Below are 60948 nucleotides of genomic sequence, written 5' to 3'. Positions count from 1 at the left end.
TCTCTGTCTTCCTAGCAGAATGGCAGGCGAGGAGTTACAAAGGAGAAAACCGCATGTGCGGGCCATGTTGGGGACATGGAATGGTTTGAGATGGTTTATGAAGGGAAGCCCATGGAGACCGTACTGCTGTGGCCAGGGGTTTAGGAGGGAGTGTGGCATATGCAGTCTTCTTTAAGACATGCCACCACTTGCCAACTCCTCTCTGTTCAGGTCTCTACCTCTGAGTGGGCAGTCTTGAATGCCTTAGAATCAACTGTGATGCCAAGACAGACACTTTATTTTCCATGGGAACTACAAAGGCACTCATGGGTACAAGGAGGGGAGGCTCTCCCTCCTGAATATGACCTTGAGAACTTGTCTAGTGTGCTGTACTCTCCAGCACAGGCTGAGTGGGCTGCTCTCAGCCAGTCCTGCTAGCCCAGGGCAGCTTCAGTCCGGTTTGGCTTCCTGGGTTGAAATCATATAATCCATCAGACCCAACTACGGCCAAAGATAATGACAATGATGCTGTGGCAGGGCCTACAGCTGGGAGGGGGCGGGCACTTGCTCCTTATAGAACAAAAGTGGGCTTCTTCTCAGCCTCCTCTTCCATCCTCATGGTGTGGTTTTCTTAGGACCCCAGGCCTGTTAGACAAACTATTCCAACTTCTTGGGAGTCTTGATGGAAGTGGGGGTGGGGAAAAGACCGCCCAGATTCTCCAAACCTCTTGAGTTGACTGCCTGTTTGTATTCATGACTCTCTGCTGCCCCTGTGTGGTTGTGAGGCCAGTAGACGCCCTACTGCTGTGCCTGTCTATGTGTCTATGTGTGTGTTTTGGGGAGCAGGGGGCACTCAGCAAGGCTGGAGCTGAGACAGAACCAGAGAAAGCTGACCCTTGTGTCTGCTCTAGAGCGCAGGCGGTCTCCCTGCCCCCCACCTCCCTCCTGTGGGTTACAAAAGTAACATGAGGGCAGTTGTGACACCAGCTGGAGGACCCTTACCAAAAAATTGAAAGAAAAGATGGGGCTGATACTAATTTGCAATGGCAAAGGCTAGACATCAAGAATGTGAGGGTAGCTGGGTGGTCTCTGACCTTGGGGACCAGTTCCCCCTTTCTAAGCTACCCTGACAACTATGGCCACATAGGCCTAAGAATCCAGGGTGGGCAGATCCTGCTTTGTCCTGGGAACAGCTGCCAAAGAAGCCATTACAGAAGCAGGGAAAGGAACAGATATGGAGGGAAGTTGAGTCTGTCCATCCGTCCTTGTACATCCTCAATCCTTGTACATCATCTCTCTCAGGTCAGCCGTGGACTAGGAGCCCATGGGTCCTGATCCAGCACCTGCTATTTGCCATGACAGAGTCCAGGTCTCTAACTCAGGCTGCTGTGCTGGTAGTGTCCAAGTTGATGGAGTCAGGGGTCCTCAGATGTGGGTGTGCTTCAGAATCACAAGAAGCTTGTTTAGATGCCTGTCAAAGTCTGAGAAGAACAGCTGCTCTTGTCTATTGGCCTCTTTTTATGGTTGAGGAAACTGAGACACAGTTTGGTCTGGATGAAGGTCATTGCTGAAGGTCATAGGGTTTCCACTTGGTATCATTCTCCTCCAGTCCAATAAATTGGCTCATTAGTGTGGCCACGGCTCCCATTCAGGGGTTCCAGCCCCTTAGGATGTCTGGGAAGGTGCACAGGAAGCTCCCTCCCTCTACATCCTTTCTGTGTCCTGCAGCAGAGTACCCACCAGGCTGATGACCTGGGAGGCTGGCTGGACCGTGTCGTACTCCGCGAACAGGTGGCACACATTCTCCTGTGACTCTGTCTGGCTCTTGGCCACAAACCCGAAGATCCTGGTGGGAGAGAATAGCCTGAGTGAGATGACCCAGAGAGACTGGCAGAGGTGATCTCCACTAATATAGTGCTCCTCCCTGTCCCTTGCTCAGCTCTCTGAGGGTCAGATATGTCTCCTCTGTCAGACTGGGTGATTTTGGAGTTCAAGATCTAGTTTTCCCTCCTTTTGAATGAGGGCTCTCTGAGGATAGGACCTGTGAATTCCTCATCAGAGTGGAAGCTTTCTGAGGGCAAGGATGTGTCTTGGCCATCAGACTGGGGCATCCTCATAGATAAGACTCCCTGTGGTCAGAACCTGTGCCTCCTACATAAGACCAAGGGCTCCCAGGCTCATGTCTCCTTCTTCAGACTGGAGGCTTTCTGAGGACTGGGGCCTGTGCCACCCCCATCAAAACCATGGGCTGTCTTAAGATCAGGACATGGCTTCCCTCCTTCCTTAAGTTCCTCCCCTTGCTGGGTCCCAGGCTATGGCCCAGGGAAACTTGTATGGTGGCCGACAGTGCACATGAAGGCCTTACCAGGAGGGCTTGCAGTACTTTTGCCACCTGGGGGAAAAAGAGATGGACAGTGATGAGTACTGAGGCTTCTCTGCATTTCACAGAACTCTGGCTGAGCAGCAGGAGACAATGGCCAGCTGTGTCCACACCCCACCAGGTCCCACCCTCCCCTCATCCTGTTGTTCCTACCCCTCAAGGGTCACAGGCTTTATCTGTGACCCCAGTCCCAGAGTCAGCAAGAAACCTCAGTGGGCAGCTACGTCCCACATGGCTGAGTTTGGCCCAGCCTTGAACTTACTTCCGTTGCTCAGGGTCCATGCCACAGAAGCGGAGGGTGGCGAGGGGGTAATGGCGCCGGAAAAACACCCTGGAAGGGGCAGGGGGAGAAGGATAGCTGGTGGGAGCCTGTCCTGGTGCCACATTCTACCTCCATCCTCTTCAGCTCTCTCAAAGGTCAGATGCTCTGCTCTCCAAGAAGCCTCTCAGACCCCTTAAAGCCTCCTGTGACTGTTCCCACTGCTGGGCCATGGGGTACATGTTTGCACTTCTCTTTTCTTGGAATGGATCTGCCTTGTTTCCCGAATCTTCAGGTTTTCTATCGTCTCCCTGCTCCCTGCCCACTATGTTATTCGACTGCTTGAGGATGGGAATGACATCTTGCTTATCTTGTTCCTAGAGGAACCTGCTCTAGGGCTCCTGCTACACTGTGAAGCCCTGAGCCTGAGCAGGGGAAGGAGTGACCTCATCCATTGTGTCCCAGTGGGCAGCCAGAGTCTGGCCTCCTGTAGCTGTTCCATCAGTGGATGCAGACTTAACCAGTGCCCAATGCATACTGGTTAATTTCAACTCCACTGGTCACAGGGAAGGGAGACTTTGGTAGGAGGTCATTGGTGTGAGGCCCAGAGAAAGCGGAGAACTTGCCTGGAGTCACTTAGCAGGTCACTGACCACATTGGGTCCAGGATCCTGAATCCTACCTTCATTACTGATCCACAGCCATCTCAGCCATCCCATTCAGATCCCCCTGCCCAGCCCAGCAGCCCCAGGGCAAGGGAAGTCCCTTACTTCCTCTGGACATCAGTCAGGGTGATGCCTTGCTCAGTGACTTTGAAGTGGACCACGGTGGGTGTGGGGAGGACGTCTCTCTCAAAGGTGGTTGAGATGGCCTTCCGCACGGCCAGGGCTCCACTCAGGCTCTCTACACTCACGGAGGTCAGGTACAGGGCATGGCAGCCTGTGGGATGTAAATGCTGTGTTTGGGCCTTGCCAGGATCCACCATGCAGGGGTAGGTGGGGTCACCCACACCCTGGTCCTCCCTCTACCCAGAGACAGGTGTCAGGGCTCTTCCTTCTTCATGGACCCAGTGGGGTTCCTCTGAACCATGAGGCAGGCAGAAGGCAGGCAGGCAGGGGTGTGTAGGTGACGGCAATTTGAGGCCAACCCCAGAGGACTTTAGAAGCATCTGTTGCTTTGCCTTGCTCTGGCCTCTGGCCCTCTAGGGTAGAGTAAAGGAGGGGCTGTTGTCCTATGTGTAGGGATGTCCAGGCAAACTTTCCTTCTGTCTAGAAGCATGGTTGGCACTGCCTCCACCTCTACCTACCCTGGAGTCTTGGTTGTTCATTGTCAAGAGAAGGTGAAGACAAGAATGGGGAGGGGGCCCATTGTAGGAGCTGTCACTCAGACAAGTACTGATCTGTGCCTCTCCTCTGGATGGAACAGGAGCAACTTTTCCCCTGTAGAGACTCCCAAGACTTGGACATGACACTCCACAGAGAACCCCAATCTTAGAGATCACCTCTAGGGCAGGTATCTCAGAACCAGAGAGACCCCAGCACATCCACATGTGTGCATGTGTGTGCAGGACAGGGTATAAGCCTTACTAACCTCCTTCTCTCCTGCCACTCTCCCATCCCCCGGCACCCCCCCCACTCCAGACTGCAGCCTTCCACCTCTAGTTTATAGGAATGGGGAGGACTGTAGGGCACCTTATTAAGGATGAAGAAACAAAGCTGTAATGGGAACATGTGTGGACTCGCATGGGCATGTGTGCGTGGGGCCGGGAGGTACCCTCCGGAGGCACAGCCAAGCCTGGAGCCGCCCCCATGCCACTCACCTGCAGATTTCTTCAGGCAGGAGGCTCGGCTGTCTGTAGTGGGGTCTGAGGAATCTCCACCTCCCAATTCTGAGCCAAAGCAAAGGAACAGGCCCCAGAGGGGGTGGGGGCAGAGTGAACAGGACTCTTCTTATAGGAACATAAATCCCTTTGAACATGTCCCACCTCTGCCCCCACCTCCAGGAAGCAAGCCCTTGAGAAACCTGATGTGATTACCGTAATTAGACAAACAGCGCCACTTGCAGCAACCCAGATGCCTCACTTGTAAGCCTTTTGATCCCTCCTTCCCCTCCTCACTCCTCTAGCCTCTGGACTGCTGCAGTTACCTGGTCCTCAGAAGCCTCTGACCTCCTTCCTTCTTTTGGACCCAATCCCAAACTCAGGTATTTCTTTGCAGAAAGTAGGGAGGCTCCCCATCACCACACCAGGGCTCTCTCTGCCCTGACTCCTCTCCCAGATCCTTTTGCTTCTCCTCCTGCACATCCTGAGATCATCTACTCTGGCTAGTCTTGCAGCTTTCTGATCTTGGTTCCAGGTCTTATCTGTGTGCCTTTGGGCAATTTATTCAGCCCCTCAAGCCCTCCTTTTCTCATCTGTGAAATAGGAGATAACACCTATTTGACACAGTTGTGGTGAGGGATGAGTAACAAGGGAGTGCCCAATAAAGGTTGGACCTGGAAGAAAAAAATACCCGAAACCTTTCCAAACCAGCTGATTTATGCTCCTTCCATCCTATGAAAGAAAGCTCCTATTTATCAAACATGTACTCAGTGATAAGAGCCTCATCTGGACCCAGTCATTTAACCCCCAACTAATCTTGTAAGGAGATATGATGACAGCTGTCCCCATTTCATAGAGGAGGAAACAGAGGCTCAGAAAGGTTGGACATTCTCAAATTCTCAATCAGAAGATACTGATGGATTCCAGACAAAGCACTTTTAACCATGATACTAATGCATAAATAGAGATGTGACCACTAGGAGCCTTTCTAGTAAGAATAGAGAGGCCTAGTGCCCTGGTGTTGCCTTTTTGGGGCCCAGACCTACCTTTCTGTGGGATGGTAAGTTTGCAGGGCAGGGCCAGGGCCATGATGGAATGCTGGCACACAAAGGCAGAGAGGCTCCCTGCAAGGAAACAGGCCATCCTGTGTGAGAAGCCTTTCCCAGGACCAGTCTCCTAGCCTGGAAAGGTGGCGCCCACCTAGCGGCCTGTAGGCTGGAGAGGCTCACCAAAGTAGGGTTCTTCATCTGCTCCTTTGAGATGTACCCCTTTGGCGGAAGACTCGATTAGGAAGTGGCGGATGAGGTCACTGTTTTCCTCACCTGGACAAAGGCAGAAGATAGTGTGGATGGATGGGAGTTCTAGAGTCCAGTGTTGGCCAAACACCAACCAACTCATTCTCTGACTAGCTTCCTCCTGGTCCATCTGGACAGTAACTTGTTCATCCCCCAGCCTCTGGGTGGGACTGCCAGTAGGAACCCTATTGTCAAGGCCTCCTGCAAAGGAGGTGCCAATGTGTTTGCTCAAAGTCTTCTGCGTCCAGTAATTCTCTTCTCTGGAGATCTTCCTCTTGGTCTCTCTCTTTTTTTTAATTTATTATAGTCACAGAGAGAGAGAGGCAGAGACACAGGCAGAGGGAGAAGCAGGCTCCATGCACCGGGAGCCCGACGTGGGATTCGATCCCGGGTCTCCAGGATCGCGCCCTGGGCCAAAGGCAGGCGCCAAACCGCTGCGCCACCCAGGGATCCCTTCCTCTTGGTCTCAAGAGCTACCAGGGATGGTGGATGGTTCCAATGCCTGCTGAGATCAGATCTTTATTCTTCAGCCTGATTTCTCTCTCCCCCACTGATTCCTTCCCAGGGGCTATTATTCTGCACCAGATGGTCCCTGCTGGAGTTAGGCTGGCCCTGGAGGGTGCCCAATGCTCCTTTGCATCTTCTCCACCAGCCGTCCTCCTTTCTGTGCTTGTTGGCACAGTGATAACCAACACTGCCCCAGAGGTCACTTTCTTATTTAGGCAGAGCGGCATATAGTGTGGAGAGCATGAAGTTGGGGTTTTCATCCCAGCTCTGGGAGGTCATTAACTAACTCTTGGAGCCCCATTTACCTCATGCATTTGTTACATGAGAGCTACACTTCTGGAGCTTGGGGAGGGGCTGTTACTGAAGTACCTTGTACCATAATGATCTATTTTTCTCTCTCTCCCAGTGAGGTACCCTAGTACAGGGTGGGTGCCCCACAGAAGTGTGTTGCGTGTGTGAGACCCCAGGAAAGCATATGATAAGCTATCACACGTGTGATAAACTAGCACATATGTGACAAACTATCATGCACATGTGATAGGCCAGGGCCCACATGTGATAAAAATCATGCATGATAAGCTGTCACACATACATGATAAGCTAGGGCACACACATTAAGTTCCTTCACAATAGAGCTGGTCTGGACAGAGGGGGGCACCCAGAGGGGAGCTTCCTGGAGAGGGGCTGGGTACTTCCTCCTCTTCCCCTCCAGGAGAGCAGAGCAGGGACCCTGGGGACTCCAGGAGGCAGAGGCAGCTCAGGCTTGCCATGGAAAGGGCTCTTTACAGAGCCTCAGTGGAAGAAGGCAGCTGGGAGAGCGCTGAGGTGGCCCTTCCTCCTAGGAGTCCTTACGGGCGGTAGGCTGCAAGGTAGCGGAGGAGCTGGGCCTAGAACCCACCATACCCCCTTGCCTCTGTAAGGCCTTGAGTGGTGATAGAGATGAGTGCATACCTGATCGGTTGGGGCTAGGTGCAGGGGCCTCCTGTACCTTCAAGGCAAGGCCGAAGGAGCCTCGGTAGGAAGAACTGTCCCTCACGATGAAAGCCCCTGGCTCCTCCTTCCTCAGCAGTTCGATTGCTGGAACAATCCTTGGGTCAGAGACAGTTACCCCCCTGACCTGGACACCCTCTGTCTCCCAGTCCCATAGGGTCTTCATAGAGCAGACATTACAGAATCACCTTGTGTTCCCGAGAAGTCCTTCCTATTGTCTAATCCCCACCCTTCCTGCTGCAGTCTTCCATTTTCTTGGGACATGAGGTTCACACGATACCCCCCTTCCCTGGACTTACAATTTGCCATTCCCTTCCCTACCATGATCCAGGGCCCCATCTGCCTGATGCAAAGTGCAAGACCCAGACTTGACTCCTGGATCACTCATCCCTCGAAACACAATGCTTCCTTTTACCTTGTTCCCGGGTGATGCTTGGCTTAAACCAGTATTTAGATGTGTCCATCACAAACTTCATGGTGGGCTGCATGTCCCTGGTAGGACCTGGAGACAGATAGGGAGACCCTTTAGGCTGGACAGAGGGGAGTGGGGGACCCTCTCATTAGTCCTATTCAACCCACCCTACCCTACCCGAACCCTGTTGTATCTCCAACTGCCTATAAGAGGCAAAATCTAACAGAATTCCAGGGTTTGGCACATCTAGGACCTAGGAGTCTCCCCTTGTATCCTTGGTAATGAGTCATAAACAGATAAAATCTCAGTTTAATGAGAAACAGTTTCTCAAATCTAGTGTTGTCTGGTGTGGACTGAAAGAAGGGATAAATACGGGATCTAAGATGCATCATGTGTTTGATTTTACCCATTCTTCCCCCTTAGAATCCTACAAGTGTCTTGGGGGTCATATAACAGTTTGGAAAAGAAGATGAACTAAAAGTTTGAGGAAAGGAAGGCAACAGATCTGGGCAGACAAACCCCTGAAGAAGTCAGGAGATAGGATTCCTGACTCTGATTTGGGACAAATGTCTTGCTCCTGAAGCCCAGAGAGGACCAAGTGTACTAAACAGTCTCTGAGGGTCTTTGACACTCCAATAGCCTGGGCAGTTAGCATGGATTTTGTTTTGAGAATGGTTTGCAGAATTTGATTAGACCCCAGGGTATAATTAGTGATATCCTGGGGTGTCACCAAACCAGGATGGGAATATCACCAGATTAAGTACATGTGCTCTTTGTGATAACAAAATGGCTATTTTCCCAGGTCCATAAGGCAGAGAACAGTGGTTCTCAATTTTGGCATCTTGAAAAGGTGTGCTGTGGCCAGTTGAGGGTAACTCATTATTTAAAAAATGTACTAAAGTCTGCAAATGATTTGTCCTGGGAAAATGATCAGAGCAGATTCACAGGCACACCTGTCATGCCATTTTCTTTTGTTTATGCGGACATGGCTTCCTGAATAGTGGCATGGGCCAGAGTGAACATCATCCCCCACCCCAGGAGTCACCCTGATGCTTGTGGCTGAGTGAGGGGGCAGTAGGGAGTGACCCTGGGGCTCTGCAGGAGCTCTCCTCTGGAGAGGTGCACCATGTGGGTGCTAAGCCTGAGCCTCTGTGTTTACTGCTTTGGGCTCTGGTTGGTTTTGTTCTTTTTGGACGATTGTAGTCACAGACTACGGGAAGGAGGGTGTTTGCGTCTTGTGGTTTTTAGCTGTCTGAATTGGAATGCATTGTCTCCGCCGGCTCTCTGTGTGCTCGTCATCTGCGAACGTCAGAGGTAGGGCTGACTCTGTCTCCTTCTCCCTCTCTTGGGTTAGTCATCAAGCCTGCTGTTTTCATATCCCGAGGGTCTCCTGGCTCTGTCCTCTCTCCTCTGCCCTGCCCTGGTGCAGGCCCCCGTCACAGCTTGTCCGGACCACTTCAGTGATGAAAACCAAAACAAAACTGCTCTCCCTGCCCAGGCTGGGCCCTGCAATTCAGCTGTCATGTAGCTAGCTGCCAGAGTGATCTATTGAATGTGTACCTCTGATCCCAAAACTTTTCTGTGTGAGCCTCTCTGCTAGTACCCCATTGCCTAGCGGATGGAATCTACTCTTTAGTGTGGTATTCAAGACTTCTCAATCTTGCCCCAGATTACTCAATTACTGCGCCCCACACCCAACACTCCAGTCATTTCTTAAACATGCATGTGCTTCTACACCTTCATGACCGTGGACTCATTGTTCCCTCTGCGAGGAATGCCCCTCCTCACCTGCTCTGGCTGAATACTTCTTTAAAAAATTTTTTTATTTAAATTCAATTTGCCAACATATAGTATAATACCCAGTGCTCATCCCATCAAGTGCCCTCCTTAGTGCCCATCACCCGGTTACCCCATCCCTCCACCCATCTCCCCTTCTGCAACCCTTTGTTTGTTTCCCAGAGTTAGGAGTCTCTCATGGTTTGTCTCCCTCTCTAATTTTTCCCCACTCAGGTCCCTTTCACTATGGCTCCAGACTTTTGATCCACTTTCCAGATCCAGCTCAGATGTCACTTCCTCTGAGGTACTTTCCCAGTTTTCCAGACCAAAAGGAACATCCCTTCCTTTGTGGTCCCGAAAGACTTAGGACATCTCTTTACTTCTGTGTTTATTCTACTCTGTAGTGATCCTTGGTTTTTGTCTCTCTTTCTAAACTGTATCTGTCTCGTTGTCTCTACTATTTGGCAAAGTGCTTAGCACACATTAGGTATTCAAGTGTGTTGAACTGCTATTGCAGAAACTCCCACTGATGTTTTGTCTATTTCCCCAAACCAAACCTTACAACATTTGAAGTATTGGTTTACAACTTACCCTCCGAGGAGGTGATGAGAGGGGCATCTGGCAGGGTCTGGCTATGGCTCCTGGTGGCTGGACAAGAATTGCTGGAAGAAGTGGCCCCAGGTCGGACAAAGTCCTGGCATCCTAGAATCTGCTGGGATGGGGGAGACCCTGGTTCTGGGTAGCCGTTGATCAGCACAATGGGTATGTCCACCATGGAGTTGGTGATGGATGGTGGGCAGCTGCTGGCATGTTCTTTGGCCAGTGGTGAGGAGTGGGTTGCTCTGGGCTGGCCCATATTTGGGGTGTGGTTGCTGGGGGCTTGGAAATCACTGGCTTTTGTACACAGGGACACTTGGCCAAGGCTGTGGAGGCTGGAAGAAGAGCTGGCTGGGCTTTCCAAGGATCTAGAAGATGATTGATGGCTGGACATACTGGAATGGAGGAGGGACTGGCTGCTGCAGAGGGGGGCACCAGATAGGCAGGGTGTTAGGATGTCAGAGCGGACACACAGGGGCCAGAGCCAGGCTCCACAATCTACTGATCTGGGGTACCCAAAGCTCTGGTTAAATAGTGTATTGCATACTCCATCCCCCACAGCTCAGAGCAAAGTGCATATCCACCTGGATTCCCAAGGGATGCCGAAGGATACAGAAATGTCCCTGCACTGCAGAGTCTTGGCCATTTAAAGTAGCCAATGAGCTGATCCCCTGCAGGTCATGTGGGCTTAGGCTGGACTGGATCCCCTCTGTCTTCTCAGCCCGGCAGGTCTGACCGAGTTATCACACAAGTGCCCGATATTCCCAAGAGCCCTGCATGCCCGCTGGACCATGTCCATGCCGGATGCAGAGGGAACTCCCCAGCTGGAGGAAGAGGAGGAGGCCAGCTCTGCATCTAGCCAGACTTCTTTCTGAACTCAGAGGCCCATGCCAACGGCCATGGCTGTGGAATCCCAGCCTTCTTGCCAAGGACTGCCTTGGCACATCGACTTTGGAATCGGTGTAGGGAACAGAGGTCCTGTGGTTTGGTTCTCCTGGGCAGGATGGGTGTGTGTGCAGCTTTACTATGAAGCCAGCAAACTGGGCTGGGCAACTCTGTCCTGCTAGGCTTTGCTAGCAACAAAGAATAAGAAAGCTTTTATTTTGTAAATGCTTTATCCTAGGCCCCCCAATTTTATTTACATCCGTATGTTTTGAGGTTTAAAAAAAAATCCCTTCCTAGAGATGGATTGTATGTGTGCTGGAAAGGATCAGGTGAGCCCCATGATGTATCAGTTCTTTTCCCAAGAGGTAGACATAACTCAAAATTTTTGTATATTGAGTTACATATATTCTAAATACTTGAGGAAAGCTTGAGGTCCAAATGACTGTGATGGCATAAAAGAGAATATTCACTCTTTTGTTTTTGGTGTGCACTCTGATTTTGGTCAGATAGAGCAGGGTGCCTCCTCTATGATTTTAGGGTGTGTGTGTGTGTGTGTGTGTGTGTGTGTTGTGGAGGCAATATCAGAAACTATAGTGGGAGCAACTTACCTTCCAAACACGTAGCTGACATCAGATGCTGGGCTGGCTGACAACACAGACATTCTGCTGCCCCGCTGTGGGGCCAGGCCACCCAACCCCTTCTCTAAGCCTGGAGAAACTGCCAGTGGGGAGCCCAAGCCTTGGGGGCCTGAGGCCTTATTCCCCATGCAGGGGATGGAGATACTGGGAGAGGGTGAGGGATGAGAGGAGGGAGCCCCAGAAGAGGGAGGGGGGCGCTGGTGCCCCCTGCCCTGGCTCCCAGAGAAGATGAGGCTCTCGCTGCTGCTTCGAGTTTCTCGGGGGATGTCTCTGGAAAGGAGGAGGCCACCACTGCGTGGGGAGCCAAAAGGTGGGGTGACAGATGGGCTGGAACAGCACTGGGGGCCATCGTGACACCTTGATCTGGTGGAGGTCACTTCGATGTACTTTATGTCTGGGGAGAGAGCAGAGCATTGGTGAAGCCTGGGAGCCTAGACTCACAGAATAAGAGTGCTGGGAGAGTCCTCAAGACCATTTGGTCTCTCCACTTTTAGACAGATGAAGAAACCAAGGCTTAGAGAGAAGTTTGCTGGATTAGGATTAGAATCCAGCTCCACCTCCTAGGTGCAGTTCCAAAGTCAGCCTCCCTGTGATTTCTTCCTTTGGTGGGGAGATGCAGTAGGATGAACATAGACCTTGGAGTCAGATAGACCTACATTTCAGATGTGGCTCTGCCATTTACTATCAGAGCACCTGGCCAAACGACTTCACCAACTAGAGCCTCAGTTTCCATACCTGTGAAATGGGGTGACTATATACAGTCTCTTGGTGTTACAGTAAAGATAAGATGAGATGAATGTAGGTGACATAGCACTGTTCCTGGCACATAGTAAATCCTTTAAAACTAGGAAATCCTCTCCTGAGTGAATGTCTCCCTCCCAGGTTAAAATGACTGCTTAATAGAGTGTGCCAGTCACACTCTATTTCTGATGCCTCCATTGCTCAGGGCATGTTTTTACATCTGTGCCTACAATGAAGGCAGGGGTTCTCATTCCTGGTTGCACATTAACATCTTTTAAGAGTCCTAATGCCTAGGCTACACCCTGTGCCAATAGATCAGAATCTCCAGGGTGAACCCAGACCTCAGTTTGTTTAGTTCCCCTGCTGATTCCAGTGTGCACCAAGCCACACCACTGTGGCCCCCAGCCCAGCAGTGCTACTTCACCTGGGAGCTGGTCGAATGCGCAGAATCTTGGTTTCCACCCCAGACCTGCTGAATCAGAATCTGCATTTTAGCAGGACTCCCTAGAATCTGAGTTAGAGTTTGAGAACACTTTAGAGTTTGAGAACTCTGCTTTAAGAGCAGGAGATCCCAGGGGGTTGGCTACATGATCAAGCTGTGGACCTCCCAGGCCACGCTTTTAGCTGGTACACAATTGTTGTTTATTCAACATGCCCCAGGGTGGTGACTCACTCCAATGCTCTTTCCATTCCCCAGTGGGGGACACCCAGGACTCTTGTTCTGAGGACTTGCTCCTCCCGGGAACGGGGTATCTAGTGGTTTTCCTCATGGTGAGCATGGACACCCCTCCTCCTGACCTGGGGGAGGGGAACTGTTCTGGCTGTTATTCTAGCAAAGATGGTGGAAGGTGGGGGCTACCTAGCTGCTCCCTCTCAGAGGCCTGTTAGGTCCTGCCTCTGGATTCCCAGGTTGGGAACTGGGGCAGAGTCGGCGGGAAACCGCACCTATGGCTCCTGTCTGCCAGCTTCCCACCCCCTTGGGCTTTGGCATAGGTACCAATGCCCGCCCACTCTGACTGTGGAATCCCTGCCTGCCCTGGCCCGCTCCAGGGGAGGACCTCTGAGCTTCCTTGCGGTTACTGCCTTTGTCTGAGTCTGCTTAGCCCGGGGTGGGGGTGCAGGATTACTCAGATGAGGGGGCCGCTGGCAGACTGACCTGGGCATGCTGTCCCAAGGGCTATAGGAACAGGCCTGGCTTTGCTGGCAGACAAACCCAGGCGTGAGTCCTGTTTTTGCCACTTTCCTGCTAGGAGGCATCAGGCTCTCCTAATCACCATAGGCCTCAGTTTCCTTATCTGCAAAGTGGGAATCTAAAACCAACCTCCTGAGGTTGTGGTAAGGATCAAAAACACTGATGAATGGTGCCAGAAGCCTGGCTCTTGGTGAGCATTAGAGAACTTCTCTCGCCTGTCTGCTTTTTGAGGCCAGTATTGGCCAGATGGCTGACATTGTCCAGCTATGGTGGGAGTCCCACTGCTGAAAGCAAGAGAAGACTATCTGGCACAATGTTTTGTGGGTTCTGAAAGAATAGAGGTCTTGGAATGGGGTGGATTCTTCTGGAAGGTTGTCAAGCACAACTTCTATTTTTATAGGACTTTATAGTGTTTATAGCAGCAGGCATTGCTTTTACAGAGGAGGAAACTGAGGCTCAGAAAAGTGTGGCAATGGAGCTGGCATTTGTTACATAATTTTTAATAAGGGCTGATATTTATTGAGTGCTGTGTGCCAGTGCTGTTGCAATCATGTTACCTGTATTCGCTTATTTAACCCTCATGAAGTATTGAAGTAGAAAATATTATGAATTCCATATAATAAATGAGAAATCAAGGCTCAGAAAGGCTAAGTGAGTTATCCAAAGCCACACAACCAGGGAGTGGAAAAATCTGACTTCTGCTTCTGTGATCTGTCGTGGTGTTGGGGGGGGGGGTTGCCTCTTCCAGGAGGAGGGACTCCTCATGACCCTTTCCCAAGGTCCTGCCCTGTGAGAAGGTACATGGCTGCTTTGGGGAGGGTCTCTTGACCTGGTGAAGCTCTGGTATTCCTGCTCACTGGGTCATCCAAACATCGCAAAGGGCTTGCTCCAGGGACTGAGCAAGCAGAGGAGGGTGGGAAGGGAGGAAGGAAGAAGTCCTGGAGCTGTGAGTCACCCCTTGCTGCTGCCCTGAGGTGCACGTGGCTAGGGAAGGTAGAGGCCCCCCACACCCTCACCTGGGTGCAGCCACTGTTTACAGGCCCGTGGGGCAGGTCTGAGCAGTGCTGGGTGGATGTAGGCGCCAGGCCAGGCTGGTAGAAGGGGGCACGTGGGTGGGGGGGCAGAGAGACAGTTATTAGACACCCTTCACTTGGGATTGGCAAACAGCCTTGCCTGGCTGAAATTGCTGGAAAATGAAATGTGGGTGCCTAGTCCAAAGATGGGGAGGAATGGCGGAGATGGATATGGTGTTTGCTTGGAATAGTCATGCTCCCTGTGAGATGGGGGCCCCCCAGGGTAAGTCTGAAGGCAGGTAAGCAAGAGGCAGGGGCAGGGAAGCTGGAGGAGATTTGTGAGCACTGTGAGAGGTGGAGCCCGAGAAGAGGAGCCTGCAGGCTGCCTCCAAACACGTTTGTTCTTTGAAGCTCCAGAGAGCAGGAAACTAGCTCCAAAGAAGAGAGGGAGAGAGGGAGGGAGAGAAGGAGGGGAGAGAGAGAGAGAGAGAGAGAAGCAAGAACACAGACTCTGGGGGCCAGAAGCCCAGGCTTTGAGGCAGGGGCACTACAACGCACTGGCTGTGTGATCATGGGTCATTACTTCTCTCTGAGCCTTGCTTTCTCATCTGTCAAATGAGGCTACCACTGCTTCTTTCAGGGGGTAGATGCTGAGATCATGCACTACAAAATCTATCCATCTATATTTAGGGGAGGGAGAAACAGGATCGTCGATGCTTAATTTTTAATTTTGCCAAGCGAGGACAAAGAGAAACAGTGAACATCTGCTAGCACTACAATTATAGAACATCTTCCCTCCGACACCCCAAGAAAAGGAAGGATGAGAGGCAAAGGGAGGGCATCCCACACATTTGGATAAGTTTGGGACCAATGAAAACTCACCACGGAGACAGAGCCAGTTACGCTGCCACAGGCTGGCAAGTGCTCTGTCACCAGTAGTGGTGGTCTGAGGGGGGGGGTTTGGTAGGTTGAGATGCAAGAGACAGGTAGGTGCCAGCCATCACAGTGATACACTGTTAGTGATCACAGTGATCACAGGGAAGAACTTTCTAACAGGAAACTGACTATGCCGTCTGTCTCAGGAGGTCATGAGCTCCCAGGCATCACTGCCATTCAGGTAGAGGTTAGAGGAAAGGATTTTCTTTTTCCATCAGAAGATACTAGGCAGAACTAGGTGTCTTCATCAGAAATCTCTGACCATTGTTAGCTGCCCACTCATCCCCCGAAACCCCTCTGCCACGTAGAGTCAGGTGGATGCATCCCCACGATGGCAGGTTGAGCCCAGGGCATTTGAGAACCCAGACTACTGACCATTGCCCGATGGGGGAAGGGGATGTTGTCAATGTCCTCACCCCATACATATGGACATTCCACAGAGACTGGTCTTGCCCCAGCGGGCCTTGAGTGTGTGGAACCCCTGCCTTGGGGCATGAACATTAAAGCCCTGGGCTTGCTCCTGCCAATGGTAATTAGACCCAACCACTTCCCTGCAGAGACATGCCTATGACTGGCCTCAAGAGGCAGGAAGATCTTGGGAGATAGAGGTGGTTCTTTTAACAGCCTGGCAGGCAATGCTCGATGGGAGGGGCAGGAGGCAGGCTGGAGACTTGGAACTGGGGCGCCAGAGAACCTGGGTGCCAGCCTCACCTCCACCCCAGACCCTGTGTCTATCCTGGGGCAAGTCCTAAATGCAAACCTCATGTTTAATTAAAACAGATACCGTTTGTAATGACTAACACCATGCCAGGATTTCTGATAAACACCCAACAAGTGTTATTTCTTTTAAACCCTGCAACCCCCTTTGAGCTAAGAACTCATTTCTATTTTACAGATGAGGAATATGAGACAAAGAAGGGAAGTCAATAGCTCGTGTAATGTTTGCCCGACTCCAGTGATTAGGCTAGACTGGCTGAAGTCTATCAGCCTCAGTTTTTTCATCTGTAAAATGGTGACAAGATATTCCATGATAGATTGGGAGGATCAAATGTTCTCCTGTTAGGTACTTAGCACAGAGCCTAGATATAATAAGTGCTCGATAATTAGAAATTCTCATGAACCCTATCTCTAATCCTTTTTTTTTCCTATCTCTAATCCTAATTGTACCCCTTTACTTATGCTGATCCTTTAAACCCCTGGAGACCTCAGTTGTCTAGCCTAATAGGGCTGCTCCTTGACCCTCAAAGTATACTTGAAACTCTTTATTTGGGAAACTGACACCAGATGTAGGAATTTCTAGATTCCCTTGGATGTGGTGTATTGAAGATGACTTGTACAAGTTTGCAAGAGCTGATTGTTAAATATTTAGGATTTTGTCCAGCTGATTTCTAAACTCAGACATTATTAAAAATTAAATTATATAACATAAACTTAAAATAAAAAACAAAAGTGATAAATACAATTTATCATATCCCCATTATTTTACTAAATTTTTCTATTATCTAGACTCTTTTTTTATTTTTTTATTTTTATTTTTTAATTTTTTTTAGACTCTTTTTTTAAAAAAAGTTTTATTTATTTAGGAGCACCTGGATGACTCAGTTGGCTGACCATCGGACTCTTGGTTTCCACTCAGGTTATGATCTCAGGGTCATGAGATAGGGCCCTGTGTCAGGATGTGTACTCAGCATGGAGACTGCTTGAGATTCTCTCCCTCTCTCTCTCTTTCTCTCTCTCCCTCTGCTCCTTCCCCCACTTGCATGTTCTCGAGCTCTCTGTCTCTCAAAAAATAAGTTTATTTGTATTTTATTTATAAGATTTTATTTATTTATAAAATCTGGAAAAAAATAAAGTTTTATTTATTTAAGTAATCTCTATATCCAGCATGGGGCTCGAAGCTTGAACTCATGATCCTGAGATAACAAGTTGCACGCTTTTCTGACTGAGCCAATCAGGTGCCTATTATCTATACTCTTGAGGTTCTTTCTTTTTTTTTTTTTAAGAGTTTATTTATTTATTTATGAGAGGCACATGGAGAGAGAGGCAGAGACACAGGCAGAGGGAGAAGCAGGCTCCGTGCAGGGAGCCTGATGTGGGACTCGATCCCGGGACTCCAGGATCACGCCCTGGGCCAAAGGCAGACGCTCAACTGCTGAGCCACCCAGGGATCCCCCCTCTTGATGTTATTTCTATCTATTGTATTGGTATGGTAGAAATAGTATATGTACTGTAATGGCCTTCTATAGGCATGTCTTTCAATGCTACATTCGGTGACATCATGTTGGTAGCTTGAAGTTGGCCATGGTAGAATGTATACATGAAATTTGGCAGATGTTTTAAATCAGGGCTCTCTCTCACCCCATTATAGAACTAGTTGTTAAACATTTACCAGTCCACCACTGCTTAAACACAGCAGGGGCCAGCCCTAAATAGACTGAATTCTGTGTCTTTCCAACCCTACTACTTCCAGCTTGGGTGTTCCCAGAGAGATACTCCCCTAAACCTATAAAAGCTTCAGGGGACCCAGGTTAGGACCTAAAGAGATGTATCATAGAGCAGTGAGGCTCAGGTTCAATTATCAAGCTCTTAATTATATGTATGGCATTGTATGAAATTCTTATATATATATATTATCTTATTTAAAGTCTCTGAAAAAATCACATAAAGCAAGTATCCATCACTTTTCCAAACTCAGTAACAAAATAGAATTGGATAGTGAGGGAAACTTGTATATATCTTTTACATAGGAGAGAAAACAGAGAGGTTAAGTAACTTGTTTAAGGCTGCAGAGCACCTCCCAACAGGACATTGTCCCCTGCTCCTCTGATTTGATTGAAAAGTCCTTCTTCATGAGGTGTGGTCCCCAAGTACCCCCTCCTGGCACTGTGCCCCAGGTCCTTACCCAAGGCTTCAGGCTCGTCTTTCTTTATCCTCGAGGTAGTGTTCTTGGTGGGCTCAGCCCAGGGGCTACCAGCTCCTGAGGGGAGCAGCTGGAAGGTGGGGTCCAGTTCTAGAATCATCTGGTTGAGGCTCTCCAGTGAGAAGTCGATGTAGGAGTCAAGGTCCTCCAGGGTCCCCGAGGCCTGCTCACCAGGGGACTGTAACAGGCAGCTGGCTTTGGCTCCAGGCTGTGGGCCCTGCTGGCACCTGCTGGGTGGTCCCTTGTAAGGCGTAGGAGCCATCAGGGCCTGGGCTCCCCAGCCTTCTGTGGTATAGTAAGGACACTGGGGTGGTAGGCTGGGGCTGGGTGCTGGATGCAGGGCCCTCCTGGGTTCTTCACAGGGAGTCAAGCCAACTGCATGGCCTCCTGCCAGCAGGGGACTGGACATCACTTGCGACATGGTGGAGACAGTGACCTTTGGTTTACCTCTAGCTTCAAACCAGCCTCACTTACACCCCAGAGAAGTCACTTGCCAACCAGGAACGCCCGGGACCTGAAAGAGGCCAGGGTTGGGAACTGAATAACTTTGGTAGATGAAATGCCTGCCACTCCTCCTCTCAAGTAAAGGCATATTTATTCATACGTTAAAAGCATACCAGAACCAGACTCCTTGGGTTTGTATCTCGGCTCTACCACTTACTAGCTGTACAATATTGGGCAAGTTAATTAACTTCTCTGCGCCTCAGTTTTCCTTAACTATAAAACACATTAAGATTTGTAGCATGCTTAGAACAGGTGCATGGCATGTAATCAGTATTATGCAGGTGATTGTCAAATAAAACCATTTCAATCGAAGTTACTGAATATCTACTATGTCACAGCCTTTTTAAAAAAATTTATTTATTTATTTGAGAGAGAGAGAGAGAGAGCATAGGCAGGGGAAGGGGCAGAGGGAGAAGCAGAAGCAGACTCCTCGCTGAGCAGGGAGCCTGATGTGGGACTCCATCCCAGGACCCTGGGATCGTGACCTGAGCTAAAGGCAGACATTTAACTGACTGTACCACCCAGGTGCCTCACAGCCGCCTTTATTAAATAAATACCAGCTAATATTTATTGAGTAATTACTATGCACATATATTATACATAAAGCCTTTTAAGCTCCTCCTCTAATAATGCTATGAGGTAGATACTATTATTTTCCATTTTATGATGTGTGAATGGAGAGACAGAGAGGTCAGTAACTTGCCCAAGCATCATACTGCCAACAAGTGTCAGGGCAGGACTGGACCGCAGGCTCTCTGATGCCAGGAACCCTGCATTTAGTTGCTACCACTTGTGACCAGTTAGTGAAACAGACAAGCTGGTGAGCAATTATAAACAGTGTTACTAAGGAAGAGGCAAAGCAGAGGAGAATTTGTAGGCACAGTGCAGAGGTCAGGGAGGGACTTGGATTCTTAACTCCTTATGTAGAGGGATATCTGACGTCTAGAGAGGGCATATGATTTGCCCAAGGTTGCACAATAAGTTAATGAAAAAAGCCAGGCTCCCTTGTCCCCCATGGCTCCTGTAGGCTCTGTTGCCAGACCTCTCCTTGGCCAGGGCCTGAAGGGGACGGTATATCTCAGGCCTGGGAAGTGTGTCTATAAATGGCAGTGGAAGGAAATAAGCCTCCGAGCTCCTTCCTGGGGGCAGCTGAAGACATGGAGCTGTGGCTCTTTCTTCACATGCTCAAAGTGGCCTGGATTTGTTGGGGCAGGATCTCGGTGCATCCTACAGGGTTTTTTGCTGGGCCCCACAGAGGAGGCTGGGGTTACTAACATTGCAGAACACACCGGGGGCCTGGATCATCACTCAGGACCAAAACCTAGGATGTCTGCTTACTGCTTAGAAATTGCTTTTGTGCTACCCTTTCCCCTCAGTTGTCCCATCTATATGATGGGGATATAATAGTAACAGAACTTAAAGTTTACTTGTTTCATCTTCTCTTACTGTGGATCTGGAGAGGTTCAAGGATTTGACTAAGGTCATAGAGCCTGCAGAACCCACCCACTGGTGGCACTGGGGTTTGAACCCAGTGGCTTTGAGCCTGGGTGGCCTTGGCTCCATAGTCCCAAACTCTTAACCCTATGTTACTGCTTCATAGATTTAAGACCCTTTTCATGTCTGCCCCGTCTGGGATTCTGGAGCCCAGTGGGACAGGCCTGGGGTTGAGCAAAAGGCAGGGCATCCCTTCAGGCTCTTGTTCAAACTCTTCTCACTTCTCCCTGACTCACCGCCAGAACCCACAGGGCAGGGGCTGGGTCTCACTCCTTTATTCCTGGACACCCTCACCAGCCCACTTCTCTCACTCCTTTTTTCCGGCTCTAAGGTGGAGGGGAGGGCTCTGGGGCTCCAGACTCTGGTGTGTGTGTGTGTGTGTGTGTGTGTTTGTATACATGTTGGGGGTGTGTAGTGGGTAGGGAGGGCTCCAGCCAGCACTGCCCTACTCATAGGTCCCTTCCATATATTCCCCCTTTAGAGTTGACCTCATATATATTTCTTTGTTTCCAAGGGCTCCGGAGGCAGGGGGATCCTGAAACCTCAGTAAATCCCCGCTCCCACTTCATTGACTTACTCTCTCCCTCCCACTATAAGCCCAGGTCAGTGAAGGGAGAAGGTGACAGAAGGTGAAGCCCGAGCCTCCTCAAAAGCATTTTGTTATACTATATGTTGGCAAATTGAATTTAAATAAAAAAATGTTAAAAAATTAAACAATAAAAAACCCCACAAATGGAATGCCTATTTCATGAGATCTTAAATTATTTCCCCAACTTGGCGAGGCATTATTATTCCATCTTTTCCAGTGTGCCATTTACGTTATTTTTACTATTATTGCTAACATCAATATAATGGACACTGAATACCTTCTGTTATTCATGGAAGAACAAGGTTTTCTAACTACTGGGCCTTTGTTCAAATCATAGTATAAATGCCAAGCAAAATAACAAACCAAACAATAAAGGCTTATCAGTCCTTGCAATTAAAAAAAAAACACATTTTGCCTCAATAGCCCACCCTCACACTCCAGCCCCATCTTTGAAGAGTGGCTTCTGGTTATTACATCCCCTCCACCCAGATCCAGTGAAGCAGAACCTGGCCATGGCCCCCACCCCTGGACTCCTGGCAGCCTCTGAAGAGCCCAGCACCGGGGCTCAGGGCCAGGCCTTGTGCTCTGGGCTGGGAGGCAGGAGGCCTGGGTTCTGTGTCCATTCCCTTCCCAAGTCTGTGACCTCAGGCCCTTCCCAAGTCTGTGACCTCGGGCAAGAGCCTTCTCCACCCATCCTCCCCGCTCCGGGACCTTGGTTCTCTTATCTATATACTGAAGAGTGGGTGCAGATTTCATTCTCTTAAAGTGCTGAATTCTGGGGTCTGTTGTCCTGAGACTACTTCTCTCATTTCTCTCTGCTTTTACTTCCAGCCCCCAGAACAGGTGGAAAAGCTGAGGACAAAAGTTTCAATGAGTCAGGCTGGCAAAGGTGCTAAATCTCCCTCTCTTCTCTTTAGAGAATAAAGGCACGTACCTGGTAACCAGGGCAGGCAGACCGCTGTGTTCACTCCTGGCTCCTGAGACCAAGACTTCTCAAAGTCCAGGTGAGGACTAAGCGGAGGTGTGGTTCACCTCCAGACCCGCCTTAAGAGCAGGCAGTCCTTCCTCCCTGCCTCCCTCCCTCTTCTCCTCCAGGCCCTACACGTGGCTGATAGCCTGCAGGCCCCACCCCTCCTGTGTCGTGATGAGCTCAGGTGGGGCTGGCACAGGCCCTGGCCTGGCGTTTGCTGGAGCTGTGTGTGTGTGTGCGCGCGCATGTGTGTTTCCCAGGCTCCTTGCTTGCCTGCCCTGCTCCCCGTCCTAACTGCCTCTTGCAGAGGGGGGAGAGGGGTCCATGTACCATGTGGTCTGTGGAGCCCTGCTTGTTAGGGACAAGTTCTGCCTTAGGGCCAGGGTCTTGTTGGGGCTAAGGAGTGCTGTGGGCATTCCTCCTACCATGTACTTGCCAGGGAAGGGACCATGGTTTGGCAGAGCTAGCAGAAAGTAAAGGCCTTGGCCTAGGAAAGCAGGATGCTAGTGGGCAGGAGACCCTCCTCACACCCCTTTTCTTATACTGTCTGAGGTAGGATACACTGTGGCAGGCACAGGGTAGGGGCCCCCTGGAACTAAGACTGGACGGAGATCTTACATTTTCTTTTCCTTCTCAGTCTGGGAATGGGACTTCTGATCAAGGGGAGGAGGCTCTGAGTGTCTGGAGGACTTTCAGAAGGGGCTTGTAGCCTTACTTCACTTCGTTCATTCATCCATGGGCTTTCCTTTTGCATGATCTGGTCTGAGCCCCAGGGTGGAAGTTCCGTGCAGGGGCGATGGCAGAAAGATCAGAAGTCTAAGTGTCCCCTCATCCTGGCCCCAACTCTGTCATTGTTCTGTGCTGGGGTCCCAGGGTGTTGTGAGGGGGCATCCAGTCACAGTGGGGGAGGGCACTGGTGGCAGAGCTGAGCCAGGTCCGGGCAGGTTGGTCTGAAGTGAAGGAGCTGGCAAAATCTCTAGCTCAGGGACTTGTGGTGATCCCAGCATTGGCTAATCTCAGGGATGGATGGGTAGGCTGCTCAGTGCTCCCATTATACTCAATGGAAAGGCTTTGGGCCTTAAAGTTGTGTGTGTGTGTTTTTTTTTTTTTAAAGAAAATTTATTTATTTATTTATTTGAGAGAGAGCCATGCAGATGAGCATGTGAGCGAGGAAAGTGAGAGAGAGGTAGAGAGGGGGGAGAGGAAGAGGGAAAGAATCCCAAGCAGACTCCCCCTGAGTCAGAACCCAATAGAGGACTTGATCTGAGCTGAAACTAAGAGTCGGACACTTAGCCAACTGAGCCATCCTGGTGCCCCGGCCTTAAACTTTTTGCTGCCCTGTGGCTTTGTGGAGGCTTGATGAACCAGGGTCACGAGAGGCCAGGGAGCAAAGCTGTGCAAAGTTATAAAAAGGTGCTCTCTCCTGATGGCCGTGTTGAAAGTTATCTCTGGATATCTGTGCAGCCCAGTGGACACATAGCTTAGTGAGCAGTTGTGTCTTTGAATGAAGAAAGTGGGGTGGTTGCAAGCTGCAAGCTACAAGCCAGGGTGCACTGTACACAGTGGCCCTACCCATGCGGCTCTGGCTCACGATGGAGGGACTGGGGTGGGGAGTGGGTGAGGGAGTGCAGAGGGGCAGCTGCTGAGTATCTGCAGGGGAAGGGGCAGGTCACAGGGAGGTGGTTGCGTTGGGCCAGGACTATGGTGGTTCTGGCGTTAACCCTGATTACCTCCCTGTGGGCTGGCACAGGGGACATCCTTTGTAGCGGTTCTTCAGGCCCGGGAGGTCCCCAGTCTTATGACCCTGTGCCTGAGGTCATAGTCTTTCTTAGAAGATGTTGCTTTTTTGGTTTACATTTGGCCACTTCCTACACCTCAAGCCAGTCCTAGGAATGCTGATTCTAGGCTCTGCTGCCTTACAGACCTTGCCTACCCATTCCCATGCCACCCTGCCTCTCTCCCAACCTCTCTCTGCTCCTCTCCTTCCTCTCCTTCCCCCTGACATGATCAGTCTCCCCAAGGGGTGGGACCGGAATTCTTTCTGCATCTATGGATATGATTGTGTGATTTTTCTTCTTTAGCTTATGAAAGATATGGAGTATGTTAATTGATTTTCAAAAAGGCAGAAGATGCATTTTTCTGCATTTTTCACACTCTCTTGCCTCTGGAGTCCTGCTTAGGCAACAGGTTTTGTCAGTCACGTGGTCTGGGGAACCTGGCTTTGTTGCTGCTAGTCAGCACGGCTGTGGAGATACCGGGGATCTGACCTCAAGAACCATCACCTAACTGATTCAGGATCAGGAAACGGTTTCAGCAAGAACGTCTTAACTCCCACAAAGCTAGACTTTGGATGCTAGAAGGCAGCAGCCCCAGATAGGTTCCCTGCCAGTGAGTGACACCAGGCAGGGAGGGTGGGGTAGGGAAAGAGTGTGTGGGTTGGCCTAAGCAGCCTGGCTTTTCTCTTGTGGGCAGTGGAGATGAAGGGGATGTTTTTAAGCAGAGTAGGACCAGGGAAGTAATAACATGAACATATTTGTGCTATAGAAAAATCTTTGCTTCAGGGAGGTGCTGGGCCCCCTGAAAGCATAGCAGAGATGCACGGCTTATTTTTCTCTGGAACTCTCTCTTCTCTGGGTTCAGACAGATGTGAAAAGATGATGGGGAGGGACATTCTATGCTATGGAGGGGCAGAAAACTGACCTGGGTAGTTGATATCCTGAACATCCTAGGCTTCATTTGTAGCAAGCAAGACTAAAATTAATTCTGCTTCCCCACAGAGGTGATAGTGAGGATTTGGGTAACTAAAAACCAGATTCTGCATCAAGGTCCAAGAGAGCAAAGCCGGTAAAAGGCTAGACCTGGCACTCTGAATGCCTGAATTTACACCTAGTCTCCATTGTCAATTTGCTGTGATGTTCCAGGAAAGATAGTTACCCTCTCAGGGCCTCTTGATTCCCTTTGAGCAGTAGGAAAGTTTTGTTTTCCTTCCCCAGTTACAGTGGGAGGGGTGAGGAGGAGAAGAATGAGGTCCTTTTTATGCAAGGGAGGGGGTTCTGGTCTTTATAAAGGAGATGCCCTCAGTAGGGGGAGTGGGCTCAGATCTTACTCTTCTGCACCTCTGTCTCTTTAGCTACAAAATATGTATGCCTGAGACTCCACCTGCAGGCCAGGTGAGGCCCAATCCAGGCACATCTTTGTTATGAATATCCCTACCCAGAAGAGAGGGCGCCCATGCAGTCTCTCATGCCAGAGCTGGAGGAGGGGTCCCTGGCACTGCAGACATAGTTGAACTCAAACCTCATTGTTCATACGTCTTATCAGTAAAAAATGTTGAGCAGACACCCTGGTACCTATTACATTTATAAATTATATACATAGAACTTTATATACACAAACTATATACACTAATAGATGTTAGTATATACATTACATAAATACACGTGCATTACAAAATGCAGCATGTACATTATCCATATATGTACAAATTTGATACATGTATATTATGATATCATATACATTGTATAACTTCATAAATAGGAATAAAAAAATAAATAAAAACCATGTTTTAAAGTAATTTTTAGGGCCTTTCATTGAATCATGGTATAAAATTCCTTGTTTGCTCTCACAGTGAGAGCAACGCCTTTGAATATGCTTCTTTATTTTTGAAAAGCCTGGTTTAACACTTTGTAGAACAGTGACTTGAATGTCTGGTACTAAATTCGGTTTACTTATATTCAGGTTTCAAGGCTGTCACAGCTGAGAAGGAGGCCTCATGGAGACACCTAGATCCAGACGAATGAGGTGCCTTGTGGGCTCAGCTCATTAAGTCATGGCATTCATTTTTGAATCTTCAGTGCCATCCACCAATTATGCAAAAATTTTGTTCAGAATTGACTTTCAAATTTCCATTTTCTCTTATGTCAATCAGTTGTTCTTGCAAAGAAATTGGAATATGTTGCATTTTAATACTTTCAGCAAATGGATTTTAAACCCACTCAAATTCTTCATTTGGAAGATTTTTAAGCAAGTAAAAAAACTCCTTTTTTTTAAGGGTTGATATGAAAGATTGTGGAACATACAAGGCTTTCAGCAACAAAATCTTGTAACAGTGGGAACACTTTCAAATTTTATTTCTAAATGCTCTCTATATTATTTTCCTTCCAAAAAAGTTACTTTCTCAACAACTGTTTAAAGTTCACCTTTATCCTGATGAAAGAAGTTTCATTTTTTGAAACTCTCAACCGTAGCATTCAGCAGACAACCCTTGTTTTTTTCTTTATGAAATGTCATATGAAATCATGTCCTAGGATAAGGGGGGGAAACACTGCTCTTTTCTTGCTGTTTCTTTGCAGAAATCTTTTTAGGCCACTCGTCTTTTTTTCAGGAGGGTTAATTTGGTTTGAATCAGACATGACAATCTGCAAATTCCACTGAACTGGGCATACGTAAGCAGCGGTATGTCACAATCTGTTGCAAAGTGAGCAACAGAATAAGCATGCCACTCTTAAATTGTCCTTGAGGGGGCACCTGCACCTCCCTCCAGAAGGTGACTCATTTGGGGGACATGATTAGCTGAGAAGGGGTACATAGTATCTGTGTGTTAAATACTATTACAGCTGAATTCCTTTCTTACTTTTAGATGGAAATACATAAGTCTTGAATGCTAAAATTCTTCCCACAGGCCAGTGGATAATTCTGTGGTACCCCAGGGGTACATGCATTTTACTTTGAAAGTAAGATCTCACTGGACTGATGGGTCCCTGAGGCTCAGAGGGGGCAGGGGTGGGGAGAGGGGTGACTTAAGGGCCCATGGTGAGTGGTGACAGAGCAAGATGGAAACTCAGGTCTTTGCCTTCTAGGGCCCCCCTCTGATAGTAACAGAAGCGTGTAACAGCAGTGAAGGCTGGTCTGTGGAGTCCCCATCCCCAGTGCACAGGGATCTGGTGGCTCCACAAATATCTACCCTCTTGGGATCCAGAGCAGGCACTTTATGGCATTTTCTCTACTCTGTGTTCTCTGGGGAGCAGCACTGGGTGGGCCCTGAACACAGGTGTGGACATGCTTCTTGTTAGAATACGCTTTGCCTTGTCCACTCCTTCCTTTCTTATGAGATGAGCCTGGATCATTCTGATCAAGGGCCTCTCTGGAGCAAATAATCTGTATTTTGCTTTGAGACATAATTTGCTGATTCTTACACGTTAACCAGATCTGAAAAGAAAATCAGTCACCTGTATCTAAAAACAAGCAGGCCTGGGGGCTTGGCACTGCCACCCTTAGGCAGGCCTTGCTTGGGCTTCTCATTCTCCCTGGGGGAATAGAGGTGGAGGGACACTCCTAGGGACATTGGTGCCTATGCCCCACCCCTGACCAGAGACAGCAGTGACCCAAGCCAGAAGGGTCCATTTCTCTCAAACTCGGGACTTATCTCATGGGAACTTTGCCTAACTAGAGCAACCATGACCCACATCTTTGCTCCAAATGCTAGCCTTTTTCCTTCAAGGACCTGCTGAAATGCCACCTCCTCCATGAAGCCTTCTGCTTGAGCCTCAGGTAGAATTAATCTCCCTCAGGGAGATCTTTGCTGGTACCCTCCCCTATGGAATGTCCTAGCCTGCTTTGGGTTAGAGCAGAGAGCTCTCAGTCCTCTCCACCCACTAGGCCAGAAACAACCTATGGCAGGGGCCACCAGTCATTTGACACTGTACCAGGCCCAGCAGGGATCCAGAGAGATGAATCAAATGTGGTTCCTGCTTTGGGGAGCACCAATCCCCAAAGGGATCCCTGGCCAGCTGGAAGAAGGACGAAGGTGCTGTGTGATCCTGCATAGCCCTAAGCTCACAGTGATCTCACTGGAAGAGCAAGGCTTCCTGCTGAGCCTAGCAGGTGAATAAAAGGACACACTATGCTCTCACACCTCCCTGCTCCCAACCCCTGCCAGCATGCCTACCCTTGTCTTCACTTCTTGAGCTTGGCTTTATTGTCATGGATTGCACCTCACAGCCCTTTGCCAACAGCACCCCTGGAGCCAGGTGGACAGAGAATGTGGTATCCATGGCAACACTCATGTTGTCTGTCTCCCAGAATCAATTTCCTTTACCTCTTGGGCACATAGTGAGATGTTTCCTGGTCTCCCCTGAGCTTAAGAAGGGCTGTGGACCGAGTTCTGGCAGTAGAATGTGTCCAAAGAAATGTCAACCATGTATTATCCTGGTCTGACCCTGGAAAAACTCACCTTGGCTCACTCTCTTCCCTGTCCAAAGGCTGGATGTGGAGGACCCAGTGGAGGATGTTAAGGTCCTCACTAGAGTGAGGTGGAAGGGTCCTGGTCCCCACAATGCTGTGAGGAGCAGAGCCCGCTCTCACTGTACCTGTGTGAGGAAGAAATCTTTATATGTAAAGCCACGAAAATGTTGGAGTGGGTGCAGCAATGGCAGCCTGATTCATACAGTGTCTGACCCCAGATGAGAAGTTGGGGGGCTTGAATTCTTTAAGATTTTGTGAGACAACATCATATAGGAGTTAGAAGTTTAGACTCTGGAACTGGACTCCTAATTTCCCCCGTTGACGGGCCATGTGATACTGGGAATATTCTTTAATGTTCCTGAGCCTCAGTTTTCTGGGAGATTTGAAAGGTATGTGTAATGATTCCTGATTCCCACACACTAAGCATTTATTAATGGTAATTATTATTAGGTTCATTGGTCCTGCTGGACTTGGCATCCTCCAGAGCAGGGACTACATTTGATTCATCTCTCTGGATCCCTGCTGGGCCTGGTACAGTGTCAAATGACTGGTGGCCCCTGCCACAGATTATTCTTGGCCTAGTGGGTGGAGGGGACTGAGAGCTCTCTGCTTTAACCCAAGGCAGACTGGGATGGTCCATAGAGGAGGGGTACCAGCAAAGCTCTCCCTGAGGGAGATTAATGCTGTCTGAGGTTCAAGCAGAAGGCTTCATGGAGGAGGTGGCATTTCAGCAGGTCCTTGAAGGAGAAAGGTTAGCATTTGGAGCAAAGAGGTGGGCCATGGTTGCTCTAGGTTAAGCAAAGTTCCCATGAGAGAAGTCCTGAGGTGGAGAGAACTGGACCTGCCTGGCTGGAGCAGTTGCCCCCTAACACTTTCAAGGCCCAGGGAAAGATTACAAATGGACACAGTTGTAAGCAGAATTCCAAGATGCCCTTACCCCAAGATCTCATCCTCTTCTTACTCAATCAAACATGAATCTAGGTACATTGTAAAGGGGTTTTGCAGATATAAAGTCCCAAGTCAGTCGGCCTTAAAATATGGAGGTGATTTAGATGGGCCTGGCCTAATCGGGTGAGTCCTTCATAAAAAGAGAGTTTTCTCCCATCTGGTAGCAGAATGGGAAGTAATAGAGATTTGAAGCAAGAGAAGGATTTGACTCGAGTGAGCCTTAGTTGACAACCAGCAAGGAAATGGGGACCTCAATCCTAAATCACATGGAATTGGGTTCTCCCAACAATCTGAGTGAGGCTGCAAGTGGATTCTTCCCCATAACCTCTAGATAAGAGCCCAGCCCAGCTGACCCTTTGGTTTCATCCCTGTGGGGACAATCAAGTCCATGTGGACTTCTGACCTATGGAGCTGTGAGTCAATAAATATGTCTTCTTTCAGGGGATCCCTGGGTGGCGCAGTGGTTTGGCGCCTGCCTTTGGCCCAGGGCGCGATCCTGGGGACCCGGGATCGAGTCCCATATCGGGCTCCCGGTGCATGGATCCTGCTTCTCCCTCTGCCTATGTCTCTGCCTCTCTCTCTCTCTCTCTGTGAGTATCATAAATAAATAAAATTTTAAAAAAATATGTCTTCTTTCAAGCCACTATGTCTGTGGTCATTTGTTACACGGTGATAGAAGACAAATATAGATGCCCAGATACCATGAGCCTACATATTCAAAAGCTGTAAGTCAAGCTTACACACCATTAACAAAGTATGTTCTTTCCACCCCTCTTGGTGTATATACCTTCATAATGACCTAGAAGGCCAAGGTCAAATTCATGATTCTCTGATGGCTTTAAATTTGGTGCCAGCAGGCAGCTGCCCAGGAAGGGGTGGCCCCTGGATCCCAATCGCTGGCCTGTGGTTTGATCCCTCTTCTCTTTTCATTCCTGGCTCCATCCTGTACCAGGAGGATGATCTGGTCCAGGCCAGGTCAGCTAAATTCCACCCACTCCCCTGCAAACACCTGACCCTTGGACACGGTACAGTTTGCCTTTGGGAAAAGGAACGTGGAGAAATCTCAGGGTGTTCAGGCAGGAAATACATCAAGTGCATCAAGTGTGGTCTCGACGGGAGGCCATGGCTCTCTGGTGGGATCTTTGGACTCCTCATTCCACAGGGGTGGCTAGAGCAGGATCCCTCCACAGCAGGGCACCCAGGGAAAGGGCCTTTCTTTTTTTTCTTTTTAATGTGGTAAAGTAGACGTAAAAAATTACCATCAGTCACACTTAGTACACTCACAACGTTGTGCAACCACCCTCTCTACCTAGTTCCAGAACATTTTCATCATCCCTAAAAGGAAACACTATACCCATTAAGCAGCCACTCCCTATTCCCTCTCCCCCCAGGCCCTGGCAACCACTGATCTGAATTCTGTCTCCAGTCATTTACCTTTTCTGGATATTTGGTATAAATGGAATCCTACAACATGTGCCTTTGTGACTGGCTCCTTTCACTTAGTGTAATGATTTCAAGGTTCATCCGCCTTGCAACGCACGTCAGTACTTCATGCCTTATTATGGCCAAATGATGTTCTGTTGTGTGAATACACCACATGTGCAGGGACCTTTTTTGCCAGGATCTAAGATGATATTGGGTAGAGGATTAGGGAAGTCAGCTGGTGGCTCTGATTCTTTGTTCTTTTCTCCTCTGCGCCTCTTGGGGTCTGTCACTCTAGAATATACTGCTGGGGCCTGGGGACCCAGGGAGACAGCCAGTCTCACCACGTCCTCTAGTCTTTGCAACCTGATCCTGAAATCCCTCCCCATGGTGGCAACAGCATCAGACACAGCTGGTGTGGACCCGTCCCAGGAGGATGCTCCTGCCTTGGGGTTCTCAGCTGCCTCTGATCAGGGTGCCCCAGCTGTGTCCAGGAAAAGCTGGAGCCCTTCTCTGGTGACAGTTCTGAGGTCACACAGGGTAGGGTGGCTGCTGGTGGGGGTAAGGGGTGCGTGGCCTCAGGAGCTAGGATTGCTCAACTGCTGGGGCCTGGAAGGCAGTGGGAGTCCAGCCTGGCACCCGACAAAGTCGGCCCCACGCCCAAAGGGATGCTTAGATCTTCACTCGCAGAGCCTGTTTTCCAGAGAAATTTAATTCCACATTGTTTGTTCTCTGCTCCGCAGACGCCTCAGCTGAGGAAACCACGGGAATCTCATTTGAAGAAGAATTTGGCCCCTGGAGCCCCCTCCCCACTTGCTGGTGGGAGGGTGCCAAGCCTTTGGTCACCCGCCATCACAACTGCAAACCCCAAGCCACAGGAATGCAGTGGGGTCACCTGGGGACAGAGGGAGGGTGGCTGGACAGTGTGTGGGCAGCAAGCCTGTGTGCCTGTGTCACATGGGGGGCTGCTGTCTTCTGATGGGAGCTCTGAATTTGGGGCCCCCAGACCTCCATGTGAACCCAGGCTCTGCCACTCTGGTCTAGGATCTTGGGTGGTCACATCTGTGGCTAACCTTGCTCACCTCTCTGGTCCTTGGCCAAGCTGAGGCAGGGAGATGAGCTTGGTGGGGAGAGAAGCTGCATAAGGGGGTGGGGGGAGTGGCCGTCACAGGAGGAGGTGAATGAGGGAAGACTTTTTTAGTCTGGTGCTCTGGAGGCAGAGCTGCACCCAGCACTAACAGGTGCCTTCTAGGATCAGGGGAAAGGACATATATGGATTATGAAGTAAATTATGGGTAGAGCACTACTCCAGGCACTTTACAGATTTTTAGCATTTCTCCTGACAGCAATCTTTTGATGTGGATGCCATGATTCTCTTTTATAGATGAACAACCTGAGGAAGGTGAAGGGACTCACCCAGAGGAACAGGTACAAGGACAGGGGCTGGACAGAGGCAGTCATCCCCAGAGACTGTTCTTTCCATACTGTGTTGGAAGTCCTAGACTTGGCCCTCAGGTTTGTTTCTTGGGGGGATTACAGTCAAAATCATAGTATTTTTGAAATAGCATAGACTGGTGCAAGTTGCCATTATACAAATTGGGAAATTGAGACCCAGAGAGGGAGAGGGACTGGTCCAGAGTCACCCACCAGATAGCAGATCTCTTGCCCAATGCTCACTGGCCACTGGCCCATGTGGATAGAGGAGTGTCCCTGGAGCCAAGGCTGTCTGTAATATCCAGTGGGACAAAAACTTTTTGCTCTGCCGAGTTCAAAGCCTACCTGTTGGTCCGATCCTGCCTCTCATCCTGAGAGAGTGTGGATGGCTCAGTACACCCTGTCCCCTTTGACATGACAACAACTTCAGTTTTGGTTGACAGGGTTCAGGAGTGCAGTGCTGGTAGAGGAAGGCCTACTCCATGCTGTCTTGTCCTAATAGGACATGTATGTACTACATGTATGTCACCTCAGCTCAGCCACTGTTCAGCAGTGTCACCTGAGCCTGGTCACTTCATTGGTTGGCCAATGTTTATGGATGGTTTTCTGGGAGCAGTCTACACACAGGGTGCTGGGGATATAAAGATGATATAATGTCCCTGCTCTCAAACAGCTCACAGTCTAGTGGAGAGGCAGATCTCTGGTGAAGCAGTGACTATTTCATGACATCCTTGCTCTACAGGAGGACATGTAGGTTTAGTGGGGGAGATCAGAGTGGGCTCTCCAGAGGACACAGGCCTGAGCTGAGACTAGAAGAGTCACTGGCCAGGTGGACAAAGCAAAGTTTACTGGGCTGGGAAAGTGGAAGTACAAGTGCAGAGGAATGGGTGTGTGAAGTGGAATTAGGAACAATCTGAGTAGTTGGAGCAGATGAGGTGGGGGGCTGGTAATGATGGTGTGGGGTCACTAGGATGGTTCAGGGTGATATCCTACATGGAGAAGTCTGGACTTGATCCCCAGGGCAGCGAGGAGGCATGAAAGATTTCGATCAGGCTGCTGATACAACCAGATCTGTGTTGTTGTTTTTTTTTATGTGGATATTTTTTTATTGGAGTTTGATTTGCCAACATATAGTATAACACCCAGTGCTCATCCCATCAAGTGCCCCCCTCAGTGCCCGTCACCCCGTCACCCCATCTCCCCTCCCACCTCCCCTTCCACTACCCCTTGTTCGTTTCCCAGAATTAGGAGTCTCTCATGTTTTGTCACCCTTTCTGATTTTTCCCACTCATTTTCTCTCCTTTCCCCTATAATCCTTTTCACTATTTTTTTAAAATATTTTATTTATTTGAGAGAGAGAGAGAGATTGAGGCAGAGAGAGAAGCAGGCTCCATGCAGGGAGCCTGATGTGGGACTGGATCCCAGGACTTCAGGATCACACCCTGGGCCGAAGGCAGGCACTAAACCACTGAGCCACCCAGGGATCCCTCCTTTTCACTATTTTTTATATTCTCTGTATGAGTGAAACCATATAATGATTGTCCTTCTCCCTAGGACTTTTATACTATGTTGAATAAAAGTGGTGAGAATGGACATCCCTGTCATGTTCCTGATCTTAGGGGAAAGGCTCAGATCTATGTTTTGGAAGGCTGCCCGGAGATGGCCCTATGGGGGTGAGGAGGGCAGCCAGGGAGCTGATGTGACCTGGGTGAAAGTGGGGGAGGCATCCTCAGGCTGGTCAGTGGTGGCGTGGACAAGGCCTATTGGTTGGGGGCAGTAGGGAGAGAGGAGTATATTTCTGACTTGAGTGACAGGGTAACTGGGGTACTGTTCATCCCAACAGGGAAACTGGAGGTGTAGGTCTGATGATGGGGATGAGGACTCATATGAATTAAATTTAGGACTTGATGATTTGAGATGCTCATGGGACATCCAAAGGGAGAGTTTTGGGTGATGGTTGGTTGATATAAAGATTTGGAGACCAAAGGAAAAGTTAAGACTGGGGTTAGAGATTTTGGGGGTAATCCCTAAATCAAATGCAGATGAGTTAAGGGACCACAGAATGCTCTGGAAGGATGACTTTGGCAGAAACGGTCAGTGCCCTGTCCATATCCCTCTGGCACCTCAACCCTGCAACCCTGCCAGTGGCTTTTTCTGCAGCGGGAGCGGCCCAGCCTATGTGTAGGACAGGCCAGGAGTGTTCCCAGGAGAATGGAAACCACGGGTCCCATGCCTTAGAAGTGCGCCCCTATCAGTCTCCCAGGGGTTCTGGGTGGGGTGGAGGATGGAGCTGGTTGTCCAGGGCTGCACCTCAAGCCCCTACTAATGGGACTTCCTCCTCTGCTCTGTGCCACTTCCATTTTCCTACCAGTACTTCCTGGGGTCACCTCCCAAGTAAATGACTTGCATACTCATTCTTGTCTTTAAGAGTCTGCCTCTGGGGAAACCCAACCTAAGACATTAGTTTACTTAAATAGGATGAGAGTCTGCCTGTCAGAGTAACCGCTTCCCATCTATCGGTATCATGAGTCTCCGTGGGCCTAGAAGTGGCTAGCAGGTGCTTTCACCTCTGTGCCTCCAGGGCAGTCAGGTCAAGGTCAGCAAGCTGTTGAGTGTATGAATGGATAAACCCATCAGTGTCTTCTCCTTGCTTTTCAAATAGAGGCAAACTTTTCAACAAGTCGCACAAGAGTCCATCCTTATGTCATGCCATCTTCCCTCCACTCCTTATCCCAAATGGCACATGTGGTTTTCTCTGCCTCCTCTACTCCTTTGTCCCATCTGCCCTCTGCCCCAGGGAAGACGCCCCTGAGCACCCCTCTGCAGCCCAGACCAGTGGGATCCTACTGTTCTGTTCACCCATAGCACTCTGTGTATCTCTGCATCCTCCTTAGCTAATAACTAATAATTAGTTAATTAATTATTTTAAATATTTTATTTATTTGAGAGAGTGAGCGAGAGAGAGCACATGAGCAGAGGCAGAGGGAGATCATGACATGAGCCGAAACCAAGAGTCAGATGCCTAACCAATGGAGCTACCCAGGTGCCCCCCAGATCCATTTTTACCCAGCACTGTATTTGCAGGACATAGCACAGTGCCTGGCACAGAGAGAGGTGCTCCATCAATATTTGTTGAGTGACCGTGTGATAATGTACGAATACGTGTGAATAAGTGAATGAATTGCCTACCCCACCCAGACAGGAAAGTGTGGCTTTGATCAGATTCTTCTGTTACTGAAAAAACCAGCCCACTTCCTGTGGCTTTGATCTGCAGCCTTCATTCTAAACTGCCCTGCCTCAGCCAACAGCTCATTTCCTGCTTTTTGGCCACCTTATCTCCCTCTCTAAATATTCCACAGCTTTCCCTTTCCGGGTGAGTATGCATGGCCCCCCTGAGTTCCTTCTTTCCACACCTTTGGCACAGGGTGGGGCTGACCTCTTGGTTCAAGTACTTCCCGAATCCCAGCCCCCCATGGTACAGGGCATTTCTAGGTCAGGTGTATCCCTGGATTGGGCTGGGCATTGGTCCACATTCTGCTGATAGTCTTTGGGACAGTATGGTGGAGAGACATCGATGAAATAATCAAGTAAATGCATAATTACAAATTGTGAAAAGTACTCCAAAGGAAAAGCTGAGGTTGCTTGGAAGATATGTAATGGGGGAACTTCCCACTGGGGGGTCCAGAAGGGCTTCCCCACAAAAAAGACAACCTGAGATCTGAGGATGACAGGATTTAGGCAGGTGAAGAGGATAAAAGGGAGAGAAAGAGCTGGTAGGGCAGGAGACCGTAAGTGCAAAGGTCCTGAGGTAGGAGTGATAGCAGTTCCCTTGAAGTTTCAAAGGAAACTCAGTGCCACAAAGAATGAGGGGCTTACAATGATGAGGCTGGAGAGGTAGCCTGGCATCAGCCCCTGTGGGCCAGGTTAGAGATTTTGGATTTCTCCCAACAACAGTGGGAAGCAATGGTGTTTGAAGAAGTATAATGACACTGTGTTTTGCAAGGTCTTTTGGCTGTACTATGGCTGAAGGATGGAGATGATGGTCAAATGAGGAAGCTGTGAGACCAGTTCAGAGGCTGTGGCATCTCTGAGACAGAGTGGGGATGCAGGCACGTGCTTGGCCTTAAGAAATACTGTACTTAGTGGGTGATTTATTCATTTAACACTTTTAAACACCTACTGGGAGTCTGCTCTGTATGAAGTACCTTGAGCCAGAGTCAGGCTGGCCTTTGCCTTCAGGTAGCTCACAATCTTTCTGGGCGGACAAGCTAGAGGCATCTCAGCTAGATTGAAAGTACAAAGTGCTCTGGGAGGTTCAAAGTGTGCTGGTTTTTTCAGTGGGCTCCTGAAGTGGGTGCTCTCTGCAAATGTCCTCGAGCTTCTGGTAGAGAGAAGGCAGGGCTCTGGCAGGGGAATCCATAAGGTCTCCTCTCCACCCTGCCATCATCTGCAGGACTCTTGACCCCAGAAATATACCTGGCATCCCTGGGGGGTACGTCACTCCTGCGGAACCCTGGGAGTAGGGGGGTCTGAGGGTATGAGAGTGCACAGGGTCTCCCCAAGTGCCGGGGGGGGGGGCAGCTGTGCTCACCAGGCCAGGTGAGGGCCCAGCCCAAGTCTTACTCTCTTCCTGCCTCTGAGTCACTTTCCTTGGAAGTCCTTCACAAAGTTGCTTACTCAGAGTCTCCACCCCACCCCTGCCCTTCCCTGGAGGAGGAGTTGTGGAGGAGCCCTGAGGTGTCTCAGCCAGCAAGTTGGACCTCCTACCCCAAGGAAGGTCTGGGTCTCCCCCTTGGAGTGGGAGCTCCCTGAGGGCAGAGGTGTTTCTTTGCCTTGAAATGGGAACTCCTGCAAGGCCTTGAGGACTGTTCCCTCCTGAGGCCCTGTTGCCAGTAGCTTTCCACCATTCCCATGCCCCCCAAAAGGCTCTGAAGCACCCTCCCAAAACCTGGATGGCAAATGGTGGGATGGGTTTGAGGGGCTGCAGCTGCTGCCTCTCCACTATCCTCTGGACCCTGAGGACTGGACAGTTGGGAGATTCCAGCAGGGCTGGGGGCCTGGGCTGTGGGGAACATTTGCAGGCTTGGAAGTGCTTCCCCACACTGCCCATTTCATTCAGGAAGCCCCAGGGCCCACTCCCTGCTGTGACTGGGAATGGAGCAGGATTTATGGGATGCATGCTGGGGATGGCATGGTGTTCAGGCTTCTGATTTTAGGGTGGCCTTTATGTCTACCTTGGGTTGCTGACAGCATGCACCCCCTCCTCCTCCCCTTCCTCCACCTCCTGCTCAGCCTCATGGATCTACTTCATAGACCAAGAAACAGACCTGCATGTGGAGACGAAGAGCCTTCTGGAAGGTCAGAGGGAGAAGAGACTCTGGACTGACTACCACCAGGGCCTTGGAGCAGCCCCACCACTGGTCCCCAGCGCTAAGAGTTCAAGGTCATCCAGTCTAGCCCCTTGCCTTCCTGCCGGGGAGAGATTCTCTCCAATGTGAGCTGTGGACTGAAGCGCCCTCCAATTCTTGCTCTGGTCTTACTGTCTTTGGGTGTCTATCAAACCTCCTCAGATCACAGGGAGGGGTGCTTGGGAGAATAGGATACCTGCTCTCCCCTGCCCCTTTTCCTAGCACTCTGCATCTTTGGATGGAGTATCATGGAGTCGTGGGACTTTCAACATGGCAGTGGGTTTAACAGCTGTACAGAAGTGATGAAGGGAAAAGATAATTGATTGCCAACAAGCATTTTACTGGAATCTTCTGAAACTTGTGGGGCCAGGAGATAGCTCTACAGATTTCAATGTACAGGTGAATCAAGAAGATCATGTGGGACCAGGGAGGCACAAAGGGCTGTGAGACAATCCCAGGGCCCAGGCACAGCCTATGTCTTTGAGGGCCTCAGAAGTATCCCACACAAACTCCCTTCTTGAATGACTGAGGAAAAATCTTGGGAATAGCACCCAAAATTTTCAGAGCAGGACCATAAGAGACATTCAGGGGCCCCTGCATGGCTCAGTCGGTTGAGTATCTGATTCTTGGTTTCAGATCAGGTCATGATCTCAGGGTCGTGGGGTCGTGGGATTGAGGGGTTCCGCACTCAGCAGACTTTATGTCTGCTTGAGATTCTCTCTCCCCCGGCCCCTCTCCCCACTCATGCACACGCTCTCTTTCCCTCTAAAGTAAATAAATAATCTTTAAAAAGAGAGATGTTCAGAAGGTTCAGATGCTGAGGGGGACGGGGAGGTGGAGGTATTTGGTGGAGGAGGCCTCAAAGAGAAGCCGTATTTTCAAGACTTCTGAGATCAACAGTGGGGAACTCAGGAGCCATGAAGGTGAGACAAGTGCCCTGGCCCATTCAGGCCCCCGCTTGGAAACCTTCTCCTAGGTGGACAGGGACTCCTGATCGCAACACACACAACAGAAAAGGACTGCCAACAGACCCTGTACGAAGGCGTTCCTAAGTGAGAAGGTAGGATGCCAGACCCTTTCTTCAATCAGGAGCCTGCCAGTAAGTTGGGGTAGAGTAAAACAGTGAAGCCAAAGCTCACCCTGTCGAAGGGAGGTTGGCATTGAAGAAAGACATATGCACCCCAACTTTGGCCCGCTCCGTCCTCCTGCCCATCCCCCCCAGGGTTCTCTGCAGCGTGATGGACTCCCCCCTGCCCCTGGGCAGTGAAGGAAGGCTGTCCTGGGTGTTGGGTTGCGGCAGAGCAGGGAGAGGTCCTGCTGGACTCCTGCCCAGCGCTCTTCCCTTTATAGGATCAGCTGTCACTGCACCCCTCCCTTCACTGAGTGCCTTCTCCTGCCAGATCCTGTGGGAAACCAGGGAACTGCCCAATGAACCCACAAAGTCCAGAGTCCCTCGGTGGCCCCAGAAAGAAAAGAGGGACATGTCAAAGTCCCACATGACACACAGTTTTGGGGTGGGTTTGGGGACAGGGGAGTGAGCTGTTGAACTCTCTGCTCCTTCAGGGCAGCCTAGGCGGGCTGCAGGGTGTGGTGGGAGTCACAGAAGATCTGGGCGTGAGCCTGCTCCCGACTCCTCCACAGCAGTGACACTTCACTAGGCCCCAGTTTTCTTGCTTGTAAAAATGTGGCAACACTCCCTGCCTCACCAGCCTTCCTGTCGCCAGAGGCCCTGAGTGAATTATACTCCCAGGAGTCCCCTGGCCCACTCTGACCCTCAGTGAGCGTCCCTGCATGTCTTTCTCAAGTGTGGGAGGTGCCCTCACGGCCCTCCCCGCACTTCCCCGGGATGAGTGGCTCCGCATGGAGCGTCCTCCCACACCGTGAGCTGTAAGAAGTGGACCGTGGCTGAGGGGAACTCCCTGCGGTCACCTCGCCTCCCTCCCAGACACACACAGACACAAACACATACATACCCTGAGGTCTTGAGGAGTTTGCCACGCCCTGAGGGATACTTTCCGCAAAGCATTCCCGGAGTCACCCAACCCTTCACTTGGGGCGCCCTGCTAAGTGGTATTTGTCCTTTTAGTGGTCATGTTTCCCTGTGCACGGGAGCCAGCCGTCGTGGGGTCAAATCCCTGTTATTTTTTTTTAAGATTTTATTTATTTATTCACAAGAGACACACAGAGAGAGGCAGAGACATAGGCAGAGGGAGAAGCAGACTCCCTGCGGGGAGCCCGATGTGGGGCTCCCAGGACCCCAGGATCACGACCAGAGCCAAACGAAGGCAGACGCTCAGCCACTGAGCCACCCAGGCATCCCTCAAGTCCCTGTTCTACTGTTTGGCCATGGCACACCTCTGGTCACAGGTTATGTGCTAACAGCTCTGTTTTTTTTCCATCTACAGAATAGAGATGATAGCACCAACCTTATAAAGTGGCTGTGAGACTTAGATGAGATAATATGTGTGTGACAGGGTGGAAATTATTAGCACATGAATGTTCCTTCCCAGGCGTTCCCTTCTCCCTGTGCGTTGGAGCAAATTCGGCTTGGCTTACCCAGTTCCTCTGCCTCCCTCAGCCTCTAAGGACAGTGCTGACTTGTCAGAATAATCCTTGGGCAAATGTGATGTAGAATTGGGAGGGAAGAGAGAGTCAGGCAGAGCTAAGAGAGGAGGGACATTCAAGGGCAACTGCACTGTGTCGGGAGGAGAGCCTCTAAGAGCAAGAAGATCTACACAGCATTGCTGGGACCCACAGATCCCTTCTCTTGGGGTTGAGGTATTCAGATCAACAAACTGAGTTGTTTTGAAATGAGTTTTTTGGTTGCCTTCATGGATGATAATACCGTTTGAGACTGGACCATTTGGGTGATGACCTTGTAAGTGATATGTATGTTAAAGGCTTGGTAAACAGTAGGGACACAGTAGGCACCACGACCCGTGCTGTATCCACTCAGTTTTGGATGATGCTTGTGTTCATGTGCACTGTCTCCCACATTGGATTGAGTGTTTCCTGGATGTGGGTGTGACAATATTAGCCTGGGAGCTAATATACTTTGTCTTCCCACCCCGTTAGACTGGAGGTGGCTTCTTCTTCTTCTTCTTCTTCTTCTTCTTCTTCTTCTTCTTCTTCTTCAGGGAGAAAGAGAGAGAGAAAGAATCTTAAGCAGCCTCCACTCCCAGTGCCAAACCTGATGTGGTACTTGATCCCAAGGCCCCAAGATCATGACCTGAGCCAAAATCAAGAGTTGGATGCTTAACTGAATGAGCCACCCAGGTGCCCCTAGTCTGGGGGCTCCTTGAAGATAGGTACTCTGCATTCTCCATTAGGTAAGTGATTCCCAGTGTGGACAGTGTTCTTCCACACCCCAGGCTCTGTGTGAGGCCCTAGACCAGGGTCCTGCTTAGAGTTTGTGTCACGTCTCTATTTTCCCTAATGGCCATGCCCTGTGTGACTGGGAGGTGAAGGTAGAAGGAAGAAGAGAGGAGAGGTCCAGACCCAAGATGTTTTCTTCTGCCATGTGCTGCCCAGGAAGGTAAAGAGAAGAATAACAGAGAAAGCATCCTGCCCCAGCCCAGCCCCAGAGCTAAACATGTCATTCTTGAGAATGAAAAATCCTATCCCCACCCAGTGGTTCCCATAAATCCAGGTGAGCTCTGTCTAGTAGTGCTCCTGACTCTGTCTCATGGGGCAGGGCAAGGCTGCAGCCAAACCAACATTCTGTCTCATGGACTCAAACATGTTTACTTGTGTTTGGCATAGTGGTGGGGTTGGAGGCACAGGTCATTATGACAACAGCTCAGAAACTCCTGCAAGAAAGGAACGAGGTGTTTGCAACATGGACAAGTTAGAATCTGTCTGTCTGGGTCACGGCTTGGCTTTTGTGTCTCAGCCTGGCAATTGTTTAAGGCTGTCCATAATCCAGTTTAGTTTGTTGCAATTCAATTACTTATTTATTCGAACATTTATTGAATGCCTACTATGTGCTGGCTACCATATTGGGTGCTAGGGAGGAATCTTAAGACCAAGATCAGGATGCTGCTTTTAAGGAATAGTTCACTGGAGGGACAGGTGTGTGCACAGCACTTTCTGCTGCAGAGAGATGGGAGCTACATCAGAGGTGTGAACAATGAATCTTCTGGCAGATCATAGAAGACCCTGTCAACATGAGAATGTGTGAGCTGAACTTTGAAGACCGAGCAGGCACTCAAGAGGTGGAGAAGGGGAAAGTTGGAAGAGCACGAATACAGTTGGGAATGGTTAGTAGCTCAATATAAGACGGGAAGGAGGAAGAGTAATTAGTATTTATTGGGCATATACTAATCTCCTGGTTCTGTACTAGGTGCTTTGCATGTGTATTATCTCATTTAATCCTCCCAGTAATTAAGGAGGTAGGTATTGATGAGGAAATTAACATTTGGAGAAAACAGATGATTGAGCCATGTTCTGAATCAAGTTTGTCTGAATCCAAATATCATGTTCTTTTTACTAGGCCAGTGGTTTCTTGAGCATATTTTATGAGACAGGATTCTGAGGAGGTGCTTTAGGGACATGTCTGATTTTAGTTTCATATTTAAAATATATTTTAATCAACACACTCAAATGTTGTGTAATAAAAAAAGTTTTCCTTCCATCTCTGTGCATATTTTTGAATTTCTTGTAAATGTGTCATTGATTAGAAAGACTGCACAGTCTGCTTAGGTCCATCCTGTAAAATTGTAAAAGAACACACACCCATGCCCACCACCCTTCATTACAAGGCAGATGGGACTTCTAGTCCATGATGGTCAACTAAATGCACACTGCCTCCTCTTTCTTCAGAAATGTCTCAGAAGAATAATAAACATATACATCTTTCCAAAGAGAAGGGTTAGGGGAAGGGCATCTGTGGACTAGAGAAATCTCAACAAATTTCTGGAGGAGTGGTTTGATGGAGGAGTGGGGACCAAGGAAGCAGGATAGAAGAAGCTACAGTCTGAAATGCACATGACGGGGTCTGCAGCAGAGATGGAGGCTGACCTGCCCACAGAAGCCTGAAAAAGCTTAGGACTTGGATTTGCTGGATGCAATGGAGGGTGACAAGGGGCTATGTGGCTGAAGATAGGGGCTTAATTGAAAACTTCCCTGACCCTTGTATGCAAAGTGCTCAACCAGGCATGCATAATGCTCAGCACTACACTGTACCCCTGTATCACTCCTGCCCCATAAAATGGAGAGTCTTTTTTAAAGAAATTGTCTGAGGAAGACTAGGAAAGCTGGATGTGAAGCTAGCACCTTTGAGTAAAGCATATCTCAGGCTATTTGGAAGCCCCAAAGCATAAAGATCAACTCACTCTGAAACAAAGACTGCCATTCATCTCTTCTTATCCATTAGCACAAAGCTTCCAGGAAACTTTTCTACTGCTTTATTCTTAAATATGAATGGACAACCACAAGCCAGAAGCTATTTAAGGAAGCTTGAAATAGGAAATAGAAAGACAAAGATAAACAAACTGAAAATAAGACCTCTGAGGCAATAAAAAACAATTTATAGGTAGAAGTTAAAAGGAGAATTCAAGAAAGCACTGAATTTATAAAACACGAGTAGTGTTACAAAAAAGGAACAATTAGGGAACAAAATAGTCCTGTAACATGAAAACTATAATATTCAGTAGAAATGTTGAAAGCTAAAGTCAGGGTAATCTCCCAGAAAATAAACATAAAGTAAAATAATAAAAAAATGTATTAGATAAAAGATCAGAGAAAAAAAACAATGCAGGAAGTCCACATTTGATGAATAACTATTTTAGGGAGAAGGGAACAAGCTGGGGAGAGAATTTTCAAATAAATAATTGAACAGAATTACCCAGGCCAAAAAGATTCAAGTCTTGAGACTAACACAGATCATCAAGCCCCCCATGTGAAGAACACACAAGATTTTGAAATTTCAGAATACCTAGGAAAATGAGAAGGCATCTCCTAAAACTTTCCAGAGAGAGAAAAAAGTAATCTACAAAGGAATGAAAATCAGGTGCCAGATTCTCACCAGCAGTGCTGGATGCCAGAAGACAGTGGAACAATATCTTCAAATTTCAGAAGTAAAATGACTTTCACTTTACAATTCAGTACCCAGCTAAACTGTCTACTAGGTACCAGGGCAAATCAAAGGCATATGGAGATAGATAAGGGCTGAGGAAGTTTACTGGCCTCATGCTCTTTCCTATTGAGGTATGTGAGGATGTGCCAAGGTAAAACAAAGGGGGAAACCAAGAAAGGGGAAAACATAGAACTTAGCAGCCTGCAAGTTAGCTTGGTATGTGGTTTTATTTAGTAAGTTAATTAATTTCTTAAGTATGTTTTCTCTTTGTTAGGTTTAGGCATCAGGGTTATGGTAACTCTGTAAAATGAACTTTCCAATCTTTTTTATGCTCTGAAAATGTTTGCACAGGGGATAATCTCTCTCTTGAATGTTTGCCCCCCCTTCCCACCTAGCCCTACCCATTTAGATTTTTATTTTATAGAGTTTAGTCATTCATTCATGCAATCTCTATATGCAGTGTGGGGCTCAAAGTCATGACTCTGAGATCAAGAGTCGCATGCTCCACCAACTGAGCCAGCCAGCCAGCCCCCCCTAGATGTTTTTTAAAAGAAGCAGTTCTTTGACAATATTTTCTATGGTTTCTTTCATCATTGTTTTATGACCTTTGTGAAGGTCATTCTGCTATCCAGAATTTGTTCTTGTTCTTCCTATATTTGAAAGAACTCAATTTAACCAAGTTAGAAATTAACTTTCATAGGTCTCCTTGCAGAGAGGTAGGGCAAGTGGCACAGTTCGGGTCAATGTGAAAACATATATGTACTGAATGGACTTCCCATGAAAGCTATTGTTTTCCTGATAAAAGGGACAGATTCACCTGTTCCTTTGCCCTTCTCCCTCCCACCTGAAATGTAGATGGTATGCCTAGACATGGAGTAGAAATCCTGTGAGCACAAGGACAAAAGCCACTTACTAAGAAAGTGCAGCAGAAAGACAGAATGAACACTGGCCCAGGGTACATCATAGAGCTTCACATCAACCCAGGACCGCCCATCTTTGCATTTCCTGTTGTGTAAGAATATATTCCTTTTTAGTTAAGGTATCAATTGTTCAATTTTCTGTGGCTTTTTAAAAAGATTTTATTTATTTATTCATGAGACACACACACACACACACACACACACACACACACACACACAGAGAAGCAGAGATACAGGCAGAGGGAGAAGCAGGCTCCATGCAGGGAGCCTGACGTAGGACTCGATCCCGGGTCTCCAGGATCAGGGCCTGGGCTGAAGGCAGTGCTAAACTGCTGAGCCACCCAGACTACCCTGTGGCTTGTTTTTTTTTTAATGCTCCCCGGTCCCCTTAGCAAATTCACCTTTCAATCAGCACAGTCTTTAACCTCAGAGCTGCTTTCTGGAACAGAGGTGTTGAGGTTCTATGAAAAGGTATTGAGTGAATTGAAGGCTGTCATTAAGGAAGACAATTATCTCTTCTTCCCGTTCTCCCATTAGCTTAGAAGATAGGAACTTCCATCATCTTGGAAGTATTGGGAAGAAACCTTTCGACTTTCTTGCTAACCCTTCCCGGTTCCTCCATGTGAGATGAGGAGTGACTTCTTGGGTTGGTGGTGCAGGGAAAAAGGTATCAAGTGTGCATTGCTCAGCCTGTTCCTGGCTCTCACTCTGGGACTGACCTAACTCCAAGCGGCATGTTGCTTTCTCTGCTCCTGCCTCCTCCAGGCGATGAGCACCAGGGCAGGCCCAGCCCTGGCCTGAGAGGACTTCAATAGTCCAGCTGCTCTGCTGTGAGTGGGTGGGTAAGGTCAAATCAGGGGAGAAGGAAAAGGAAGCCCATTTGGGTCTTGGGTCTAAGCCACATCCTCCAATCCATCTGGACCAGCAATAAAGCTGACATTTTAATCCCTACTTGTCTCCTGTGACTATTTCTCAATTGGATCAGAACTTGGAAAATTGAGGGGTGTGATTAACTAGCACCCGCAATACCCAACATCTGTTGAATACTTAGCCCCAGTGGGAAAAGCCACAGTTAGATGAAAACAGTGGTTTAAAATTTTGATAATTATTAGTGAGTTATACAGTGCTTCTCCAGACTTAATTGGTTATGTTTTTTGATCTCATTATAAAATGTGTATCACTTTTTTTTTTCAAGGTGAGAGGCTGGATTGAGAGCAACAAGCCTCTTCTAGGTTTTGCTACCACTTACTTGCTCTGTGGCTTGACTTCTCTGGGCTTCAGTTTTGCCAGTTATAAAGTAGATGGGTTAGACTAGGTAAAGGATAGGAGTCAACCCAAGCGTTGATATTCTTTCATTCGTTCAACACAGTTTTGTTGAGTAGCTAATTAATATGTATTGAACATTGTGTTGGAGGCTGGTTATACCATATTGTACCAAAAAAAATTATGGTCCCACCATCTTGGGGTTTAGAATCTAGTAGGAGAGACAAATATAAAATAAGCACATAAGTAAATATATAGTTGCAAACATCTCACTCTTAATCAATACAATTTTAATAAATGAGTGCCTGGATTATATACAACTTTCTACTGGGTATCACTTACCCACACTCAAGGAAAACCCTTCTGGCTGGTGGTACCACAAGGTTTGTGACTGTGTCAGAACCACTGTGCTCAGGATGATATAGCAGAGAAGCTTCCAAAGGGCCGGTCTTTTGGATTAAAAAATGCCTAAGCATTTTTTTTGAAAGTTACAAATTAGTAACATGCATGTTATAAAAATTGAAACAGTACAGAAAAATAAATCGAAGAGAAAAACCACTTTCCCTCTCCCCTCCAACCTTCTTGGAAATAGAAACAATGGGTAGATGTGTTTTCTTCCAACAAGGTGCACACCCAATTGTAGGCTCCAGGACAGCAGGGACGGGACCTACCTTATCCACTGCTGTATTCCTTTTTTTTCTTTTTTTAATAAATTTATTTTTTAACTGCTGTATTCCTGATGGGTGCTCAGTACATATTTTTGAATGAGTTAACCCATAAGTAAAAATGACACATGAAGGCTCAAATACAGGTTTTGTAGAAGATCAAAAAGGGGATCATGCCATGCATGCTTTTTTTCTCCACCTTGATTTTTTTTTACTCAAAAGTCTATAATAAACCTCCTTCTGTGCATCAATTCCTATTTTTATCCATTCTCTTTGTTATGGATTGAATTGTGACCCCCAAAAGGTATGTTGAAGTTCTAATCCCTGGTACCTGGGAATGGAATCTTATTTGGAAATAGGATCTTTGCAGATCCATTGAGTTCAGATGAAGCCACACTTGATTAGGGTGGGCACCCACCCAATAAGACTGGTATCCTTATAAGAAGACAAGAGACAGAGATGCAGGGAGAAGGTCATGTGATGACAGAGACAGAGACTGGCATGATGCAGCCACAAGCCAAGGAGTACCAAGGATTGATGGCCACCACTGGAAGCTAGGGAGAAGCAAGGAAGGATTCTGCTCAGATTCCCAGAGGAAGCATAACCCTGATGACACCTTCATTTTGGACTTCTAGCTTTAGGAATTGTGAGGCAAAGAATTCCTCTTATTTTGAGACACTCCGTTTATGGTATTTATTACAGCGGCCCTAGGAAACGAATACACTCCTCTTAAAAGATATCTAGGTTGCTTCAAATGCTGTGTTGTTAAAAGAGATGACTACCGCCTTTTTCTGAGCAGTATGGCTGGGGCCCGGTCTGTTTGGAGAGGAGAGCCCTAGAATTAGTTCTTTTCTCCAGAAACCCTTCAGAACAATCATAGACTCTAGCCTTGATGCCTCCGACTCAATTCATATGTTGGCAGGGTTGCCAGATAAAATACAAGATGTTTGTGTCCTATTTGAGACATACCTATTCTGAAGAGTTATTTGTTGCTTACCTGAAATTCAAATTTAACGAGGCATCTATATTTTTATTTGCTGAATCTGGCAACCCCTAAATATCAGGGTTGTGGACAACCCACACTGTCCCTGAAGGAACCCAAAGATCCTGATTTTCTGCAGGATTTCTGGAAGATCTCTCTTTGTCTTGGATCTCTGACTCTTTCCTAGCATCCTGAATGGTCTCAGTGGAACCCAGATGTCCTCTCCCAGAACCAAGCTGGCCTCCCTCTTGCCCACAACAGAGCGATCAGATCAGTGTTTCTTCAATTTGCCTCGCCTTTCCAGTGGCAGGTTGTGCCCAATCTCCCTTTGGCCTGCTTCCTCCCTTCCCCATTCACCCCCACTGGGCTTGGACAAGACAGATGTGGACCTGGCCCTCAGGGAACTAACAGTCTCCTGTATGCCCAGTGAGATGGGAGAAGGAAGTGCTGTGGGAGCCCATGACAGCGGTGGGCAGGGTCTCCCAGACCTGCATTACTTAACACATTCCCCAGGGCTTGTTGAAAATGCTCTTCTTGGGACGCCTGGGTGGCTCAGCAGGTTTAGCTCCTGCCTTCGGCCCAGGGCGTGATCCAGGAGTCCCAGGATCCAGGAGTCCCAGGATCGAGTCCCACATTGGGCTCCCTGCATGGAGCCTGCTTCTCCCTCTGCCTGTGTTTCTGCCTCTCTCTATCTCTGTGTCTCTCATGAATAAATAAATAAAATCTTAAAAAAAAAAAAGAAAAAGAAAAAGAAAATGCTCTTCTGGGGCTGCCTGGGTGGCTCAGTGATTGAGGTCTGCCTTCGGCTCAGGTTGTGATCCCGGGGTCCTGGGATCAAGTCCCACATTGGGCTCCCCATAGGGAGCCTACTTCTGCCTCTGCCTATGTCTCTGCCTCTCTGTGTATCTCTCATGAATAAATAAATAAAATACTAAAAAAAAAAAGTAAAGAAAAGTAAAGAAAATGCTCTTCTTAGCATCAGAAATTTCCAGGGAGAAGACTTGGTGGAAGCTCAGGGGAGGCCTCCTCAGGGAGGTGATGTCCAGGCTGAGGCTGAAGATTCAGTAGGGCTCAGGCAGGTGAAGCTTTGGGGCAGGTCAGGAGCCTGGGAGAGGCAAGAGCACAGGCTCCTACAGGGAGGTGGGAGGACCTGGCCTCCCTGAAACCAGGGAAGAGGCCAGTGTGGCTGGAGTGCAGAGGGCTAAGAAGGAAGGAGAACTGAGCCTGAGAGAGATGAGGCCACTTCTGGGCAGGCCTTGTTGGCTTCTGCAAGGGTCTGGTTGGCCCGTCTTCACATGGCTGCCCTATCCCTCCGCAAGACTGGAACACACTCAGCAGCTGGGCCTTTGTGTTAGGTGAGGTGGGAATCAGATGCCACAACCCTGTGGACTTCAGTGCCATGGGGGCAGGGGACATTGGACTTCGGCCTGTGAGAAATGGGTTTGGGAACTTGCCAACGGATTTAGAAAGTCTCCATATTAGACAAGCGATGTTGAAAATCCTGTTTTTGTTATTGAGAGGATGCTAAAAGTGTTCAAGTATGTGGTAGGCATACCACACGTCCTTGTGCAGTCCCCTCCCTCCGGGTGTGGGCTGGAAACCGGTGACTTGCTACTAATGAATAAAATATGGCCAAAGTAGAAGAATGTCACTTTTGAGATCAGGCTCATAAAGACTGTGGCTTTCATCTTGCTCGACTCTCTCTTTGTGACTCCCCTCTCTCATTTGCTCTGTTGAAGCTGCAGCCTGGAAGCTGCCCTGGGAGGGGCCCATGTGCAGAGGAGCCCTCCCGCCAACAGGCAGTGAGCAAATCAAGGCTTTTGGTCCAGCAGCCCACGAAGAACTGAATCCAGCCAACAACCACGGGAGTGAGCTTGGCCCTTTCCCAGTGGAGCTTTGAACTGACTTCAGCCCCGGACAGCATGTTGGTGGCAGCCTGAGAGAGACCCTGAAACAGAGGACTCAGCTAAGCTGCACCTGGATTCATGTCCTTCAAAAGCTGTGGGATCATAGAAGTTGGTTAAAGACATTTAAGCTTTAGGGTAATTTGTGGCAGTAGGTAACTAATACCAAGTATCATTTAGAAAAGGACAGAGATACAGAGAGAGGCAGAAACATAAGCAGAGAGAGAAGCAGGCTCCCTGCAAGGAGCCTGTTGCGGAACTTGATCCCAGGACCCCAGGGATCATGTCCTGAGCTGAAGGCAGATGCTCAACCACTGAGCCATCCAGGTGTCCCAATGTTCACGTAATTTGAACTCAAGGTAGACACACTAATTTTGAAATCTTCTCCCCCCTTCCCCTTATCAGTAAGGGAGAGCTATCATATATCAGGGTTCATGGTCTGTATATGTGTCCACCAGGGTCCAGCCAGAAAACAGAAACTGTATTAGTCACCTTCACAGAATTTATTTTATTTACTTATTTTAACCTTTGTGGAACGTAATATGAAGAATCACATAACTTATTTCTATCACAGCATAGTGTGAAAAGTGAAAAATCACCAATAACCAATCATGAAAATCACTCTGTGAAACCCTCCACATCATCAGGCCCTGGGGCCTTGGAAACTCAGAAACTCAAAAGCTATGAATCGTTTAGCTGGATCTTACTGCTGCATTTCAGCTTCTCTGCTATTTCCTTGGGGATGGTGAAGGCTAAGAATCTATTTTGAACACGAGCAGAGATTTCTCTCCCCCTCTGTGTCTCTGATAAGCATGATTAGTTGAATTCGCTAGCAGGGGGTTAGGGGGGTGGGTTGGGAGTGGGGCATAGTGGTGACACAGCGTAGGGTAGGAGCATCCCCATTCCCGTCACAGCCACCCAGCTGCAATTTTCCAGGCCTGATTGCCCATTGTGTTGACGTCCCAGTTTACTAAACCACTTTCCTACTCTGGTTCCCAGTTTTTGACCCTTAAGAAAAGACTCCACTGCACACATTTATGTAGATAACATTGGGCTTCCGTTGGAATTATTTCCTTGGAATCAAGTCTTAGGAATGAGACTATTGGGTCAAAGGGAGAGAAACAGCTTTATGGGTGTTGCTATCAGATGGTTTATTGCTCTCAGAGGAACTATGCTAACCTACATCAATGGTTTAGAGCATATGAGGGGTTGGGTGGGGGGGTAGCTTTGGGGCAACAAGCTAGGAAATCATCTTGCAGGACCTTCAAACACTAGCTGAAAGGCCTCACAGACAAGGACAGCGGAGTGCTGCATGGGGCCCTGGGCTGAGAAGTAGGAGGTCTGAAGGTCTAACGCCAAGGGGGCAGAGTAGTTAACAGTGTCAACTGTGGGCAACAGGTCCTGCGTTCAAATCCTGACTTTGTTCCTTAGTCTTTCTGAGACATTTGTCACCTATAAAATAGGAATTACAGCAATACTGAATCGCAGAAGTGTGATGAGGATTAAATGATTTATTACATGTGAAGTGATTAGTGAAGCACACAGGACAGCACACGGTAAACACTGAATAAATATTACTATTTGTCCTTAATATTTATCATTGCTACTATTTCTATTATCTCGTGACTGAGGCTCGATCTTCATCACTGGGTCCTGTTTCTCTAGTGGCCGACCATCTCTTCCTCTGGGCTTTCGCACTAGACCCCACCAGACTCCTGGTCTCGCCTTTGCTTTGAGGCATTGAGTCCAGTGGTCTCTGGATGCCCCCTTGTGGACAGTTGGATTTCTCTTGTTCTCTCCCCCTAAAGGGGAAAACCAGCCCTGCACCTGTGAGGGACCAGATGTGTGTGTGTGTGTGTGTGTGTGTGTGTGTGTGTGTGTGTGTGTGTGTATCTGTCTGTCTGTCTGTCTACCTGTCTGTCTCGGGTCGGGGAGGCCTCCACTTCTGCAGATAAAACAGGAAATAGCACTTCATGACATCCTTCTTGCTGGCTAAAGAGGGGATTGGTCTCTGCATACTTATATATGAATGGGAACTGCTTGTGCTGGTTTGCATGTGTATACATGTGCATGTGTGTGTACACTCGATACCACTCTTCTTGTCACAGGGGTCTTATAGAGTTGGGGCCCATATGAGACTATCTGGTTTGAGAAATGAAGGCACTGTGTAGACTTGAGGCCTTATTATGTATAAAAGCACATCTAATCACTCAGTTTAGCCATTTGCTCATTTGGACATTCAGTTCCACAGATATTTACTGAGTGCCTACCATGTGCCAGGTTTCCCAAGGTCTGGGGACACAACAATGACAGAGACAGAATTTGTTTCTGCCCTCTCCCAGTCTAGTGAGTGAGACAAATGAGTAAACTACTGCAGTACAGCAAATTGGTAGAGATGCCAAGGAAGACTGCCTGGAGGAGGCGATACCTGAGCTGAGCCATGAAACTGTGAGTGCTATAGCCTCTCCCCAGCTTTGGGGCAGAGGAGTTTGTGCAAAGAGCACTTACAGGGTTTTAGAAGTGCAGATTTTAACCCCCAACTCACTGAGCTAGTCCTTTTCTTTGGACCTGTTTCCTCCTGGGGTAAGCCAGTGAGTTGGCCATGATACCTACAGTGTTGACCTTGATGCTTTCTGATCTTTTATTCCCTGAGCCTGAGGAATGCTCTTTCATTCCACTTTTCTGTCTACTTTCCTAAAGAAATGAAAAAAACAGACTGAGTGATAGAGATTGATATGCCCATGTAGGACATGTGCATGTGCTCCTCCATTCCTACCCCTGCCTTGCTAGAAACCCCCGGGAGGGTCAGAAGTGACCTGACAAGGGAGAGGTGGAATGCAGGTGAGTTTTTCTCCTGGGGGTAGAGTGGAGGTGAGGGCTAACAGACACAGCTCCTTCTACTTGGCCCAGGTCATTTAGCTGCCCAGAGCCTCCTTCCAGATCAGCAATGTACATACACACCCAGCATGGTGTCTGGGGCTATCAGAGTTGACATATGTGCAGTGCCCCCCACTCTGTGTAGGACCTAGTGAGCTTTTGGAAAATAGGAACTAAAAAGCAGATACATTTAAATATAGCTAGTGTGGCCTAGACACTTGTCTCTGCAGACATTTGTCTCTGAGGTGTGACTAGAACACACCCTAAACCTCTCAGTGACAGTAACCGGGGCGGGGGTGCGTATCGGACTTGTACCAAACCCACATAGGTGACTCTGCCGTCCGTTCCAGTTAGAATGAAACTTATTAACTGGGTAACTTTGGCCAACTTAATCTTTCTAAGTTTTAGTTTCCTCCTCTATAAAATGAGGACTTACCAGCAGCTCCCTCCTAAGAGTGATGTGAGGATTAACTGAGGTAATGAACACGAGAGCATTCACTAGAGAGTTGCTAGCATATAGTAGGTGCTCAATACATTGGTAGCTGTTTGAATCGGTCAGGATAGGCTAACTGGTGTAACAAATAGGTCCAACAATGTGTACTGGCTGAGAGACGATAGAAGTTTGGTTTTTGCTCCTGTAGTGGTCTCAGGAAACACCAGGTTGGCAGTGGGGCTCATTTGAACACCAAGTGCTGACAACTCTGCCATCTTCAACGTGTAGCTTCCAAGGCTGCTTTGGTCATGGGCATCTAGGGAGCAGGTGGGGAGGAGAATGTAGAGAAGGCACATCAGCTTCATACCGGCCTTGGCCCAGGAATGCCACTTCTCACATTTTATCTCGATGAGTTGGTAAGTCGTGTGGCCTCATCTTAATGCTATGGGAGTCAGGAAATGTAATCCTGGGCAGCCACTCCCTAGTGTTGACTCTGTGTACTACCGACGGGGAGGCAGGATTCTCTGGTAAACAAAAATTTCTATTACTGTTATTGCTATTCCCACCCAGGGCAGAGTGCAGTAAGCATTGTATGGGAGGTGAAAGCACAGTGGGAGCTTAGCAAAGGGAGTGATGTATTCTGACTTCTGACCTCTGACATGTGTGTGTATATGTGTGTGTGGCAGTGAAATCTGAGGAGTCTTGAAGGAGACGCAGGACAACCACAGGGGGAGATGGAGAAAGCTCATTGCAGCCACAGGGGGAGATGGAGAAAGCTCATTGCATTCAATCATATGAACAGAGTCAAGAGGGAAGAAAGATCAGAGAGGGGAGAGTCAGTGGTGGGAAGGGGTGGAGAGGTGTGTTGGCAACCTACTAGGAAGGCCTGGAATGTCAAGATAAGGGGGTGGAAATGCAGAGTCATGAATGGTCTTTCTGCAGTGGAGTACAGGGGAGTAGGTGGTCATGGAGACAAGAGGGAGCAATGGGGGAGGAGGTGAGGAAGGAGAAAGACAAAGGAGGTGGGAAAGGAAAGTCTGGGGTCCACAGAGGAGAGGCTGGAAGGAACAGAGGCAAAGGGGTCTTGGACTGTACCGATCCCCATCCTTTTCCCAGGGGCCTCTCAGGTCCCCCATGGTTGTCACCTGGCAGCCTTCTTTCTTGGAGGTCTGCCCACTTGGGGCCCAGCCCTCCCTGCAGGGGGAGTTTTTATCTCCTCTTTCTGCTTTGTTCTTCTTCCAGGGAGGAAGTGGCTCCAGATGCCGTGGGTGGGACATTCCTTGGCTCTACTCGCTGTTCCCAGATTTCTCATGCTTCCTAGTGACAGGGCTGGCACCTCTAACCAGCCTCAAAATGGGGCAGAGCCTTTCTCAGGAACATTCTGCACCCCAGGAAATCCGAGTCTCGTTTTGAGCCACCCCAGCCCTCTCAATGCAAGACCGTGCCTCTTAGAGAGATGCCATGGTCATTCTGATCCACCCAGGCCTGCTAGGCACCTGCTGTGTGGCTGGCACTGCGTGGGGCACCAGGGAAGACACACCAAAAAACCAGACAGGGCTTTGGCCTAGGAGCTCACAACAGACTGGGGGGATGAGATATTCTTTAGAGAACTGTAAACCTGGTGAAGTAGATCCATGGGGAGTCACATTAATGTGTGCATTGGAGGAGGTGGCATTTGTAATGGGTCACGAAGGAGACACAAGACTCTTGACAGGTGAAGGTGCCTGGGTGGGGATTTCAGGGGGAAGAAAGACCCCAGTAGAGGAGGAGGGGAAGGGAAATGCAGGCCTTAGTGGAGGAACGCAGACCAGTCCATTTTAGCTGAGACAAAGGGGGTGATGGGGAGTCATGGGGACACTGAGGAGGGTGGGGTTAGATGGAGGAGGATTCACCTGTGAAGTCTACATTTCCCTGAGAAGCAATGAGACCCTTGCAAAGTTTCTTAGCAGAGGGAGGATGACAAGGGGACAGGTGACCTGCTCCTTATGTGGGATGCACCTTTCTAGCTGCCCTCGGGCCGTGGTGAGATACTCCAGCAGCCTGCACTGGCAGTGCAGAAGTCAGGCCTGGAGTGCCACTGACCACACTGGAGGGGCTGAAGGACTTGGGAGTGGGAGAGTCTGCTTCCGGTGTCAAGAATCAAGTCCAACTCACCTTTAAAGGGACTGAGGTCCCCGGGGCACCTGGGTGGCAGGGTCGGTCAGTTAAGTGTCTGAAAATGGCTCAGTTCATGATCTCAGCATTCTGGGATCAAGCCCTGAGTAGGGCTTCCTGCTCAGTGGGGACTCTGCTGGTCTCTCTCTCTCTCTCTGCCCCCTCCCCTCTGCTGTCTTTCTTGCTCTCACTTTCTCTCTCAAATAAATAAAATCTTAAAAAAAAAAAAAAAGACTGAGGTCCTGGGGGACGTATTGGCCCTGAGGGGAGAGAGAGACAAAGAAGCCTGGACTTGCCTCTTGACTTCTGTACCCACCAGCTGTGAGACTTCTGACCTGTTGGTAAACCCTTCTGGGCCTCAGTTTTCTCAAAGTGACATGAACATAACAGCACCTATTGCTCATGGGTAAAGTAAGACAACCACCACTTCAATAAGACAACTACTTACTTCAATAAATATTAGTTTCCTAAATATTGGGATTGACTCGGGTGGGGGAGGGGGAGCATCAGCTATTGGGTGCTGCTGGCAGGTCAGCCTGGCGAAACTACCCCTGATCCTTTTCACCCTGTGCCTGCCCTGGTTGGGGGGAAAGAAGTATGCAGCTGGAAGCCCTGCACCCTTTCCAGCTCTAGGTGGCTCTTTTTCCAGCCCCCCTGCCTGATAGGATGGGCAGGGCGCTGGGATCTCCCCCCGCTGGCCATTATGACATCAGACCAGCAGGAGCTCTGCAGCACTAGGGGCTTGTGATCTCCTGGGAATGAGACTATGGGGTGGGGGCGCTGGGATCTCTGGGACCTATGTCCATGCTGGCACAGCCCCTGGGCCCAGGGGGCCAGCGGGTGCTACTCAGGCTGGCTTACCATCTCTCCTTTTGTAAACTTGCTCCAGGAGGAGTGTTAGAGCAGGGAAGGGGCTTCAGCACAGAGGTTCATTTGCCGGTTTTTGTCCATGAAGAGGGACAGGTTTGAGCTGTCTACCTCCCGAGGCTGGCCTCAGAATGAGAACGAATGCACCCATGACCTCACCCTGTTAGACCTGGCAGAAAGTGGGGAAATTGGACAGAACTTGGTTCTAATCCTGGCTCTGCCACTTATTAGCTGGGTGACCTTGTGCACATTATTAACTGCTTCCAGCCTCAGTTTCCTTGACTGTCAAATGAGAATAGAACAGTACCAACTCACAGTGTTGTGAGAACTGACGGAGCCCATGGTTACACAGTCAGTGCAGTGGCCAACGTGTGTGAGGAGCCCTGTAAACATCAGTGTTCCTCTTTCCCTTCTTACCTCCCTTCCTTCTTCTGGGGAAGGTGATGGCTGCCTTGAAGGCAGAGCTCTGAGGCAGGAGACCAGTGGATAGACAGGAGCAGTTCTCCCCCTCATAAAATCCCTCAAAATCCCAGGTGAAGAGAGAGGGGCAAACAAGAAACTAGTGACTTCACCCCAGGCACAGACCTGTGGGTGGAGGCTCCTCTTGCATCCCTTGGCCTTGCAGAAGTGGCTGGCTGGAGAAGGGTGGGAGGAGCGGAAACCAGCTGGACCTATACTTTCCTCTTCTGGAGACCAGGTCTCCTAAAATGTCATGGGCCAGATGTCCCATCCCACTTCTTCCAGGAGCTAATTCACACTCAGATGTTAATACCAATACATGAATTGATGATATTCACACACTAGGGGCCTCGATCGCTGTTCAGGGCTTTCCGGTTCAGCCAAACTGCCTTCTTAAGCAACTGAACTCCTCTCCCCTTTCCCTGATGCTGCTGGCTGGAGCTCAGCTGGAGTGTCGGATCGCATGCAGGGAGTGGAGTTTTGGCTCTAGTCTGGGGCTAGGGAGCCCACTGAGGGGGTCCAGAATAGGGCTCACCGGGGGGACACAAACCAAAGTGCAGGGATAAGCACAGCTGGAGTATTAGGTCTCCTTTGTGACCATCTATGGCTAGAGAACGGTTGAGCCAGGAGCACTTCACAGTTTGGTCAGACCAGATGAGATCCTGTGTGTGACCCACTGCCCACCACTGCTCCGTGCTTCAAGACAGGCAGAGTCTGGAAGGTGGAGAGAGGGGTGGGCCGAGAGGCATGAAAAGGCATGGAGCTTCTCCTGCCCATCTTCAACACAGGCAGCTAGGACCCTCTGTGGTTATGACCCCATCGCCCTCATCGGAATCTTTTCTCTGGGGGAAAGGAGGCAGTGGTGACTGGGGTGGACCGGGCTGCAGCCTCTCTTGGGCAGGACCTAATTCCAAGGAAGCCTGAGCCTGGGCTGGGAAGTCAACCACGGATCTTGTCAAAATGCAGATTCTGATTCCAAAGGTCTGGGCCTGAGCATCTGCGTTCCTTGTCAGCTCCAGGTGCTGCTGGTGTTGCTGGCACAGGACCACATTTAAGAATTGGGGAGATAACTGGAAGCGGGGTGCTGGGGACTCTCCAGGCCTGAGGCATGTCCCTACGGTACTGGCCTATGACCTCTAGTGTCCCTTCCCGTTCTGACACTGTACATCTCTAAGACCACATGGTGGTGGGCAGCCAAAGTGCTGAGCTCACCTATTCAGCTGCTCCTCTGTGTGTCATTCCAGGCAGGCAGGGGAAGGCAGCTGTCCTTTGATAGTGATTAAGCATAGTGAGTTACCCACTCCCGAGAACTTACCAGGAGGAGATCTCAGCACTTCTAAGTGGCAGAAATCTGGCCCCAAGACATTTTTGTTTGGGTCCTTGGGACTCTGGGTTTAGAGAAAGAGCAGGAGCAGAAACATGTTTTTCTTTCACAAGTATTTCCATCCAGGACCTCTCTGGGATGGGTGAGGGGGGCTGGAATCTCTGGGACCTCTGCCCATGAGGACCCTCTGGGACCCTCACTCCCATTTAGGGGTTGTGGATCTTATTAGTTCCTTTGTCAGGCCCTAGCACAGTGCCAGAGCTGGGGACCCAAAGGGGGGGCATGGCACATGGCCCCACCCTGCCTGGGCTTAGTGTCCGGACACCTCACAGAGACTCAGATCATGTTGGAGATGCTATCTCCTGCAGGGGAGGCACATCAGACTGGCCATGCTCCTGCAAGAGGGCTCTGGGAACTCAGGCCTCTCACCGCAGGTAAACACCGAGCTTTGTACTCCAGGAAGCTTTGGGTACAGAGTCTTCAGTCTCTCCCTTTCTCTCTCAGGGCTGGGTTCCTGTCAAAGAGACAGAGAAAGTTTCCATTGAGCCAGTGAGTGTGTGTGTGTGTGTGTGCACGCGTGTGTGCCACCACCCACGTGGAAGTGCCTTATTATCTTTTCCTTTTTACAGAAAATCAGGTCAGTGGTTTGACTGTTGTCGTTAACCACACGGTGCAGTGGGGAGGTGGCATGAGCGGCCCTGGCCTCCAACTGCTGACATGTGAGGGCAGGAGGGTGAGGCCGGGGTCTGGGGCCACCAGGCCTCCACTGCTTGGCTCTCCAGGCCACAGGGTCTCCAGAAAGCAGCGGCCTGGCTGCCAATCTGGGGAGAGGATAGGCTGGCCATGTCCCGATTCCCTTTCAGCATCCCTCCCCCTTTCCCTGGGGCCTGGGCTCCCTGCCCGGGGCTGAAGCCTCCCTGGTAGACGTTGCTGAGTAATCGGGGAACTGGGCTGGCAGAGAGGCAGTCAGTCACCCTGTCTTGTGGCCAGGGATCCGCAGGAGGGGCAGGCAGTGTAGAGAGCTCTGGGATTGAAACAGGGTGGCGTGGAGCTCCCCCAACAGGTAATAAAAACAGCAGCAACGAGGGCTCCAGGCCGGAGCACTTTCACACTTCTTTGTCACCTCGCCCACGACTGTCTTTGGAAGGGGCAGGAGTGGGTGTCAATTGTTATGTCCTGGGTTGTTGCTGAGGGTGCTCAGAGAGAGAGTGAGGTCAAGGACGTAGTTCAAAGGCATCCAAACTCCCATCCTGTCCTCACACTCCCTTTCTGGGGCCCCTGAGAGTGCTTGGGCCATGCACCTGTTGCCCTTGCAGGGTCAGGGGAGGGGCCTGGGGTAGGAGGCAGAGGCGCAGCCACCCTGGGCCAGGAACCCAGGAAGGTTTAGCTGAGTCCTTTGGCTCTGGGTCTTTTCCAGGCTCTGGTCATCTCAGGGCTTGACTTGGGAAGGACCTGCCGCCCAGGCTCTCAGCCTGAATGGACAAGGGACTGAGAGCAGAGCATCTTCCAGCAAGCAACCCCTCCACTGCATGCACTTCTCATCCTGGCCTTTAAGATCACCACTGCCTGGTCCACCAATCACAACCCCTCCAGCTCCCAGGTCCTCCACTTTGCTTTTGCTTTGTGGCAATTTCCTCAGAGGCTCAGACAATAGAGGTTGATGATCCAACCGCTGAGAGCGCAACCTCCCCATCCCCCACAGCCAGAAATCATCTGTTACCCATTGCTGGGGCCCAGGCAGCCTGACGGAGACCTTGTGCATCCCTCCTACTTTGTACTGGAAATGAGCCCCCCCAACCACCACCTCCCACTGCCCCTGGCCTCCCAGGGGGTGGTCCAAAGACTCATCTCTGGCTCTACCCCTTTGCTGGGCACTGCTGTGCAGTGAGGAGGAAGGCCCTGGCCTCCAGTTGGAGGCGCCCGCTGCCCCTAGAGACCCTTCTGGCAGAGGAGCCTCGCTGTGATCTCTCTGGGTCAGCTCAGCTGCCCTGCTCTGGACTCACAGTCAGAGAGCAGCTCCAGAGCAGCTTGCTATGAGCTTACGATGCTGACGCTGCACAGAAATGTGCTGGAAATTACAGAGTGCCTTGGAGGGAAAAACAAACTGGGGTTTCAGTTCCTATGGAAACGGCATCTATTTGCAGAGAAGCCTGCGTCAGAGCCTGGACCCTATGCTTGGGGTGGGGGAGGGGGCAGGCACTGGCCGGCAAGGTCATCTGTTTACTGGCGGGAACTCTGCCAGTGTGACATGTCTGAAAGGGCCCCCTTACCTTTAGCCTTGACTAATGGCTTTTCCCACAGATGGGGCCCAACAGCTGGGCATCTCTCTGCAGTGCAGGGGATTTTGGGCAGATTTTAACCTTATGAGTCAAGGTTGTGGGAAGACCCCGAATTCACCATTCATACATTTCTTCCACAAATGTTTTTGACCTATTCTGTGCCAGATACTGAGCTAGGCCAGCCAATTAGGAATTGGTTGGTACTTGTTAGGTTAGGTGGCTAAAGCTTCCGTTTCTGGAAGGAGCTGTGGTCATAAAGGGGCACGCTGAGGACCACACGACACAGGAACACCAGAGGTTCACCGATGTCACTGCCCTTGTTCTGCAACCAAAGCAAGTGACTTCTATTCTCACGGGTCAAGGGAGCTGGTTCCCACATCTCTTGGGGTAAAATTACCCCTAAATGGTCAAGGCATTGTACCCACAGGAAAGAGGACCAGTCATTGTGATGGGAAGGGCATCTTTGTTAGCTTTCCCCAAAGGGGTTGTCCCGGCAGGGGGGCTTTGTGTCTATCACCACCAGGTTGAGGCCCTTGTTCTACATTAATTTCCCAGTTAGAGATCAATAAGCAAGCCAATAAAGAAGTTTTTATTTTCACATCACTGTACTGGTACAAAAGACTCCTGTATCTCCCATCTCATTGAATGTAATTCTTCTAACAGCTCTAGGAAAGTTGTTGGAACAACACCATGCCCACCGTCAGAGGGAGAACCCAAAGCTGTGGAGGGTCAGGCAGTTGTCAAGATTACACAGATGGTACATGGTGAAACCAGAATGGGAATTGGGTACCAGATCCCTTGCTTTGCTGCCTCCTCCCTGTCAAGAGGCACCTGGTTACCAGACCACATCCCCGGCCCTCCCTCCCACCCCTGGCTGGCCTCCAACCTGCCTGAGGAATGGGAACCAGCTGTGTGCAGGAGAGCTGGCGTGGGTGGGGAATGATGGTCTGTATTTCGCCTCATGGGGGCTGCGTGGCAGAAAGACCACAGGCAGGCCCCTCTCCCCCATCATTTTACTCATCAGTGCCTCAGTTTCCTTCTCCGTGAATCAAGGAAGTGTCTGTGGCCATCTGAGTGACCTACGCCCATATAAGAATTCTAATGAAATCAAGGTTCTTGTTAGTTGCCACTCAGGTGCCTGTTCCTTCCTCTATGTGGGTGCACGAAATGGGGATAGGGCCACTGCCCTCCCTTGGCAACCAAAGCAAGTGATTTTTGTTTTCCTGTGTCAAGGGAGCTTGCTCCTACATCTCTTAGGTAGAAAGAGACACTGCACGGAGCTGATTTGTTCCCTGGCTAACTCCTTAATGTCTGGTACTGCCTAACAGATTGTGGTACCCTTAGGAAAGTGGCAGAGCCTGGAGCAATTTTTAATAGGGAAGGTGAGGAATGGGG

At 49.3% G+C, this 60948-nt stretch overlaps 1 protein-coding gene across 1 annotated transcript; it reads right to left on the bottom strand.

Annotated features, from left to right (window-relative positions):
• Window positions 1-254: 254 nt before the first annotated feature.
• On the bottom strand, window positions 255-22024 carry TNS4 (tensin 4). Its single transcript, XM_055324538.1, has 13 exons — window positions 21860-22024; window positions 18321-18852; window positions 11507-11930; window positions 10008-10432; window positions 7644-7730; window positions 7190-7315; window positions 5666-5758; window positions 5483-5560; window positions 4437-4505; window positions 3388-3556; window positions 2622-2690; window positions 2345-2371; window positions 255-1825 (listed from the first exon to the last, which is right to left on the bottom strand). Exons 2-13 carry the CDS (start codon window positions 18757-18759, stop codon window positions 1684-1686), a joined length of 2148 nt encoding a protein of 715 aa, XP_055180513.1. The 5' UTR covers window positions 18760-18852; window positions 21860-22024; the 3' UTR covers window positions 255-1683.
• Between the last annotated feature and the right edge of the window lie 38924 nt (window positions 22025-60948).

This window comes from Nyctereutes procyonoides, unplaced genomic scaffold (assembly GCF_905146905.1).
Source record: "Nyctereutes procyonoides isolate TBG_1078 unplaced genomic scaffold, NYPRO_anot_genome, whole genome shotgun sequence".
Lineage (NCBI taxonomy): Eukaryota > Metazoa > Chordata > Mammalia > Carnivora > Canidae > Nyctereutes > Nyctereutes procyonoides.
This window is presented reverse-complemented; position numbering and strand designations above follow the sequence as displayed.

Excerpts from the sequence above, each read along its gene's own strand:
- TNS4 (XM_055324538.1), bottom strand. The coding sequence starts at position 18,759 with ATGTCGCAAGTGATGTCCAGTCCCCTGCTGGCAGGAGGCCATGCAGTT. Across the intron at positions 2,372-2,621 it reads ATGGACCCTGAGCAACGGAA|GTGGCAAAAGTACTGCAAGC; the intron begins GTAAGTTCAAGG and ends TTTTTCCCCCAG. Across the intron at positions 1,826-2,344 it reads AAGTACTGCAAGCCCTCCTG|GATCTTCGGGTTTGTGGCCA; the intron begins GTAAGGCCTTCA and ends CTCTCCCACCAG.